This window comes from Musca autumnalis, unplaced genomic scaffold, assembly GCF_047663935.1.
Source record: "Musca autumnalis isolate F117 unplaced genomic scaffold, ASM4766393v1 scaffold_4, whole genome shotgun sequence".
Lineage (NCBI taxonomy): Eukaryota > Metazoa > Arthropoda > Insecta > Diptera > Muscidae > Musca > Musca autumnalis.
This window is the reverse complement of record NW_027411977.1, coordinates 251,834,812-251,906,900: the sequence shown is the minus strand read 5'-3', so window position 1 is coordinate 251,906,900 and position 72,089 is coordinate 251,834,812. Positions and strand designations below refer to the sequence as shown.

The 72,089-nt window shown below is 36.4% G+C and overlaps 1 protein-coding gene across 1 annotated transcript; it reads left to right on the top strand.

Moving 5' to 3' along the window:
• The first annotated feature begins 11,934 nt into the window (after positions 1–11,934).
• Sox21b (SRY-box transcription factor sox21b) lies at positions 11,935–64,067 on the top strand. Its single transcript, XM_073987171.1, has 7 exons — positions 11,935–12,605; positions 29,606–30,399; positions 30,490–30,653; positions 59,168–59,234; positions 59,296–59,423; positions 60,141–60,235; positions 62,712–64,067. Exons 2-7 carry the CDS (start codon positions 29,690–29,692, stop codon positions 63,345–63,347), a joined length of 1,800 nt encoding a protein of 599 aa, XP_073843272.1. The 5' UTR covers positions 11,935–12,605; positions 29,606–29,689; the 3' UTR covers positions 63,348–64,067.
• The last annotated feature ends 8,022 nt before the right edge of the window (positions 64,068–72,089 follow it).

The window sequence follows — 72,089 nt, the reverse complement described above, 5'->3', positions numbered from 1 at the left end:
AGGTACACCTGAAGGAAAAAGTCAGGAATAGGTGGCCCACTAACCTGGGGGACTAAATAAAATGCAATAAAGAAGAATGGCTAAAAACTACCATTGGATTATGACATGCCGAAACTTTTTTATTAAATTCAGATACGTTTACAAGCTGTTTTTGATGCCAAATGTGGGCATACGAAATATTAGAACCGACTTTTCGAAAAATACCGTGAAAGATTGAATAGTTGTGAATTTTGCAATTCTTTAGTTGACAGTGCAAATAATGAGTTTTACAAATTTTTGTTAATTTTAAGAAAATGTTTAGCGAAATTTGGCTACTTTTCATTTTATTATATTAATAAACATGTGTAAGAATTGTAGTGTTAACAAAAATATTAATAATGATATTTACTTATACCAATAAAATAATGTTTTATTTAAAATTTTGTAATAATTTTGGTTTTGCAATAATTAAGTTGACTAACTGTATGTGTACAATATATTCTAAAATTTGGAATGTAACCCTAAGATAATAATTTTCAACTAATTTATCAACTTTTAGTGGTCCTACTAATTTATAATTTTATAACTAAAAGGACCTACTCATTGATATGGTATAATTTTTCGGTTGTGGTTTTGATTTGATATTCCTCTGCAGTAGATGTGATGGTCGTTTCACTTCAATACTCTTCCAAGGCGTTTTTTAACTTTTTACCAGGAATCCTACTTTTTTGGCATATTACGTTCATGATGTTTAGAATTGGGTATAGTTGGGTCCAGGGCAGTTCGGAAACTTCTTAGCCTAGCACAAAAAGCGCGGTATAAACAGAAAAAAGTTTAGTGTTTTGGAAACTTTCATCTCTGTTATGAACACATGTTAAATTTTGTTTCGATCTGGCAAATCCTTCATATAGAAGCAGGTGTTCAAAAAAAGACGCATCCGCAATTTTTTTACAATGGAAAAATTAGAAATGCGTTCTGTCATTAAATATTTGCATAAAAAAGGTTTATCGGGACAAGAAATTCATAATGATATGGTGAATGTGTTAGGTGAAAGTGCTCCTTCATATGCAACAGTAAAAAATTGGTTTTATTAATTTTCTCGTTTAGAGTTAAGCTTAATGATCTGAAATTATTTGCAAGTGAAAAAGGAAAGCCATGGACTCGAACCCACATAGTCACCAAATTACGTTACCTGGTTTCATTGGTGGTAAAGCAAATCTTCGGACGTATCGACTATGTAATGGCTTCTCTGTCCTAGAACTTATCGTTTTTCAAATGCAAATGTGTTTTTATACATTAACGGATATTTGGCCGTTGAAATGTATTTTCTTCACGACAACCGCTTTTTGCGATGCCTTTGAAGTTATGAGTTTTGGCTTTGAACGCTAACACGCCGTGACAACATTTTTTTGATATGTTTTCAAGGACGTGGGTTCAAATCCCAGCCGGGCTCAGCCTATTTTTTGAAATTTTGCCTGTTAGGGCGAAGATCATTTTTTTTAATGATTTTATTAATTTTCTCGTTTAGAGTTAAGCTTAATGATCTGAAATTATTTGCAAGTGAAAAAGGAAAGCCATGGACTCGAAAAACATATCAAAAAAATGTTGTCACGGCGTGTTAGCGTTCAAAGCCAAAACTCATAACTTCAAAGGCATCGCAAAAAGCGGTTGTCGTGAAGAAAATACATTTCAACGGCCAAATATCCGTTAATGTATAAAAACACATTTGCATTTGAAAAACGATAAGTTCTAGGACAGAGAAGCCATTACATAGTCGATACGTCCGAAGATTTGCTTTACCACCAATGAAACCAGGTAACGTAATTTGGTGACTATGTGGGTTCGAGTCCATGGCTTTCCTTTTTCACTTGCAAATAATTTCAGATCATTAAGCTTAACTCTAAACGAGAAAATTAATAAAACCAATTTTTTACTGTTGCATATGAAGGAGCACTTTCACCTAACACATTCACCATATCATTATGAATTTCTTGTCCCGATAAACCTTTTTTATGCAAATATTTAATGATTTAGCTCCCAGTGACTTTTACTTGTTCCCAAATCTAAAAAAGTTCCTTGCTGGCAAGCGTTTTTACCTCAAATGAAGATGCAATTACAGTTGTAAACCACTATTTTGAAGACCTTGAGGAAAAATATTTTAATCAAGGGATAGAATTGCTAGAAAAGCGTTGGACTAAGTGTATTAAAGTTTCAGGAGATTATATTAAAAAATAAAAATATTTTTGAAAAACTAACTATTCTCTTTCATTGATAGGCTAAGAAGTTTCCGAACCGCCCTCGTATTTACCCAAATGTATTTAATTTGGCGATATTTTATGTAAGCTCTGTACATATTTAAGGAAACCTGTGATCTAAATAAGTGATTAAGTCCTTTGCAATCCTGCGGCTTGAGGATCTCATTATTATCTCAATTTTATGCTTTCAATGCATTTCCTGCCTATGAAAATACCTCCAGGTTCATATGTTTTTTTTATATAAGACGTTGCACGATTTGCTTTTTCACATGTTCCCCCTCACATTGAAGAAGAGTACTCGGTTCCAAAGCTCCACAAACAATTTTAAACATACATACAGAATGCACAGCTCATATTCGTACAAGCCTTGTATTAATGATTGTTTAAGTCTGGAGTTTCCCCCATTGGCTTAACTTCATCACTTTCCTCTTTGCAGTGGGGGAAACTCCAGACTTAAACAATCATATGATTGAATCTTCAACTAAAACAAAACAAACAATCGTTATTAATGTTAATTTTATATGTAAATTAAAAACACCTGACGTAAATTACCATAAGGAAGAAAGATTTAGAAATAAAAAACAAATTTTAAATGTATTCTGTCGTATAGGTATAGGTGGCGCCTGTGTGGGTGGCAAAGTTCGTATTTGTACACTTAGAAGCACTATATATTTGTCGTATATAAGGATTTTTTTAAGCGAAATACCACTAATTTTTGTACTTTTCGCCTTTTAGAATACCTGCGTTGCAGAAAAATGTAAAAATATTAATATTTTTATAGAACAAGTAAAAAAGTATCAGTCGGCTTTGCCGACAGAGAAATACCCTCAGCCTGTGTAAATTGAAACAAAAAACTTATGTATTGGACGTATGAACCTAGAAAAAAAGTTGTTTAGTTTTGCGGAGGAGGTACTTAAAGGAATGGACCTATATAGACCATGGGGGTGCCATAGGGGGTTTTTATAACCTTCGGGCTGTTTTCTCAAGAAGTATGGACTTGCCCCTGAAAAACGTTTACCACCGTAATTGAGGCAGCGAACGTAAGTGGCTTCAACAAAAAACAAAGTGATTCGATAGCAGGTCTTAAAGTGAACTTATCCGAAATTTTGTGTGGGGGTTTTTTGAACATTCAGGCTATTTTCTCAGGAAGTATGGACTTGCCCCTGATGAAACTTGTACCTTCGTATGAGGGACAGTGAATACAAGTTGCTACAACAAAAACCAAGGCGATTCGAGAGCAGGTCCTAAACTGAACATTTCCGAAATTTTGTGTGGGAGGTACCCGCAGGAGTACCTTATCTAAGTCTGGTAGAAGTTTTACGATGTGCAAAGTATGGACCAAATCGGTTACTCTCTTCAAGAGTTATCGTGGGCACAAATCTTCCGAACATTATCGAACTTTTGTGTCCATCTTCGAACTTAAACTAAGTTTGGACAAAGTATTACGAAAGCCAAATTTTGAACCGAATCGGTTGATCCGTTCGAGAGTTATTGTGCGCTCCAGCCAGACAGACAGACGGACGGAATGGCTAAATCAACTCCAAATTGTCTGAAACACATTTCGTCCAAACATACTTGGGGTCTAAAACCATTATTTCGATGAGGCACATTTTGACCGTATGAAAGTGTATATACCCTCCTTAGCATAAATGCTGAGGGTATAAAAATTTGCATGAATAAAAAGTCGGACCCACATTCGCAATACTTAATGAAAAATGTGATAGATATGATTAACTATGACAATTTATTCACGAATTCTGGACGAAAATGGTTACGAGCAATCCTTCTGCAACAATATTTGAGTAATTTTTCTATGTGTTTTCCTATTTTCCTATTAAAAATTAGTGGTATAACACTTTCATTATATTTAGTATTGAATAAAAGCTGGATCCACACTCTTCGAAAATAAACTTTTTTAACATCATTTGTATACATACTGTTTTAATGGCAAAGGATTGACACCTGCTTTGGTAATTCTAAGCGGGCTAATATAGAAATAACGGTTACAAGCAATATTCAGACATGTTACAAATTCCGATCGGAGGGGTTTCAATTCCGTAATTTCATTTCGATTGTTTTTGTTTTAGTTTCTTCGATCGATTTGGTGAATTCCGAAAATCTCATTATTTAGTTTAAATATAGCAACATTAGAGGAATCAAAACAAAAACCACATGATTAGAAAACACTGTAGAAGTGTGAATTGTTACAAATATTCTGTTTAAAGAAAGTTAAGTTAAAAAAGTTAATTTTTAATTTTTACATGTCGGGAGCAGTTGAGGAGCAAAGTTATCAGCATAACATTAAAAAATACGCCGGAGAAATTAAGAAATGCTTCGGACTCGTTGCAGTTTGATTTTCTGTGTTTGCCCCTAAATGAACAAAACGTTGATTAACATTTCGAAGTACACATTTGGAAATACTTACATTTTATAGAAAAAGCCTGGTTTTAATACTTTTTTGTTTTCTATCTTTGTTTTAATTTATCATTCGTAATGCCAGATTGTTTAGTTTTTACAAATTATGAATTTTTGTTTGAAGAAAAAAGTGGTTTCCAGGAAGAAATTATGTGGCAACACTTTGTTAATAATTGGTTTAGTTAATTGGATAATAATTCAAATTTGCGATTTAAAAAAAAAAAACATAAATGTAAATATAAAAGTGTATATGTTATTAGAACAATTGCTCTGTTCCAGAACCTGCAATAATCTACACATTTTTACTACAATAATTTTTCCTTTATGTTATCGAAAAAAAAAATAGTAAAAATGTGTAGATTCTTGCCGTTCTGCAACAGACCAAATTTTTTATATAATTTAAAATGGTTTTTAGAGTGTTTTAAAGTGACAAATTTCCATAAAAATACAATTCTTCTTGCAAAACCAAAAGTGGTTTCATTTTTTCGTTTTCTGAAGAAATACTGAATAAATTCCACTTTCGATTGGAATTCGTTCCTGTGACATGTCTGTAGTGCGATTCTCTAACACATTTTTTGAGTTACCGACAAAAGTCGGTAAAATTAAAATGCAAAATTATGAACGAAAGGTTCAAATAAACGTTGACAACACTCTTGCTATCGGTATAACCTTACGACTGATTTTTATTCGTCGCTAAATTACCGAAAAATATTGTTAATTTCCTAAATTATATATATGTATATAATAATATATAAATAATAACATATAAAAACCAAGAACATCCCCGAATAGATAAGAAATACTTGTCTTGATGCCAAAGAGTGAAGCCCTAATTTATATAACCTCAATGATACGGGGCCTCCATCTTAACGCAGAGTAGAGTAGTTTTACATGTTCCAAATACTACTACTATACAATACGTTTATCGTCGATTTGTTGTTTGGGCTTGTATCCCAGATTATGGTACTCCATTGTACACAGATTGTCATTTTGATTAGGTTCGAGCCATATTCACTTACGCGGCTAGTCGACTATAAGTGTCCCATGTCGACCTAAGCCTTCTTGTCTTAGAATGTAATCGCCTTTAACAAATCTGCAATACAATGCCTGGCATGTCCTTTGAATTGTTTGTCCTTTCTAAGGATGGAGCTCTGCATATGTCCACAATAGCTCAATAGTTGAATGGGTGTGTGCGTGCGTAGGTTATTATTATTGTCTGTAACATACCATTGTCCTCAAATGCTTGAGGACGACCGATATGATAATTTCTCGGGATTGAAGTGACATTCCATCGTATTGCCAATTCAATGTCGACGCCGGCACTGCACACGTATGCAAAAGTATCAATTTTCTCTGCGATGCAACACCCATGTGTGTGTGGAGTGAATTGAAAAGGAGAGTGTGTAGGCTTTGTTTTGGTTTTCGTTGAAATCGTCGATCTTCCAGATACCATCCAAATGTGCATACAAATCGATATGTGCATGTATATGAGTGGAAACGATTCGATGTTAATAACGTTATTTGCACACACACTCTCACATGTGCAAGCAGGACTGCATGAGTTTGCACAACTGAAGGGTGCTATGGAAACCGAACCCATGCATGGACTTTTCCTTTTCCACAAGAGATATTGAAACCTAATCTCCGAAGAAAGGAAAGAGCAACATTTTGAAATTTAATTGCTGCGGATTCTTTTTGAATTTAAGAAATCTGCAATTGTCAGTTCATCGTCTTTAGTTGTTCTTCTGCGTGGAGCAGTTGTGGAAATCCCAGACGTAGCGATAAAATCAAAAAGGACAATTTCTTCATTTTGTCATGGGGATAACATCTTCTATTTCATCCATCTCTGTTGCCTTAGATTTCAGAGCAAGCCAGTGAATAGACGATAATGCCTTGGGTTTGAGAATATACATAAAATGCAAATGTTTGTATGCGTGTTTATTGAATTGGTGTTTGTTTATTGTCTGTTGTTCGATGACAAGAAACACGAAAGCAGCGCTTTGAAGAGAATATGCAGATTATTCAAATGAGCTCCTCCGCCCACTAGCAGGCAGAGGCGAATGAATGTGTTTTGCCGTTGCTTTCGCCATCAATCGATTTGATTGATTTGTCATACAACGTTTTGTTTCTTTGTATTGTGGTCTAATTGTGAAGGTGCTCTGAGAATATCCAAGGAAGCTTGATAAAAGTATCAATGAAGAATAATAAAATAAATCCTATGGTAAGCGCATACGGGGACAATACTCACACTGTGTCGTACATTATAATTGAGTATAATTCCCAACATTTGTTGGCGGTCTTTTTAATGCGATAGACATTTTTCCTGGATTGCTTCTCTTAACGAGAATATATACAGCCTTATTCGGAACATAAATTCCCCAACAACTCCGAAGAGAAAATGGAAGACTTTTCTTGTATCAGAGAATGCAGCCCGAACAGCAGGGTTTTGCCACCGCCGAAAAATGTGATTTTCTACAGCTCCAAAAAATGTGTGGGTTTTACGATGCGGTAAATGTTTCATTTCCCTGCACTTCCTTCTTTAACGAGTATAGTGATTTGTTTGCCAGGAGCAACAAATCAGAATTTAACATCCCTTGTCCTGATGAAATTTGATAAAGAACCTATTTGTTTAATGCTGAGGAAAGCAGTCAGCTTAAAGTCTTTAAAGTTAATCTATATTTTAAGTTCGTTAACCATGACTCATCTAACGAATAATATTATATAATAATTGATGACGACCCTATAGAGTGAAAAAGGTGACAGCTTAATAAAGGCGACATTTCAGTCATGGAATACTTCTCTACAAGAGGTGACCTAGGCGATAAAAAGTAGTTCCCATATCATTGAGCTAATATGAACCGAGATGTACAGATATAGTGGAAAATCGATGATATAGAATTCAATTCATTTACTCCACAGCTATTGTTTTGAATGCAACTGTAGCTTATAAAATCAAATGGATGAAAAAACGTCTTTAAAAAAAATAGATTTTCAAGAGTGCATCCAAAATGAAAATTATGTTTATGACAGAATCGAGTAAATGATATTCAACTGTAAATCTGCTACCAGACTGAAAGTAATAAAAACCCAAACATATATAATTCTCATGCTCTACACATACTCGTATATCGTATTCTCTTAATAGGAAGCACAGCATAATTTTCGTTTTTGTTTTGATGAATATGGCGGCTATGAGCGATACTGTCAAGACATAGCACGAGTATCTGCTGCTGATATTTTGACTGTAACAATGTATTGTGATGCGAAATTTTATGAGCTACAGCATAGTCAAAAGTTGAAAAATATGAAAAACGGGTAAACATACCAGCCAGATCTTTTGCCTGTGACAATTTTTTTCAGTAAAAAGCTAATCATTAAGTGAAAGAGTGAGAAAACTCACGGGGTATTTCGGTTATAAAAAACTTCACTATAAGTGGCGTTGTACTTCGTTCGACATGCCGTTCGGATTCGGCGATAAAAAGGAGCATCCATACCAATGAGCTAAACATTGAAATGAGAGAAGTCCCTCTATTGTCCTTATTATAGTTCAAAGCAGAGATGAACAAAGAGAACACGCGTCATTGATTTAACCCACTGTTGTTTTGCATTTTAAACTGGGCTACGATTATGCTATGGATCTGAGATTTCTGGTAGCATAATGAAATGTTCTTGCCTTTTCAATGGAAAATTCAAAAAGGATTAACATAAAAAGAGTAATAATGATTTTTCCACATATATATCACATTCGGAACACATGAGTCTGGCCTGACCCAACCAGTTTTTTATGAAAATTTTAGGAATTTTTGCATTAGGTTAGATTTATTCCTACATTATTTGACAAAATGACTACTCCTTCATGAAATTTGTCACATACTACTGCCACCATGTATTCAAAATTACACATAAAGAGATTGCAAAAGTAGAAGATGGGCGTAAGATCGGTGAACGTATATTGGAATATTTTTGCATGCCATCTTAAAGACAACTTTTCAGCCTACAAAATTGTTTTTTGAATTGTTAAAAAACCTCAACTCGTTTCAAAGCTATCAAAGTTTGCATTTTTTAGTTCAGGTTGCATCATTTTCAGTGACAACCACTGTATGTATGTGTCCAACGAAGGGTTAAATTATGATTTTGCATACAAATGCTCTCACCGTGTTCATCTCTGGTCTAAAGTAACCACAAAGGTCGCCAAGAATAAAAATTAATTTTTTTATTTTTGCCTTATTAAGGCGAAGGTCATTTATAGTGATATTTAATTAATTCTCTTTCGAGTTGAGCTGTTAGACCTTAGATATATGTACATTGAAAAATTAGGAGTCTACCGAAGTCCCACGCATCCAACCATTACGCTACGTTTCACGGATGGTTAAGCCGATCTTCAGGCGTATTAGGATGTTTTTGTGGCAGGCGAAGGCAAAGCTTAGTAACTAGTATATATATCGCACTTCAAGTGTCAAGGTTGCCGGCGTCTTAGCGTTCTGAGCCACCATCAACTTGTCAAAACGTTAGTAGACAATAATTGATGATAAAAAAACAAATCTTCTGATATAGAGAAGCAATTACTAATGACGTAGGAATAAAACTTACCATAGTATTTGTGAACATTGAAAAATGTGATTACCAAGCAGGACTATAGGAAAAGTTTGGAGTTTCAATTAACTGACATAATTTCGCATATGCATTTATCTAATGAAGTGCGATATACTATATACTAGTTACCAAGCTTTGCCTTCGCCTGCCACAAAAACATCCTAATACGCCTGAAGATCGGCTTAACCACCCGTGAAACGTAGCGTAATGGTTGGATGCGTGGGACTTCGGTAGACTCCTAATTTTTAAATGTACATATATCTAAGGTCTAACAGCTCAACTCGAAAGAGAATTAATTAAATAAAAATTATAGTTTTGTTATATAACTTCCTTATGTGTAATAAAGATTAACTTCGGACCTGATACATTTTAAGACAGTATTACTTAAAATGATCTTGAGTACTGCAACATAGTGTCTGTGGACTCAAAGTGGGACGTTACAGAGCTTCATTTGCACTCGATTTCCAACCGTTTATGTTCCACTGCACTAGAATGGTATTCAATTTATGATTTGATGTCTACTTTAAGGTACGGTCGCAGGTTATTAAAGCATTCGGTAAAATTAATGTTTATATCTCATCGTCCTGAAAGCTGACCAGGATCATTTATACATGCATAATTAACTATTTGACTATTTGAAAAGGAGAAGTAGGGACATCCAGAAGAAAAAAGATTTTAAAACTCTTCGACCATGTTTTAAATTAGAGTTGTCTTAGAAACAATTCGATAACTTTGATTTGTTTTTTTTTTCGTCACAACAAAGTTGGACCGTATATTGATGTGAGCTATTGAGAGTACTCCAAGGGACCGCTCGCTTTTGTTTGTTTTTTTTACTTCTGACGAAAAGCTCAATTAAAACGTACTCAAGTCCTTGACTATGAAAACAAACATAGGTACACATCTTTTAACAATTTAAAGCATCTATAGGTGAGTACATCAGTGAGTATGTATGGATGTATGTATGTGCAGACATACGTTGTGAGTTCCGCTATTCATTATCCTGAACAGGAAAGGTGTAAATGGGGTTACTTTTGTTTCAAACGGATTTGTTGCTGGTTTGTATTGTTGCATGTTTGTTTGTTTGTTAAAATGTTTTATGTTATATGCAGGGTCGTGTGTTTGGTTGCCGTGAATGAGTTCATTACATGTGTACGTACAGGTGGTGCATGTTTGTACACGTCCACCCATGATTCTAACCGTTTGAATTTGTATGTAGTGGTGATTTAATTTTTGTAAATTTATGTTAAGGGAATGTCGTTTGTGTTGGCGTCAACCTAATGCGGGTCGATATATGTATGTACATACACAAACATATACTATATACCTCGCATCAATGGATGGGTCTAAACAATAGCGAGGAGTGCCTTTCAAGTTGAACGCCTTTCAAGTTCGATTGTACTCCCCATACCAGCAAACAATAGACAGGTTGAAGTTATGCATGATGTTGTACACACACACACTTGCAATATCGCGGTTTGTTATTCGGATGTATCCCGACAATCTCTTAATTCACCTGTCCCATTCACATCAAAGCATGTTCACTTTGTAAATAGGTACATGCGTATAGAAGTAGATGTGCGTGTGAATCCATTTGGATTAACATTACATAATCATATTTACTGCATGGAATTGTACCTTTGTGGATGTGTGTGTATGTGATTTCAAATGTTGTTGTACATGGAGCGTTGCTGGCGATATAGTGCTTCAAATAAAAAATCAATATCTGCGAAACTTATGTAAGTGACCTGTGGTAGAGTTATTAAGGCAACACGCTGCCTCTTTGGAAATTGTCCTGGCATTTTCTACGACCAACTATCATTGTTATGGAACATTAGCCGAAGTTCAAATTGACAAATAGGTAGCGCCACATGCGCTGTGTCGTTTCGAGGAGCCGTATTATGGGTGCCTCACAAACAGGCGTGCTTTCGCTCATTTTCGAGAAACCTGCTGTCGCCAAGCCCTCTGTTGTTATGTTGCGAATGGCTGCTGAATGGGTATCTCGTCGCACCCTCAAGAAATGCAACGACCATATCATTTGCCTGTAGTTCACAAACAACGCCCCAAAGTGTCCACAACAAAAGACAATCAACCAATCACAAGCACGACACTATATTTGTTTCGCTCCCACACGCATTCAGAACCGACATCACAGACAACGGGGAGCACACACAGGCAGCCAACCTGCTTTCTTGCCTGTTGGTTGATGTACGTAGAGCACAAATACGACCAAGGGTAAATTTTGTAAGCAATCCAAATCATTGTTCGTGTGCGCTCAACTTGCATGTGCGCTTCGATTGCAACGCTATGCATTCAATGAAAGTATACTCCACAGTCTGGACATGCCCATATGTTGGATATGCGTCGATTATCTCACAAATGCTCCAATTTGTATCCGCTTACATGTTGTCTCTCGGTAAGCCTCTGTCTTTGTCGATTTGTTATGATTTTGGACTCTCGCACTCACTGAACACATTTGGGGGGCTACCGTTTCTTCAGCAGAGATCACAATCTCGCCTCAGCTCCACTATCATTTGCTTATGTCTTGTATGGGGTTCTGCCGTGGCGATGTGCATCTGTTGCCCATTTGGTCTCACGCCATTTTCGGAAATATCTATACAAACACATTGGCCAGCTTTCAAATACACATACACACACATATGCCTGTACAGCACTCACACAAACCGACACATCCAGATCCATTAGTATGCAGAGTTGTTTACAGCAAAGTTTGCATATTTTCTTAGTATCGTCGGAAATCGCGCGCGCTTAGACGCACTATCAAATTTGATCGCTTAATTCAAGTTTAACTTGATAATTTGTTTTTTGTTAATCTCAATATTCCTAAACGGAGAAAAATTGTGTCATCCATTATCGCAAAAAAACGGAAAAGCGTGTAAAAGTCAAATGTTTCGATTGATTTCGAAGAAAATAAGAACGGCCCTTACTAATTTTGTGTGTGTATATGTGTGTGTGATCGGTATGGCAATGACCACGGTAATTAAAGTCCCGACGGTATGCCTTCGCGGTACACGGTACACCTGCGATCAAATATTATTCTAATCGATCGAAATAAACAAAAATTGAGGAAAGATAAACCCAAATGAAATAAAAAATACAAGTTTCAATATCATTAAGTCTTGAAATATTGACCACCACATTAAACAAATTGTTAAAAAGTCCACCTTCGAATGTTGCAATGATAAAAATTATTACAAATCCATTTATGTATGTGTTTACTCTTTAAACTATTTAAAATTTGTTTTCATCCGAAGAAAAAGGAACAAAACCCTGAATTGTTATTTGAACGTACTAACTTATCCATCTCAGGTTGCTGTTACCTCTGGCAATGTCACTCAATCTATCGTGAGTATTGATGATTGATAAGTGTCTGTTTGACATATTAGAAAAAATCACCAAGTAATTATTTACACGTGTTCATCATTGAAAGACAATTGCCATTTAAGGCGAATGTGTAAACGCGGTGCAATAGAACTGAAACGAAAGGAATATGCCATAGCAAATCCGAACTGAAGGAGTCATTATTGAAATCGTGACACAAATTGCAAAATGAGTGTCAAGATCTGACCAGATTAACAATTCCAAAGTGTATTTTTGGTGGAAGGAGACGCAAATTCAATTTTATAATGTTTACATATTCCATGGTGGGGACCATACACCAATCAGTAGATTAGCTTCTGGGAAATAAGGAATCTTAATTATTGAGGATATTCCACCATACAAGATGTACATAAGCCAAGTATATGATGTGTATATCACACACACATCGAAAAAAACACTATGGTAATGTTCTGTACCGTAACACTGATGGATAGGTACACGACGATAACGTACCGTTCCGGAACACAAACACTGAACAATGTTATAGTGATACTGTACCGGAACACAACGATAATCGTCGTGCTCCGACAGAGGAGCACTAAAAATCGTAAAGTTCCGACTGCGGTACCCAACGTTTTTAGTGTATCAAAATGTGGTACCGGAACAGTATCACTAATATATTTTTTAGTTTTTGTGTTCCAGAACACTAAGCTAAAAATATTTTAGTGGTACTGTACTGTTTATTTTCGAACTCTGTCCCACACACACAAACATTTGGATGCAAGTGAGTATCCATTGTCAAAATATGTAAATGTTGATGTCGACATCTCAGAGTCTGATATAAAATCTAAAGTACCGAATTGTGACGACATCCTTTATAGAGGAACTACAAATAGCTGAAATACTCGAAATACAGAAATATCAATATCATTCTCAGTCTCAGTCAATATTTCTGAGGACATAAGCACTGGTGAAAACATGATGATGTTCAAATTAGGTTCTGAACGAGAGCTCTTCTTCACCATTGAACATTTTTGATTCTCTTGTTCTACTTTGTTAAACAAGGGAAAGCAAAGCTTAAGATCTCAAACGACTTAACGCCAGACTGCTTAATTTTTTACCACATATCAACACATGGAATTGGGGTTCTTCTTCTGTTCCGCTTAACTACTTGGGGAGCAAAGAACCTTGTAGGGGTTTCTGAAACATGAATTACTCCCTCCCACGAACATTGAGCTTGCTGCATTTGCGGGTGGATTTGGTATATGCCTGTGACCTGCTGGGAGAATTAAATTTCTGTTGTTTTTTTTTGTCATGTTTTTGGTGACAACATTTGTCAGAATTTTTTCTTTGCTTGTGAGCACAAGGAAGAGCTTAAAGAGCCTGGCCCTCATTAACGTCTAAGCACGAGCGTAAACTTCTTGGACGCCTGTTGTTGGAAGCGCCACCGTTGACCTATATTAGCTCATCCGCTGCCATCCCTACTGCCTTGTCCGCTATAACAACGCAGATATCTGTAGACTTTATTCCCCAAGTACTTCTAGTTGGCTCTTATATAAATTTTGGTAGTGCTGCAGGTACTTTTTCCATGTAGCGAGTTAGGGAGAGCCTCGTTTGCGCGAACAGAGAACACCAAGTCACAAAATTGCACACATTTGTGTCGCATCTTGTTGCAAATAGTTTAGAGTTTGTTTATTCAACAGCTTTTCCAATGCAAAATTTGTAATCGATATTTGTAACTACCGCCAGAATACTTTCTCAGTTAGGATAGTTTTTTTCTTTTTTAACCAATCTGCCATATCCATTAAACGAAACCTCTTAGCGCTAGCCCTTGTGCATGTAAGATAGTTTAAACTATTCATACGATACGGAAAGAAAACTTATGAATTTCCTAATGATGAACTTTTCTAACACTGATACAGTTTACCTCTCATATTATCACAATTTTTCCAAAAGAAAACTTGAAGCTTCGAACCCACAGCAAAACAAAATCGATAATCGAACGACGTACAGTGAAAATTGGTACTACGACGACGACGCAAAGCGAGGTCTAGATGTATTGGCAAGTGCTACTTACCAGATATTGTCTTGAATGAATATGGTTACCGATCAAGGTAGCATTGGAGTCACTTGTACGTTTACACAGAGTGTAATGCAGACCTTATACGTCCTACCAGTGAACTGGTATGTTCATGATAGTAACTCTCTTCCACATACAAGGGGAAAAATCCATCACACAGCTGGCACACAAATAATCGATTTGTCTGAACAAAATGGAACCAGGATTCCAACGACAGAATTTATCTATAATGATACTCTGACTCAGAGTGGATTGCTTCACTAAAACCAGTGTATTTTCTTGCAACACGATCTAAATCCATGTCACGACGAATGGAACAATAAATTACTTACCACTTTGCTCAGAATCAATTTACAGATACGGGCTGTAGCGAAAATGGTTAAGACAACAAATCTTCATTGAATTGCAGGTCTCATGGAATATGGCAGGAGTATATGCAACTAATGGATACACTTTTTAAATTATCCTTGTGTAAATAGCCCATTTCCCACCCTCGAACAGTATTGTTTTTGTTGTTGTCATAAAAATATTTGAGCGTGAAAGAGAAGTGGTCTAACTGGTGGAAAAGTCGAAATCCTGCAGGTGTTTGAAGTCAAGCGAACGTCTGGTAAATTGTGAAACAATGTTTTTCAAGGGGAATATGGAAAATGACGGAAGGCAATAACCTTCTTTGGTACCACACTACCATTTCTCCATTTTATGCAATGTTTAATGGCTACACAACAAAACAGTTGCCAACAGAAAATAAAATAATGTCCCTACAACCGGTGAGAAAAGTTGGTATAAATTTCAAAATTTTAACCAACCTTTGGGTGGGACATGGGCACAAATCAATCGTTGCCATCAATATTCATTCCGTTAAAAGTGTAGCGAATGCCCCTGCTAACGAGTGTGGAAGTTCGCGAATTATACCCAACAACCATTAGGAGGCATTTGATACAAAGGAGCGCGAAAATGAAATCACATGGCGATTTAATTTAAGCAAGACACGGTTAGCGATTAAGCGAACAAAATGATACAACGGGTGATGGGAAATTGACACGCTGCACAGCACAACGCATTCGGCTGAAATGGTAACAACTGCCAACTCGTACATTCAATAACAGTAAGAACCCAGCAAACCAATCGTACCGACTTCGTAACGAAATCGGAACGAAATGTCGGACGTATCGTCCGAAATCGTAACGATATCTTAACGAAAGTTGTATGAAGTGGTTGACATAATTTCGGAACAAAATGTCGCAGCGACATCGGATCGATTTCGGTCCGATTTCGTAACGAAATCTGAAGAAAATCCTTAAGAAATTCGAAAAGGAAATTTCTATCCGACATTCGTTCCGAAATCTGAACGAAATCGGTACAAAATCTGAACTATTTCCTATCCGAAAAATCGTTTAGAAATCGGAACGAAATCTGAACGACTTTGCTTCCGAAATTGTTCAGACGTGTCGGACATCAGACATTTGGTTTGCTGGGAAGAGTCACATCAAAACGATACAAGAGCAGAGGCAGACAGCATCGTTGAATATGCTCTGCAGATCACTCCATATCATTGGCTAGCTGCCCGTTGCCCGTCGTCTGTGTTTCTGTGACTGAATGCCTTTGGGATGTTTGCTGAATGCAACACGAATAAGCGGCTCAGCATGTGGCTAAGCCGATCATAATTCTTGTTTGTCAGCCCCAAACTGAGCTAGAGACCAGCAGCTTTTGTTGCCTTTGTGTCCGGATCTTTTTATTTAAACCAAACACATTTATACAGAAAATATTTGTTCATGTGTCAAGTGACTTGAGGCAATTTGCTCCTACTGTGGCCTGAAATACGCGCGTCTCCTCTGCCTCATTGTCAGACCTGCTTAAAGATTAGCCTCTGAAGCTCTTAGCGAGCGCTGCATATGCAGATGAATGTAATTTAGCTGTGAAGTTATAAATATTCACGATGATATCTATTAACACAGAGATGCAACTGCATGCATCTTGGCCTTCCGATCGGTACTGAAGTTGTGGCCCCAGTGCGAAATATTTGGATGTCTATGCGATGTGTGATGGTCAGTGTCCATGTGAACAGCCAAGAACAGCGACGACGACGGCATACATTGGCAGACAGCATGGAACCAACAACTGATGTCTCTCGTAGCAACAACACCACTCTGACACACAACCAGCCAGCCATCCATTGCAATAAAGTGGTTGTGTGGACGATAGCTGCAGGTTAGCAAGCTCCAGTAAAACAACAAGAAGACATTTCTCTCAGTGTGGAAACGAGTTTGGGATGACCCAACATGGACATAATTCCCTACGACAAGCAATAAAAGTTTGAATTGCGAAGTGTGTGAATGCAACGGACAAGGGTGTAAGAACAATTTGTAAACCCATTTGATAACAGCAGGATGCACTACTGTAGGCTCATGGCTTGCCGTCCTTCGCGGTTACTGATGTGACAGTTCTACATGGGAAACAAAGCAATTGGCAGTCCTACAATGTAGCCCCATATTAGTGTCGGTGTAGTGCGGATGTGTGTGCTGCCTGTGTGTGAGTGCATAGTGAACATGTGGCACTTAATAAGGATTAAAGCCACCAGGTACCATCATGAATAAGTTTATCACTACAGTGGTCATTCATAATTATCCCCTTGCCTTCGTTTCTTGTCTTCAGTTTTTTTTTGAAACACATAAATTCATATCGCATTCATACCGATGTCGAGCATAATAATGGAGTAGAACTGATGGTTTGTTCTTTGGCGACGTACACTCATGAAAATCAATAAATTGATGCCCCTTATCAGGTCCACTCAGTGCTCAATCAAGGCATCTTTAGCAAAATTCATAACACTTTTCTTCCGTTTCAATGGTACTGCTACAATGGGCATCATTAGAATTCCATTGTTGGTCCACTCACTAAGGCATCTTTGGTATTGTCATTGAAATGCCAGAACCACTTCGAAATGCCCACTTGGTTTGTTTGTCCACCAGTCGGTCTATTACTGTTATCGGCAACTATTCAAATTGTAAACTGTGTCTTAAACACTTACTCCATTTAATCCATCTCAAGTGTATTTAACAACTTAACAATGCCAACGAAGGGATTGAAAAGGGCCAACAAAAGCAAATTCGTAATAGAACACAATGGACCAGTCAGCTAAACATTTGATCAAGGACTTGTGGAGTGACTGCAACAAAATGCCACCCCTTTCCACCACATTGGCAGTCATTGGCAGCATTAACATGGGTCATCCTTTAAGCAGACCCATGAATACCAAACACGCTGAGACAACAACAACAGTACAATAGTGGGGCCAAGCAGAATCGGACAAAATAAACATATGCCGGCGACATGTGCACACAATATGTAATCCTAACTGCCGTATACGAGTATGTCCAGTCATCCATCGCGTCATCCGTTATCCAACTAAATGGATTGTCGATATTTGCCAACGTTGTTTTCTTACTGTTGGCTACAATAGACTCCGTGTCAGTGTGTTAACTGAAGAAGACTCTTGTATTCATTTGAATATTTGCATCTTGGGTTGGGGAGGATGTGACAGCGCTGCTTTTCATTTGTAAATATGAGAAGTTTGCAATATAGCAGAAGAAATTCTGCCTTAGCAATTTGAAATATTTCAAAACCGCTTACATTTAATAAAAGTAAACACCGTTTTTGACGAATGGATTTTGTTTATATACCAATAGAATTTGTCGTTACAGGCTTTGGCTTTTCAGTGGATAGTCTACTTCAATGACGCGACAAGGATTACAAATTCGACATTACCTAAAAAACTATTTCCCACAAACACCGAAGGAGGAATAGTCGGCGACTCCACTTATACATCTTATGTTTAGTTCAGTTTGTCCTGCCTCGAGGAGCTGAGGCGATCTGGCTAAGTTTGTTCTAATCGCCACGAAAGTTTTTGGGGAAGAAGCTTGTTGGTTTTGGTGATGTTGGAATTATAGGCGAAGCAAACGTTTTTGGAAGAAATAGGAACAGTTTTATTCTTTAGCTAATAGTAGAAAGTAGAATATTTCACCTTTACATTGATAGTGTCGGTCGGTTAGTGTAGGTTGGAGATATCGCAAAAGGGGCTACAGCCCATTGCAATTTCCCAATTAATGAAATTTTGTAATTGATTGACAAATATAAAATATCTAAACATATATACCCTGTTCAAACACATTCGTATAGATATTTCTTAATAAAAGAGTAAAGTGATTGACTTACTGATTGATTCGTCAACGACCAGACGGAACGGCTGAAGCTAGAAGAGTACGAAAAGTACCAAATAGTACAAGAGGATACCATTTGTATTGGGCGACCGCGTAGATCTGGAATTCTGGAATGAGGAATGAGATCACTGATGGTGTGTAGGATAAATGTACCAAATGGTTTTTATACCTCCACCTCCCTCCTCCTTCAGTGAGCGTCAAAATAAAGTTTACAACCCGGTGAATTGTTTTGGCAAGTACTCAATGGATTTCAATTCTAAAGACTTCAATGAGTGATCCGGTATACATAGGAGTCAAATATAGCAACATGTTATTCATAAATATGGGCGAACGCTTCATATCCCTGCCCATATGTTACGTAAACCTTTGATATTAGCCCCATTCCTCTAGACTAGGCTATTTACATACTATCGTGTCGATTTGAGTGAAATATATTGTTTTCATATCCCTGAACCCATGAAAGCCATTTACCCATACACCGCTACTGTCATGCACCCCCGAACATACAGGAGACTTCTCACAATATTTGATTGTCTATACACCATTCTCATCGTTAAAATCTTCGTTCATATTTTTTTACAGTTTTCGAATTTTTTAGCTACCCAATGTGTGAAATTGGTCGGGACTATTGAAAAACACATTTTCCTACGCTAAATTCGCTAAAAAAGCTACAAAAAATGTCTAGAAATGCCTACGAAGCTTTCAATGATGGGAACGTGGTAAATATACTCAAACATTATGAAGTCTCCTATATGTTCAGGGGGTGTATAGCAGTAACGAGGTCTGGTCTAATACCAAAGGTTTACGTAACATATGGGCAGGGATCTGAAGCATTCGTCCTTTTTTATATCGGATCACTCATTGAAGTATCTAGACTTCAAATCCATTGAGTACTTGCCGAAAAATTTGGTTATTTTGATAATCGTCATTTATTCCCATGGTACCATAATACAGGTAGCATTATCAAGCCATCTGATGGTAACATGATGTGTCAATTGCATTGAATTGATGTCAAATTTTGACATCTTATGTTACCAACAATTGCCGATGCGGCTACCTGTGTATTTGTACCATGTTTATTCCCTAATGAAACGTTGGAAGGACCTAATATTTGATGGATTTTAATTCACCACTAAATACTTAAAAAAGTTACATTCATATGTTACACGTGTAATATCTTTATATCGGTGTAATAATGCAATAAAAAAATGTTGAGATGTGTAAACTTTATTTTGACGCTCACTGTATATTCCTGATCAGCGTAATATGCTAAGTCGATTTAGACATGTTCGTCCGCTCGTCTGTTGTAGTCACGCTATCATCCGAAGGAGTTGAGAAAGATGGCTGAATTGTTGTATACATGTGTCTTTGGTCTGAACTTAGATAAAGTTCGAAGATGGCCTATATCGGTCCACGTTTTGGCATAACCCCATTATAACGTTACCTCTCGATTTTAGCTATTTTGACGTATTTAGACACATTTTCAGGCCGAATTAGCTATAATTTGACATTTAAGGTTCCCAGTGACCAAGAAACTTATCCACCAAAAATTATGGACATACAGGGTTGTGCATATCAAAAGCAACAAATCAAGGATTACGCATTAATTCAATTTTTGGATCCGTTAAAATTTTTTTAAAATGTAATATTTTGTGTCCATTTATTCATTGTTATGTAGAGAGAGCTTTCAAGAAGTTGTTTCTGTACTTTTCAGTTGAATGGGGTAACAACAACAACAATATTGGCTGATCCTTGAGAATGGAGAATGCAAACCACACAGAAAAAAATAATTCATTCAATGTATGAATAGTGTTCAAAAAAATTTTCCAATGTTAAGATATTTGTATTTTATGAACCTAGTTCATAAAGCAATAAATACCGGTTTCTGTTTTGAATGAATCATAAACATGTAATATATGTATACTATTTTGCAAAATATGAACAAATTCATTCATTTCAAAATAATCTTCTTTAAAGCAAAAAAAGTTGCTTATATTCCAAAACTATTTTTATATTTTTTATAAATTTATTTTTTTATAAAAATGTTTGTTTTTCTATTTTGAAACTATTTTTTTATTTTATTTTCAAATTAGTTGTTTTTTATTTAATTTTGTAATTCCTGTTCTTTAAAGGGTTCTCTTCTAATTGATTTTTCCTAATTAATTATGTATCTTGTAAATCAGAACAATGTGAACCATACGTACAAACATATTGAGTCCATCAGCACTAGCTTGAATTTTTAGATGTTGCATTTATATTAAAATAATTAAAAAATTGTATTTGCGAATTAATGCTATTGATATGGTGAGTATTTTCCGACAACAAACGAAATCTATGGTGGTTAGTTAGTGTGGTAGTGGTGAGTAGTGTGGGTTGTTTAGGCTGTTGTGCTTTGTTGACACGGAGTCAATGTGCGTGTAGATACGATGGAGGGGAGGAAAGACAAAAACAATAGAAGCAAATCCACCATATCTTTGTGGGCAAAGCACAAAAACCGGTTTTGCCAGAAAATAGTGGTTAACGTAGGAGAAACTATGAAATTAATTTTTGTATTTTAGAAAAGCTTTCATACTTTTGCAAAAATAGTATTGTGTGCATGAGTAAAAAAATTTTTCCATTCACATTAAAAGAGGTACGTTCAAATTATGGACAACAAAAATTATGAACGGAATTAGTAAAAAAAATCATACTTTTGTTTTTTCTGTGCAAAAGCAACGACTGAATATTATTAAAAATGCTAGTGTTATCGTTTTAAATAGCTGCACTTTTGACTTAAATTTGTTTTTGGGGCAAGGTAGTGTCATTTTAGAAGCAATTTGCATTTGTTATCCTAACAGGGTTGCCATCTCCTTCCACTTTTCCCGTGGTCTAGGGAAATATCATACTACCCTCAAATCAAAAAATATCTCCTTCATATAAACATTTAAATTGTAAAATATTCACTCGGAAAGGGGTTTAGTATCAACCGTTCTTACGTTTGCAGTATAATAAAAATGTTAAACATCCGAAGATTGGTAAACACAATACATACTGGTGTAAACCCCTTGAGGCCATCGGTACATTGTGGCTAAAAACGCTGGGGAAACTTTAAAAATAATGCGAATGGGAACATCGAAGAAGTGGTTCGGGGTCTAATTTCTGATATACACCCTAGCTTAGTTCTCAAATATTCTCAAATTATACCTTATATCAATTTGCTTTGAATAGTACTAAATTAAATTTGTTAAAAAATTAAATTTTGGATCGAATTGGAATTCTGAAATTTGGCATTAGAGTCACTGTCGATGTGTATGGCAAATTTATATAAGGTATATGAACGAATTACAACAACTAAAAAATTTACAAAAACAACTTTGTTGTTATTGAACAAATTTTTTTACTAATTCCATTCATAATTTTTTTGTCCATAATTTGAACGTACCTCTTTGAAAGTGAATGAACAAATTTTTTTACTCATGTACATAATACTATTTTTGCAAAAGTATGAATGCTATTCTAAAATACAAAAATAAATTTCATAGTTTCCCCTACATTAACCACTATTTTTCTGACAAAACCGGTTTTTGTGCTTTGCTAATAAAGATGTGGAGGATTTGCTTCCATTGTTTTTGTCTTTCTTCCTCTCCATCGTATCTACACGCACATTGACTCCGTGTCAACAAAGCACAACAGCCTAAGCAACCACCACTACCACCCTAACTCACCACACGTATAGATTTTGTTTGTTGTCGGAAAATACTCACCATATCAATAGCATTAATTCGCAAATACAATTTTTGAATTTCTTTAATATAAAAGCAACATCTAAAAACTTAAGCTAGTGTTGATGGACTCAATATGTATGTACGTATGGTTCACATTGTTCTGATTTACAATATACATAATTAATTAACTAGGAAAAATCAATTAGAAGAAGAGAATCGTTTAAAGAACAAGAATTACAAAATAAAATAAAAAAACTAATTTCAAAATAAAATAACAAAATTTGTATAGAAAAAATAAATTTATGAAAACTATAAAAAGAGTTTTGAGAATATAAGCATTTTTTTTTTTTGCTTTAAAAAAGATTATTTTGGAATGAATGAATTTGTTCATATTTTACAAAAAATATATACATATATTCCATGTTTATGTTTCATTATAAAAAGGACCCAGTATTTATTGCTTTATGAATTAGGTTCATACAATGCAAAAATCTGAACATTGGGAAAAAATTTTGAACACTATTCATAAATTGAATGATTTTTTTTCTATGTAGGTAATTTTTATTTCACGACTAGGATGAAAAGCAGTATTTTATGGTAACAAATTTCGAAGTTTCAAATTTCATGAGTAGACCCTATTACATTTTGACAACTAAATTTACAGAAAAAAGTAAGAATACAGCTGATTGTTGCTTCAACCTTGTATGAATATGCCTTGGTTGATATAAGAAGGTCGCAGTGTTATGGTTGAAATGAGAAAATGTGAACTATATATGTTTGTGTATAAAAAAGTACTAAATTGTTGAGTGAAGGCCAGTTACCTCAAGGTGTGGACCTATGTAGACAATTTTGGTGGAAAAGTTTTGTGACTGCAGGGAACATAAAATGTCCATTTTCGGGTAGTTCCGTCAAAAAATATTGCCAAAATCCTGAAAATACCGAAAACCGGGAGGTACCGTTATATGGGGCCTATACCAAAACATGGGCTTATATTTAAAACTTCAGTTGGAGAAATGTTGTGCGCAATAGATCCTTCAAATGTCAAATTACAGCAAATTCGGTCATGAAATAAAGCTAAAATTCTCAAAATACCGAAAATCAGGAGGTATGTTAAATGTGGCCTAGACTATATTAAACATTTTCAGTAAGAACGTTTTGTGACTACTGTGAATCTCAAATGTCAAATTACGGTTAGTTCCGTCAAATATTGTAGCTAAAATCATCAAAATACCGAAAATCGGGTGGTACCGTTATATGGGGGCTATACCAAAACAGAACTACAGCTCGTTCGGATAATAATTGTAGCTAAAACCCTTAAAATACCAAAAATCGGGAGGTACCGTTATATGGGGGCTATACCTAAACATGGATCTATGTTGACATTTTTTTTTTGGAGGAGTGTTGTGACCCCTAAGAACCCCAAATGTCAAATTACAGCTTGTTCGGTTAAAAATTGTAGGTAAAACCATCAAAATACCGAAATCGGGAGGAACTGCTACATGGAGGCTACACCTAAACATTGACAATTTTGTTGGAGCAGTGTTGTGACCTCTTACTTACTTACTTAGCTGGCTCATTACAGAACATTAGTTCCATAAGCCGAGCTAAGAAAAGATCTTCAACTCTCTCTGTTTAGTGATTCGCTTTCTGGAATACCGCGCCTTGCCATCTTTTCATCCACTTTTTGCGCCATCTATTCTTTGGGATGCCAATTCTGCGTGCACCACGCGGCCCGAATTTATACGCCTTTTTAGCGGGTTCAATACCGCTCATTCTTATGATATGGCCTAGCCAACGCAATTGTTGCATCTCGATACGTTTATCTATCGAAGAATTTTTCTCTCAAACACACCAAGCACTGCCTTGTCTGCTAGTACCCAGGCTTCTGAATCATACATCAGCACGGGTAGTATCAGTGTTTTGTAAAGCGTTGTTTTTGTTTAACGAAATTTGGCTTTATTCCTAAACTGCTTACTCAGCCCGAAGTAGCATCTGTTGGCCAACACTATTCTTCTTCGTATTTCACAACTCATGTTGTTGGTTGTGTTTACGGCGGTTGCCGATGTAGACGAAGTCCCTTACTACCTCAAAATTATAGGAACCAACGTCAACAGTTGGCCCGATCTCTATGGACGCATTGCGCGACGACACCATTAACTTTGTCTTCTCGCCACACCCATTTTAGCAGATTCCCTTTCGACTTTTTCAAAGGTATCAGTTACTTCCTTTACCGATCGACCTATGATGTCAATGTCATCGGCATAAGCAAGTAACATATGGCTGTTTGTATATATTGTGCCACTTATTTTCACATTCGCATCTCGTATAACCTTTTCCAGCAGAATGTTGAAAAGATCAGACGAGAGGCCATCACCTTATCTAAAACCTATTTTGGTACCAAACTCATTGGAGAGGTTCTTTCCTATTTTAACTGACGAGCGAGTATCAGTTAATGCCATTCTACAAAGCCGGAGGAGCTTTTCAGGGAAACCAAATTCAGACATGGCTTGGAATACTTTTCCAAAACTGCATTGGTATAGTCCAATTATTTCATTGACGATAGGCTTTAGTCGTTCGCACATTATACCTGACACTATCTTGTAGGCAATAGGGAGAAGATTTATGCCCCTCAAGTTGGAGCATAAAGTCCTTCTCCTTTCTTGTGGACAGGGCACAAGATGCTCAGGTTCCAATCGTCGGGTACTCGTTCTTCCTGCCAGATGGTGCTAACTAGCTGATAAATACACATTATCAGTGTGTGGCCTCCGGTTTTCAACAACTCGGCTGGTAGGCCATCGGCTATTGCTGTTTTTACCTCGTCTTGGCTGGGCATTATACATTCAATACCATCTTCTGGGATTGGATCTGTGGTATCTTCGCCGTCTTCGCTACTATCGGATACCAACAGTTTGGAGAAATGTTCTTTCCATATCCTGAGCACACTATCTGTATCAGTTACCAAATTACCTTGCTGGTTTCTACAGGAGGATGTGCCTGTACCAAAGCCATCAGTTTGATGTTTCACTCTTTGGTAGAACTTTCGGACTTCATTCTGGCTCCTGTACATCTCGATTTTTTCACACTCCAGTCTTTCCATTTCCCTCTTTTTCCTGCGGAAAAGACGTTTCTCCTCTCTCCTTTTCTCCCGATACCACTCTCGTGCGCTACGCGTTGCTACTGATTGTAGAGTAGCCTTATATGCCGCATTTTTCTCTTCGGAAGAAGCATGACTCCTGGTCATACCATGGATTCCTTGGTGGAGGTCTCTGGTATCCAAATATGGGTTTTTGCGGCTGTTTGCATGGAGTGGGCAATATTTTGCCATTGTGCTGATATGTTATCGGGACGAGGTGTGCTTTCATTACGAAATTGTGCTAATTGAGTGGAATATGCTGTGGCTATCTGTTGTATTTGCAGCTTACCGATGTCCAACTTCCGCGGTGTAAATGTTCGTGCTTTATTTGCAACGTTTAGACGGGTACGTACCTTTGCTGCAACAAGGTAGTGGTCGGAATCTATGTTTGCTCCTCGGAACGATCGTACATCCAACACGCTCGATGAATGTCTTCCATTTATCACAACATGATCAATTTGATTTCTTGTTCTTTAATCTGGAGACAGCCAGGTGGCGTTATGAATATCGAGATGCTTAAATCTGATACTGCTAACTATCATGTTTTTTGCAGCTGCAAAGTCTATCAGCCTCATATCATTGTCAGATGTTTCACTGTGGAGACTAAATTTCCCGACTGTTGGTCCAAAGATATTCTCCTTTCTAATTTTGGCATTAAAATCGCCTAGAATAATTTTAATGTCATGGGCAGGGCAACGGCCATAAGTTTCTTCTAAGCGCTCGTAAAATATATCTTTGGTCTGTTCGTCCTTGTCTTCAGTGGGAGCATGAGCGCAAATAAAGCTGATGTTGAAGAATTTTGTTTTTAATCGAATTGCAGCGAGTCTGCTTTCATTCACTGGGGTGAAGATGGAGACCAGATGTTTTAACCTCCGACCAACTACAAATCCGCAACCACACTCATGCATTGTGTCATGGCAGCTATAATACAGTGCGTCACCTTAAGGTGTTGTTGGACGCCACTCCCAATCCATCCGATTTCCTGTATGGCAGTAATGTCGGCCTTGTACTTTTCAAGTACATATGCCAACGCGTAAACTGCACCTTCTCTATAAAGAGTGCGAACATTCGCAGATCATGGTCCTTAAAACATTTGCGGGGTTCGTTAACCTTAGAGGGGTTTGTTTTTCTTTTCTTTCGTTTTTTCATAGTAGCCTGCTTTTTCTAGGGGAGGGTTACTAACCCGACGCCCAAACCCAAGTTTTTAACGTTTTTATGGGTGAACGCGCGGTACATGTAACTCACTACCTTTAACGGGTGTTAAAGGCAGCTCCCCAGGTGACACCACGGGGAGGTCAGTGTCCACTTGAGATGCAATAGGGACCCAGATAAATCCTGGGCTTTGCCATGTTAAAACCGGTCAGGACCGTTCCTTGGTATCTTCCATCCCCTACGTTGTGACCTCTAAGAACCTAAAATGTCAGATTACAGCTAGTCCGGTTTAGAATTGTAGCTAAAACCCTCATAACACCGAATATCGGGAGGTACCGTTATATTTGAGCTATACCAAAACATGGACCGATATAGCCCATTCAAACTAGACCTGCCTATTGGAAAAAAGATACCCGGGGCAAAAATTCAGCGTTCTAGCTCAATTTTTGCGGACGCTAGAGTGATTACAACAGACGGACCGGCGGTCATGGCTAAATCGACTCAGAATTTTATCCTGATCAAGGGTCGCAAATGATTATTTCAATGGGTTACAAACGAAAAATCAAACTTAATATGCTCTCCATAATATAGTGGAGGGTATAAATTATATTTTTGGGACTTTCTAAGCATTTTTGAACACTAATTTTTTTCTACAACGAATAGATTTTCTGTAATCTGTCTGGCCTTCCTTAAAAGAAATACCAAAAACTTTTAAGGATAAAAAATTGTATAAAAAATTATATTTGTGAGGCTTTTTAGCATTATTGAACACTAACTTTTTTCTAAAACGAATAGTTTTTCTGTAATTTAGCCCAAAAAGTCCAAAGCGGTTATATCTCAGAAAGTAATTAGAATTTTACTTTGTGGTCTTCAACAATATTGTAGTCCTATCGCAGCGAAATGGCTGAAATTTGGTATTTAGTCTTCGTTGGGGGTATAAAACCCTCCATCGGAAATTTGTAGGTACTCGTATATGTCCACGCCTTCATATAGCCCCCATAGGGCCGTACCTCCCAATTTTCGGGATTTTGAAGGTTGTGGCCTCAATATTCCACCGAAATGGCTGAAATCTGGTGGTTAGTCTTCCATAGAACGGTACCTCCCGATTTTCGGTATTTTGAAGGATGTGGCCTTAATATTACGTCGAAATTGCTGATAAAATTTGGTACATAGTCTTCGTTGTGGGTATAAAACTTTCCACCTGAAATTTTCCAATTTAGGAATATTTATTAGAAATGTATAAAATATAATTGTTCCACAAACATTCCAGCAGGGACAAAAGAGCCTTCTCTGATATCAATGAGTGCACCCCGATGCATGAGACCTACTGTTTACCACTGAGTCCGAACGGCGTGTCCTAAGACATCACCTTTAGAGAAGTATTACATGGCTTAAATACTCAGGAAATGTCGCCAACATTACTGAGGGTATTTGCCACCGTTGAAAATTTGATGTGGCCAGACCTGGATTTTCTACACATCAAATTCAACGGTGGCAAAATACCCCTCAGTAATGTTGGCTACATTTAATGAGTATATTAGTGCCCTTCACCCGAATTGTGGACTATGAGGTAGAGCTCAGGGAATTGAAGGTCAAACTTCATCACATATTTAAATATTACATCGAAAACACTTACATGTTAGAGACAACTAATCGACAACTAAACTAATTCGATTGGAAAAATATGGCGATTAGTAAAAATATAACGCATTGAATGAATGTATGGATGCTAAAAATTTGATCGTTTTATAAACGTTTCGTCTTTTAAAGAGCCATAACGTTGCACATTTCAAGCATAAAATGAACGTTTATGTTTGTAAAATATTTTTCAAACCTCGATAAATACAAGAAAACCAATCATGACAGTCAAATCCTCCGGTATTTCTCATGGACCAATATTGTTGATGTTCAATGCCAATGAGCCTGTACGCAATATAAATATTTGTATCGAGTTCCATTCTATGCGATATGATATTGCATTCATATTTTGCGGTAAAAATGTTATACCAGCGTCCATATCCAAAACAACTACCTATGTATGTATCACACTACGAGTACATTCTGTCTCGTGTGTTTTGTCGAAAAATAAAGTTTACGACGGCTTAGGGAGATTGCGTGCTTCAGCATTTGTCAACTATTTACTGATACAGACTCCTCAGTTTGGATGTTTTGTTGTATGTTTGATTCTAATGAATGCTGTTCGCTTGTGAATTTATAATTAATAATAATTAATATAGATGTGGATACTCCATTGTCAGTGGCTCGATGACAAAATGCCGAATTAAAAGGATTTCAGATTAGATTTCAGCGTGTTATCAACATATTTTGAATGTTTTGACAGTCTTCACACTGAATTTGGAATGAGATTTTATAAATCACTGCTAGTTGGAGATAGTTTTGAGCTATCTTCGGTATAACCATTGCCTCGTTTAACAAAAGACATACAATGAATGTACGTGGAAGGGTCTTGCTGGTGGTGTGAAGCAAGGTGTCGCTTTGTTATGATAATAAGCTTGAATGATAAATCAAAGGTAGATTGCTGGTATTTGTTTGCTCTGTGGAGCACGCTTCTTTCTAGGCAACGTACATAAAATAAGGCCTAAATGAATGGGGGTAACTGCCGGAATGACAAATGGCATTCAATTAGGGGTAGTACGTCAAGTATGTCTACAGACTAGACGTTGGATGCCTATGCTGTAGAAAAACTTTAATCTTTTTCGTTTCTTTTTATGTTTTAGTGTTGGCGTGCAGAGAATCGGGATTTTGGTGAGCATTGCAAGGTGTTTATTGGTACAGTGCGATAAAGTGCTTCTGCGCACAGAATGATGGAACATATTCCATCAATTTCATTGTCTGGGATATCGATAGCGCATCCACTCTCTATATCGTCGGGTCAGACGCTAACAAATCATTTTGGTAACAGTTCGACTGTCGGTTCTGCAGGCGGAAGTCACATTGAACAGCTGGCGGCGGCAGTGCACCACCACCATCATCATCATCATAATAATCAAACGGCCATTCAACAGGGGAGCAACGGCCATCTTTCACTAAACTCATTGTGCAGCTTGCAGAGCCAGCATACGACATCGCCGTCCACCTCGTTGGCCACTGGTAGTAACACAGTGTCAAATATTTCTTCAGTATCGCAAAGCAATCAGCAAATCTCCCCTGCTCATAACTACATTCTGCATCACGCTCACCACACGACTCACCTACATAGCGGAGGATCTTTGCACAACAGCAGTTCGCCCTCGGTGCATACGCATTCCCTGGCCGGCTCAGGGAGAGCATTGCCCCTCAGACCTGGTGATCATTTAACAGCACACCTTCCGAACAATCTCACGCACAACCACATTGCAGGGGAAAGCTCTTCAGGTCCGTCATCTGGTACATCGTCAGCAATTTCATCGTCCAATACCTCCGCCATGGCTGCCGCAGCAGCAGCCCACCTACACCATACCACACAGTCATCGCAAATGACGAACCTGCACCAGAACATGGGTTCATTAATGAACACTGGAGGTAGTGCCAGGTAAGACTTGCCTTTGTTGATTGCTGAATAGTTATTTCCGAGTCATCTACCTTGTCCTTAACTTATATTCGTTTTTTTTTTTTCTCCTAGCGATGTTTTCTTCAGTCTCATGATACAGAACACAACGAAAAGACAAAACGAGGAGCATATCAAACGTCCAATGAACGCTTTCATGGTCTGGTCCCGCTTGCAGCGCCGTAAAATAGCACAAGACAACCCAAAAATGCACAATTCCGAGATATCCAAACGCCTGGGTGAGTATCCGCTCGATGTTTGTAAAATCAGAAAATCGGCTTTAAGTTCTGCCAAGCCGAACTTTTTCGACCCTCCACCAAAAGGAAAACGAAAATATTTAAAAATAGAAACAGTTCTATGTGGAATATATTAAAACGTGGACTAACATCGGTAACGAAAGTACCAAAAAAAAGGCTATATAAAAACATAGACAAATATATGGTCAATTTTCTGCAGGGAGGGTTTCTTCCCATAGGAAAGACCAAATGTCAAATTTTTCCCACTTTGATTGAATAGCTACATCGAATCGGGTTCAGTTATGTATAGACCATCTTCGAACATAGCCTGCCCCCAAATAGAAGACACTTTTGTGACCATCTCCTTCAATTCGTTTGGATCCACGATTATAGGGTCGCAAATGATTATGTTTCGATGTGTTACAAAGCGAAAAACAAACTTAATATCCCCTCCATACCATGGTGGAAGGTATACAAAGTAGCTGTAATTCTCATGATTGCTTCAAATAAGCCATAATCAGTGGGTTGTGTGCTTCGAAACCATAATGAGAAACATGCAACCACCCACCCATTTTTTTGGTGTCTGGTAACGTGTGATTAGTGGCAATACGAAGGCCATTCGCGCCCCTGCAGGAGGCCACAGAACAATTGATTTCATTTATACATCGGTTAGATTATTAGATGACAAGATCACATGCTGTCACTGTTTAACGCTTGAGTGTCAAAGATGACAAGAACTGTCAAACAACAAAATCTATTTCTGCATGAATTCAATAGACAGCGTCTCCGTCTAATCCGATAGCTAGCCTGCAATATACATGCATGAAGGGTTGATTGCTGGTTGCCAATGCCGTTCGTTGTTAGTCGAATGTGCTATTCACGCCTCGTCTTACGCAATCTGTGTCAACTCATCGGACATTGTAGCACACGAATCAACTGGAGAGAGCCAGCACTTCCAACCAGTTGCATAGCTAAGTAGTTTGCTAAACATAATCCAGATTTATCGTAATGAGAAAATAGACGCCGCGTGCCTCTCGGCGAATGTTTTTGTACCACAGCAATTTTGTCAATCACGACGTTTCTTAAAATTTTAATTCAATTTCGGTTGTATCCGCATAACAATAGTTCTCTGAAACAACTCTCTATCGCATTGTTGGTGCGTCATGAGACACGTGTCCTTCGTACTGTATTAACTATTTTATTATTTGCTTTCGGCGTCGATACTTCCTACACACCCACCCCTGGTTGAAGAGAACACACGCATCCCCTCCCCCCATATATGTGTCCCGTTTCAATGTAACTTTTTATTTTAACATAACAAAGGATAACGATTCCTTGCATCTTTTCAACTTTCTTGAACAAAGCATTCACATACGGAGAGCCACAGCAACTTGCTTACATTAGGCAAATGAATGCTTGCAAACATTAGAATGGTCCGAAATTGTCGTAATTCATTTCATGAATAAACATCGATTTCTTAACGCATATTCTTTGCATTGTATAACTTGCTTTCATCCTAGCAATAAATACCGCATTTTTGTAAAATGTGAGTAATTACGGATGATTTATAAAAAATACATTCGTCAATTCTTAACAGTTATACCGACACATCCTAATGTAGATACAACGCTCACATTCCCCATATAACTGAATTTAAAATATGGACTGTTATAACAAAGATAGATGTCGTATATGTGTGTCCTTTTTCTATACAAAACGCAAAGAGACCAGTTTATTTTAAGAAATCCATTCGTCTGTTAAATGAAAATAACAAAAAACACCAGCAAAATCTGAATATTTTATTTTATCCGTACGTCAACGTTCCACCATTGCTGCGAAACTTTCATATCTGACACCTCTTGCGATCTGCTTACAGAATTTAAGACTTCAATTATTGGCGAAGGAACAATAAAAAGAGGCTACAACGACTACCTGTGGTAAATATTTCCGAGAGCAGACCTTAAATAGAACTTAAACGCAAGCATTTTGAAATCGTGGGAGAAACCAGATAGAGTGAAGAAGAGTTTTAGCTTCAATACAAAGAACTAAGAAAACTCATGAGGTCAAGTGGGGTTGACCGAAACTATAGTCTTATCTGTCTTTTCCGAAAGTAAATCAATTTTAACTACCTCAACATGAAAAAAACTTGTTGTTACTTTAAAGCCTTTACAAAACAAGTAAAAAAGTGTCAGTCGCTTTGCCGACAGATATATACCCTCAGCCAAGGTAAAGTGAAACTTTCACCTACGGACAGATCGAATACATTTAAGGTCTCTTCAGAATTTGTTGGCCCTTTTTAGACATTTCGTCGGTGTCATGCTTATGTGTTCCATACGCCATTTTTGACATTTTGAGATAAAGGTACCTTACAAGGTTTTAAACAATGTTCTTTTTTGGTCGGTTTTTCTCTATCTCTTATAGTTTCTGAGATATTCAGATGGCAATATGTTCCATATCCGCTTTGTGACCCAAAAAATCTTGTCGTTTTGTTCCATATCCATAAAGCCTGGCGTATGGAATAAAACAACCTTGAACTTATTAGTTCCATATCCATGTCGTTTGGCGTATGGAACAAAAAAATACAAAAACGAATTGTTCCGCACCAAGTTACGGAAAAGTGTGGCGTATGGAACAAATTGTTTTAAAGGACTTGGTTTAAAAACTGATGAATAATAGTTTCTAAATCCAAATATATTTGAATATTGTATTGTTATATGAAAACGAAAATTTATCAATCGTTTAAACAAAAAAATCCATAGTTTAAAGACAAAATTTTGATGTAAGTCCACAAAAATATACGCAAAAACGTCCATTCGACTTGAATCTAACCAAGTACAAAAATGGTATTATAAGAAAATCGCGTTTAAATGTTTTATATTACCTTAGAAATGCAAAATATCAATCCGTTTTGTCCGATCGAAATTTTGACCACAAAAAAATTGTGATAAGTGGGGGAAATCCCTTAAATAAATGTTTTAAGAAACCTATAATAATGGTCCTTATTGTATTTATATGAGAAAAATAAATGTTTCATTAAAAGTCCTGATTTTTAAACTCCACAGTAGCACTTCATATAAGGGAGGTGGAACACGATCGATAAAAAGTGTTTTGGTTGAAATGTGACAAAACGTGTTCCATGTGACACAAATTGTCAAAAACATGAAAAAAAGATTCCATGGAACAATTCAGCAACTTTTTGCAATTATAAAAAATTGCCGTAACTTCTAGACTATCACAGATATCTGACTAAAATAAACTACTGATATATTCTATGAGTTTAGTTAAGTAGAACTGAGCTCTTAAAGTATTGGATTATTGCACCATTTTTATCCTGTATGGCCTTAAACATTAACTTGAATTTTTCTCGAATCAGGCAAATTGCGTATGGAACACTTAAACATGACACCGACGATTTGAACTTGCCGACAAAAATGTGGATTAGGAATTGACTGCACTAAGACACAAATGTTGAACTTTTGTAGGGCAGGTACCCTTAGGGAGGACCGATATGGGCCATTTTAGAAGTTAAACTTAATTTTGATAAAATATTAGGAGATCCAAAGTTTGGACCAAATTGGTTGCCCCTTTCAAGTGATATCGTCCTAGCATTTTAGTGACATTTTTTAAATATTGGGGAGAAGTACCGAAAGTTGTGGACCGGTATTGCCCATGAAGTTTGGATATAATATGTCGAAGACCAAATGTTGGACCAAATCGGTTGAGCATTTCGAGAGTTATCGTGTTCTCCGACCGCCACATATGGGACATAGGGTTTTCTTTACACCTTTCGGGCTGTTTTCCCACGAAATATGGACTTGCCCTTGAAAAAACTTTTACCGTCGTAATGGGTGTAGCGAATGCAAATCGCTTCAACAAAAATCAAAGTGATTCGAGAGCAGGTCTTAAAGTGAACTTAATTTTGTGCGAGAGGTACCAGAAGGAGTAGACAAATATAGTCCATATTCGAACCTGATCTATATTTGGTAGATATATTAGGATGTGCAAAGTATGGATTACATCAGTCACTCCCTTCAAGATTTATCGTGCGCAAAATTTTCCGAACATTTTTTGAAGTTTTGTGGGGAAGGTACCTGAGGAAGTGGACCGATATAGCCCATCTTCGAATTTAAACTATGTTTTGATAAAATATTACCGTCGTATGGGGTGAAGTGAGTACAAGTTGCTGCAACAAAAATCAAAGCGATTCGAGAGCAGGTCCTAAACTGAACTTATCCGAAATTTTGTGTGGGAGGTACCATAAGGAGTGGGCCGATTGAGTCCATATTGGTCAGGTGAGTCCGTAAGTCTGGTAGAAATTTCACGATGTGCAAAGTATGAACCAAATCGGTTACTCCCTTCAAGAGTTATCGTGCCCACAAATTTTCCCAACATTTTGGAACTTTTGTGGGGGAGGTACCGGAAGGAGTGGACCGATATAGCTCATCTTCGAACTTAAACTAAGTTTGGACAAAATATTATAAAAGCCTAAATTTGAACCGAATCGGTTCATCCATTCGAGTGTTATTGTGCGCACCAGCCAGCAAGACAGACAGACAGACAGACGGACGGACATTGCTAAATCAACTCCAAATTGTCTGAAACACATTTCGTCCTAACATACTTGGGGTCTAAAACCATTATTTCGATGAGGCACATTTTGCCCGTATGAAAGTGTATATACCCTTTCTAGCCTAAAGGCTGAGGGTATAAAAATACCTGAACATCAAGAGTTCATTTTAATAGTAGACTAATAGTTTTCTTAGAGAATATCCATTGGAATTTTAGTAGAAGACCAATATAGGAGCTCTTACACTTTATTCTCTCCGAATTTTGTGTGGGAGTTCCCGAAGGAGTGGACCGATATAGTCCATATTCCAATCTGATACATGGCTGGGTGAAATAATACAATGTGCAATGTTGGGACCAATCAAAAACTCCCTGCGAGAGTTTTTTTGAGGGAGGTTCCCGAAGGAGTGGACCCTGCGAGAGTTTTTTTTTACAGATTTTCCATTTTATTTCGTGCGGTCAAGTCTGCGGTCAGTCTGGACCAAATTGATCCCTTCAAGAGTTATCGTTTACACCATTTTACACAAAAATTTTGAACTTTTGTGTGGGAGGTACCCGAAGGAGTGGATCGATATGGTGCATTTTCGAACTTAAACTAAATTTGTGCAAAATATTACGAAGTGCAAAATTTTATTCGAATCGGTTTATCCGTTCGAGAGTTATCGTGAGCACCATCCAGTCAGACAGACGGACGGACATGACTAAATTGAGGTTGAGTGTCAAATATCAAAGATTTGATTAGATTAGTATACGAACACAAAGGCGTTGAAAGCAGTTTTACGTCTTATCTCCCCAATTTTCAACGAATATTTATCAATCATTAGTAATTCGCAGTTACATATTAGCATATTCGCAATTACAAAATTACAAAAAAGGTAAAAATGGAATGTTACGTTCTCTGAACTATGGCTTCATTTTGGTTTTTATCAAAAGAATAGCTGCTGTAAAGAAGATGCGGATAGTGTGTTTAGGTATTTTCCTGTACAAAAATTCCATGCCAAAGCATTGACAGTTTAACTGATTTCCGTTCGTTTAGTTTGCGGGAGTACATATTTAGAATATGTACATTTCGTTATGGAAATTAAATGGTCGGGAGTGTGCTCAGTTCCGTGATGGTTGCTTTTATGGATTCAGGACTATACTGCAGTAACAAATAGGTGTTTTGAACCGAATTATTTCGCACGCTATTGATATTGATGACTGGTATTTTCATCTAGACTGAAATCCATAGCTTAATGTTTCTCATGTTCGATGTGGGTGGGTTTCATATAATGGTTCCTATGGTTTGATAACACTTTCAAAAAATAGCCCCGATGGTAACAGATGGCAACTATTGCCGAGGATATATCCAGAGCAGGCATTTAACGATAACCAGTGCTACACACCACCTCAATATATATACACAAATATTTATCCAATAAAATTCGGATCCATCAGACATTATGTAACCCATTACAAAGTAATGTAAACAAAAATAACTACTTATATTACTCCTTACTAAGTACGGTGGCACAGAGCCTGTGTGTCCCACAACAAATCCGAGGGTTGTGTGTTCAACGCTCACCGTCGGCCGGATAGCAGCGAGCGAAATAAAAATATGAAGTGAGTTGAAATTGAAAACAAATGCCACCTCAAATGTTCTAAAAATAGAAAATACGTTTTTAGCTTATTTTTCCACTTCTAATGGTCGTAGAATAACTAGTTATTCAGTGCGACATGCCCTTGTTACAATAATGGGTTAGTAGGGAGTTTTGTAAGTAGTTACGACTACCAAAGAGCACTATAAAACCCATTAGTTAGTAAGGTCTGTTTTTGCTGGGTATGTACACCAATACCTTTGCGTTAAGAAAAAAAATAATAAATTTCTTTGATTTACACTATTGAAAAACTAATATTTGTGGCTTTGAATTTTGTGAAGCATGTGTTGTTTCGCATTGCGTCGGAACCAATCAGTAACGCATATCGAGGTAATAGTGTATGTATTTATATGGGCCATTTTTGTTTTTGCGCAAGTATACGCCGTTTTATGGGATCACAATGACGGAGACAGCATCGATAACAATAACAACAATTATAATTAATCACGAATGAATTGATGTGCAGTTGAGCACAAACATTAAACACATAAATATGTACGAGTATGTAGGTATGTATGTGCATTCATGCATACTTGCTCGGACTGTAGCAAGTCGAGAAGGCAGACTTCGTAATGCTTCTTCGTATTTTCCTGCTGGTTGCTTGCGTTGGCAACAGGACAGCAGCACCATGAATGGAGAAAAAAAAAAAGAATGAAAGAAAGAACTTAACAACAAACATGAAGCTATTGTGTGGGGGCTGTTGTTGTATGTCCTGTGTTTCGCATTCTGGCTTCTTTTAAGGACGATAATGGCAACGACAACAATGGATCGAAACAACACAAAACAAAAAGAGTTGTACTGGAAAAGAGTGACTTCGCAGAAAAAAGTCAACGACAAGCAAGCAAATTAATTAAAAATGGAAAACAAAGGCCAACTTAAAAGGTTTTACATTCGTCTCTGGCGAGCGAATTGCGAACTGTGAACAATGGCAACCTTAAAACGACAGACTACGAACACACAGTGCTTCCACCCATCCCATCAAAACGCTCCCGCGCCAGCCAAGGCGATGGCACCATTGCGTTTCGATGGTGGAAGACTTTCAAAACGGCAACCGAAAATGGTTGACACAAATTAAATGTGTCCTTAATGATGTGTGTATGTATGTATGTATGTACGTAGAGTGTCGTTTCGTATGCCCGGCCTGCGTGTGTGGCATTCAGGCTGGATACATTTTCTATTTTTGCGGTTGATAGACCACTTCAGATAAATATGATTTAATTTCCTAATCAAAAATTTCGAACAAAAGACGTTAACGGTTGCGTCAGCAGCCTCCTCGGTCGCCGTCAGTTGCCTTATGCCATACAATGCGAACGCTATTATTCTATTTGTAACTGGCAATCGCAACAACATAACGAGTACGATATGGAGCCAGGAAACACTTTGCCTGGCAAGCCCACCACTCACTCAGCCAGCCAAGCCAGCAATGGATGGCATCGTCGACAATGCCTTTCCTCGCAACAACATTTCCAATTCATAAAAAGCTTCCACATCCAACGTTCTAGAGTAACAATTGGATTTTAGAGTTTGTTATTTTTCTTGTTTCCGGCCGCTGCCAAGCAGTAAGGGTGTTTGTCAAGTACTCATCGTTCCTCGTACTTGTTATTAGGTTGTCCTCCGCAGCCGCCAACACAGGCAGAAGGATGGCATCCCCATCCCGTTCAAAAACAGTCTCAGCCCTGGCACGTCATTAAAAACTCTATGATGCTGCAACAAACGAATGAGTCTGCCAACAATGACGTGATTGGAAAATGCCCATTTCTCCCCCGAAACTTGTGTTGTTTGAAAAGCGAAATACAACAAAAACAACAATATGTTTTCATTATTTGTGCCAGACATTCCAACAAAAAACACTTTTTGTTTGTTTAGATATTTTTTTGTTTGTGCGTGTGTGTGCACTTACGTTATCCGACGACAAACCACAAAATATACATTAAATACTTATCAGAGTAACAATAACAATAACAAAAACAGTGAAAATAACAATGCCAATAACAGATACAACAATAAACTATTACTTACTATCATAATTGAAAATACGACATTGATTGGGCTTCAAGTGCAAATGCCGTGCAGATGGCGGTTCTGCGAATGTACGAAGGGATGGGGATACACTAGACAAAAATCTATGAAAAAACGGGCATCCAGCACTTAACGATGTTTTCGCTGATTTCTTGAAATGTACACGTTTTGTTCCTGCAATAATTCCCCAAGAGATGAATGAAAATTGAAGTCTGTCCAAACCAAGAACTTAGCCTCCAAATCTTGGATTCGGTGGCTTTAATACGCATAATTCTAGAATTCAAATTTGGCATCAAATGATTCCCAATGTCGCAGAATTCTTATTTCCTTATATGTACAGTGACTGCCACTAAAAATTATGCAACCTGAAATAAAAAATGTAAACGATGCACAGTGGATCCACTTTTATGGAGAAAGTGGCCAAAAATATTTAGAGTGTAAAAATCAAGCCAATGCGCCGATTACAGCTTTGTGCTGCTGCGAAGAGTGTTTTAAGAAACCACGAGCGTAACATTCTCCCCCCTTTCCCCTCTGAAGGGGGTATACGGTAAGAATTGTTTTATGCTGTTAATACAAAATGACATGAACAAAGGTCCCGATTATCTTATGATGCAAAAATAGACGTGGGGAAACAAAACAATCTCTAAAACAACATAAAATCCAACCAATTTAGCGGATTAAAAAAATCAAAATTTTTGTCTGAAAATTGGTAAAAAAATTTAATATAGATCTTATAGCGTTCTTCCCGGAAGGCACGTACCGCCAAAGTAAGACAAATTTGGAAGAAGATTTCTTCATCTTGCCACTGATGCCAATTATGTTAATGTACGTGGTCAGATAACAGAGTTATACGCTAATATATCCATAGAAACCCTATTCTAGGGCAGCTTTAGTCAGCTATTCTTAAGAAGATCACGTTCGAATGAAACAAAAACTAATATATTTTTAAAAAGGTCCATGTCATAGCTATCAGAGTTGCCAGAAGTTGTACCAAAATTTTGACATTATTTTTTTTATTTTTGGCCAATGGGTGGATCCACTGTGCTGTGGCTGGATTCTTGTTCTATGAAAATTTGAAATGAAAAATATATGTATCAAGCTTTTTTTGGAAAATTAACTTATGTTGAAACTGAGGTATGGGGTATTGTAACTCGCGATCAGTTTTACTATACCATAACTTTTGACCGCATTTCGGTAAAATAAACTGTTTTAGCCCGATTCACCGAGGGGTTTCTTAAAATACCAAATTGAGCGGAAGCTGTGGTCGTACTAATGTAAAAAAAATCGGAAAAAATCGTTGAAGAAAACGAGTTTCATTATGTTATTTTCCAATTAGTGGTTTTACAACACAATGTAGAGCTTAATGCTCAAAGGAGAAAATAAAGAGTACACTTCAGAGTTGAAGTTTCTAATGTACCATTTTTTAATATATCCACTGTATCTACCTTAAACGGATGCTGACATTTTGAAACCAGAAAAATCGGGTTTTTTGAATTTTTGTTCTAATCGGGACGCGCAGCTGGATTTCCCTAAAAGCTTATTATTTGATTATAGTACTCGCGATTTCGCTTTTTTAATGTATAACATGAGAATGTAGCCTTCACAGGATCACAGTAATCTGCGTCCAAACACGAAATTTTTGTGCGTAAATTTTTCCCAAAAACCTATTTTTTGGTTTAAAATTTACAAACGTCAATCGATTTCCGTGGAAACCCGCGTAAATTTAGTTTTTTTACGTTCTGAATCTAACAAGCCACGACGCGTAAAAATCCACCCACTAGATCGGCGGATATGATACTCCTCAAATTTCGAAAATTTGCAAAAAATTATTTTGAAAATATCGCATAATAAATCGCGTTTTGGATGTGTCAGTTCTACTCAAATAAATAGATCGATACGCGTGTTTAAACTGCGCGAAAACAGATATTTAAAAAATCTCGTAAATCCAGAGATATAATAGATTTTTTCTAAAAATTGAGTGCGATGCTACATCCACGGTTCTTGATGGATCGCGTTGAAACGGCATAGAATGATGTATTTTTTAATGGTGATTATTGAAATCGGATGCGCATAATAATATAATAATAATATAATATAACATTATTTTAACGTTATGCCACCATTGGAATTCCTTGTGATTTGATATAAGGTTCTAATAATATTATCCAATAGGAAAACTCTAAGCGAAAAATTTGTTACAACGAAATATCATCATTATTGCGTGAAATTTTGACGAAAATGCCGAAGAACTCAAACATTTTTTCTCCAACATTTTCTATAAAACCATAAAAAAATAAAATTAGAATAATATGATTTTAATTTTTTCGTAATATTTTTTTCGTATTTTTTGCAAATAACATAAATACTATAGCTCCAACCTTCACAACTTAGGTTTCATTTTACTCCTCAAAATGTCTGGATGCTGTTATAATTTTTTTATATATTTTTCGTAAGTATGAGCGCTATTGTTTCAAAAATATGTTTGTAAATACGTGAAATTATTTAACAAATTTGATTTTTCGCCAATCCATTGAGACATTGCGATTATTTTTTTGCATCATCGCAAAGGTTACGAATTCAGTTCACGATAATAGGATATAACAGCTAACTATATTAAGCCGCGATTTTTTTAGAATTTTTTCTAATTATCATAATTAAAACAGTCATATCTTTTGCGCGCAACGATCAAAGTTAGTAACGAAAACAGATTTGGAATGCTGATTTTTTTCTTAATCTACGTACCAAAAATCATTGATGTAGTATCAAAATTTTTTTTTGATTTTTTTGAAATGAAAAAGACAATTTTAGACATTTTTCCTGGTATATTCTTTATAAAATTTTCATTTCAGATTTTTATAGAAACAGATTGAGCCCCCAGAACATTAAATTGTACGACCTGTTGTGGGCACCTTCACACAATTTCGTTCCAATTTCGGAACGAATCTTTTTCTATCTTGCGATTGATTGTTTTTTTATAATTCACGAGAATGGACTGCCATCAGCTATAATAAAGTGGGTATAAATTATGTACTGAGTACCTCGGTAAGGAGGGTTTCCAGATAGACTAAAAAAGTGCCAGATCATATTAACGGTAAACAATGCCAATTAGGTATTAAACCAGATCAACGAAGCTGGTTTTAAAACTCAAAATAAATTAAGAGATAGGAAGTTAAGATGTTCTAGAATGTTGCTCAAAGAGTAATTTTTTGGAACGGGTTATTATCTATGGAACGGAACCAGAGAGAAACAGGATAAAAAGTCGTATTTGTTTGATGTTAGTTTGCTATACAGACCTTTAAGAACTGTTTTTACAGGGTGAGATCATAACTAAAATTTTGTAGTTGGGGGTTTCCTCGAATCTTTAAGGGTCTGATATCCAGAGAACAAACCCGAGAAAAAATGTAAAAGACATTTGACCCTGACGATTTTGATCTTGAAGATGAAGTTTCATCAACTTGCAAAATCAGGGGGAAATACGCCGTCTTCTTTTTTGTCTTCTAAAATATGGTTAATTTTTTCTTGTTGCTTAGTGATACACTTAAATTGATTTAAACAAAAAAAACCTTTCAATGGCCTTTGCCGCTTTATTCTGTTTTGGCTGAATTTTTCAATTCGATTTTGATTGAAATTAAAACCTAATACTTCCTTCGGTGAAGTATGTACCACTACGGCAGTCTAAGATGACGGTTTGTTTGTACAACCTAATACTGAGGCATACACATATATAAGTGCACAGTGCTCTTGAAGCAACTTTAATTGGAAGGTGGTTCAACTGGGAAGTTTTTGCGGATTCTGAAACTACAATGTTCATAGATTAGAAAAATCAAAAAAAAAAAAAAAATCGCCGGAGCGCTTTTTAAATAAATCTCGATTCAAGTTGACATTTTTAGGGGTTTTTAGGTTTTCACGATTTTACTTGGAAACCGCAAGTCCAATCGAAATGGGACTGAAGAAAATTTTGTAGCTATGAAAATTCTCTACATGATTGATCTTCTTGATATTTTCGTAGGTTTTACCGTTATTGAGATATAGAAGTTCAAATTGGGACAATGCATTGACTGTATCGCCTCCTTATAAAACAATTGTCATGACTGCAATTTCCCAACTTAAACTTATATATCTCGAAAATGGTACAACACAGGAAAAAATTACGAAAGCCACTCTTGTAGAGGATTTTCACAGCCAAAAGATTCTCTCTAGTCCAATATCGATAAGACTTATCGTTTTCAAGCAAATCGTGAAAACCTAAAACACCCCTAGAAATATCAACTAGAATCGCGATTTATTTAAAAAGCGCTCCTGCAAGTTTTTTGTTTTTTGATTTTTCTCATCTACTCGTATAAACATTGTGGTTTCAGAATCCGCAAAAACTTCCCAGGTGTAAGCACCTTCCATTTAAAGTTGCTTCAAGAGCACCGTGAGTGTTGTCAATGTGGTAACATTCAATATTAGATCCATTATACTCAACTGCGTTAGAAACACAATTTGCTGTCATTTGCAGCATGGATAAAGTTTTGCTTATAAGTAGACAGCGGAATTTTATGCAACCCCTATTTTTGGTCCGATTTATGTCAAATTTTGGGACTGGGCATATTTTTGGCTTCTGATTACATTGCAATCGAAACATATGACATATGCAAAATTATGCAAAATGCATAAATTTTTGCATATGCAAAATTTATGCATTTTACATATTTTCTTATGCAACAAATATTTCAATAATAGGTACAAAAATTTTTGTGTGTACAACTTTTCTGTTTAAAATTCTCTTCAGACAAGTCGATAAAATATGGAAATGTATAACCACAGCCACAACCTTAAAAAAAGCGAAAATCGGGAGGTATCGCCTATGGGGGCTATATGAAGGCCTGAACCCAAACCGACAAATTTTAGGTGGAAAGTTTTTTACTCCCAAGGAAGACTTAATAACAAATTTCAGCCATTTCGGAGGGATATTGAGGCCACAACCCTTAAAATACCGAAAATCGGGAGGTACCGTTCTATGGGGGCTATATGAAGACGTGGACCTATACCGAAAAATTTCAGGTTGAAATTTTTATACCCACATCGAAGACAAAATGACAAATTTCAGTCATTTCTGTGGGATATTGAGGCCAACCTTCAAAATACCGAAAATCGGGAGGTACCATTCTATGGGGGCTATATGAAAACGTGGACCTATACCGATAAATTTCAGGTGAAAACTTTTATACCCCCAACGAAGACTAAATACCAAATTTCAACCATTTTGGAAGGATATTGAGGGCAGAACCTTCAAAATACCAGAAATCCGGAGGTACCGTTCCATATAGCCCCATATGAAGACGTGGACCTATACCGACAAATTTCAGGTGGAAAATTTTATGCCCACAGCAAAGACAAAATGCCAAATTTCAGTCATTTGGTGGGATATTGAGGCCACGACCTTCAAAATACCGAAAATCGGGAGGTCCCATTCTATGGGGGCTATATGAAGATGTGTACCTATGCCGACAAATTTCAAGTGGAGTGTTCTATACCCACAAGGAAGACTAAATACCAATTTTCAGTCATTTCGGTGGGATATTGAGACTACAACTTTCAAAATACCGAATATCGCTAGGTACAGTTCTATGGAGGCTATTTGAAGACGTGGACCTATGCGGACAGATTTCAGTTGTAAAGTTAGGGGTAAGCAACTTACTTATAAGCGAAGATAGTATTCGATTATTTGTTCCAAAAACAAAAACTTAGAGATGATTTGATACAAAAAATAAACCTCTTTACAAATCTCTACCTTGACTGTGATCAATAGACAGCGGAATCCTATGCAAATGCATATATGGTTAGGATGATCGTAGAGAAAATCTGATTAGACAGAAACTCGTTTCATTACAAAATAAAACAAATTAGGCCCAGGAATTTTTGCATATTTTGCATATTCTGCATATCGTGCATATTTTGACATATTTGTACATATCTGCATAAAATTAGCATATGCAAAACCATATGCAAAAATATATTCAAGGATTTGTGGTCTAAATATCCCACCGAAATTGGTAGTAAGTCTTCGTTAGGGGTAAGCAACTTTACAACTGAAATCTGTCCGCATAGGTCCACGTCTTCAAATAGCCTCCATAGAACTGTACCTAGCGATATTCGGTATTTTGAAAGTTGTAGCCTCAATATCCCACCGAAATGACTGAAAATTGGTATTTAGTCTTCCTTGTGGGTATAGAACACTCCACTTGAAATTTGTCGGCATAGGTACACATCTTCATATAGCCCCCATAGAATGGGACCTCCCGATTTTCGGTATTTTGAAGGTCGTGGCCTCAATATCCCACCAAATGACTGAAATTTGGCATTTTGTCTTTGCTGTGGGCATAAAATTTTCCACCTGAAATTTGTCGGTATAGGTCCACGTCTTCATATAGCCCCCCTGGAACGGTACCTCCGGATTTCTGGTATTTTGAAGGTTCTGCCCTCAATATCCTTCCAAAATGGTTGAAATTTGGTATTTAGTCTTCGTTGGGGGTATAAAAGTTTTCACCTGAAATTTATCGGTATAGGTCCACGTTTTCATATAGCCCCCATAGAATGGTACCTCCCGATTTTCGGTATTTTGAAGGTTGGCCTCAATATCCCACAGAAATGACTGAAATTTGTCATTTTGTCTTCGATGTGGGTATAAAAATTTCCACCTGAAATTTTTCGGTATAGGTCCACGTCTTCATATAGCCCCCATAGAACGGTACCTCCCGATTTTCGGTATTTTAAGGGTTGTGGCCTCAATATCCCTCCGAAATGGCTGAAATTTGTTATTAAGTCTTCCTTGGGAGTAAAAAACTTTCCACCTAAAATTTGTCGGTTTGGGTTCAGGCCTTCATATAGCCCCCATAGGCGATACCTCCCGATTTTCGCTTTTTTTAAGGTTGTGGCTGTGGTTATACATTTCCATATTTTATCGACTTGTCTGAAGAGAATTTTAAACAGAAAAGTTGTACACACAAACATTTTTGTACCTATTATTGAAATATTTGTTGCATAAGAAAATATGTAAAATGCATAAATTTTGCATATGCAAAAATTTATGCATTTTGCATAATTTTGCATATGTCATATGTTTCGATTGCAATGTAATCATAAGCCAAAAATATGCCCAGTCCCAAAATTTGACATAAATCGGACCAAAAATAGGGGTTGCATAAAATTCCGCTGTCTAGTGATCAATTAGCCAACCATACAAGAGTCCATCGATTCATTGTTAGATGGAAGTGTGGTACAAATCGAACTGTTCACTCTCACTCACTGGTAAAAGTATTTTCCCTCGACACATTCGTTCTGAAGCTATGCCATTTTCCTTAAATGCCCATCTAAGAGCCACTGCCAGCCAGCCCATTATTATGCAATGTCAAAGTTTTACACTTGAAATGTTCTGTTTGCTACATTAACAAACGAACAAATAAAAGCCAAGCCTAACAAAAGACTCGCAAAGGGCTCATTATTTTATTCAGTCAAATATTACAAAAAATAACCGCCCCAACACATCCAAACACAAACAGCTGCACAATGAAAGTCACAACGAACAAAGCTTTAAATGAAAGGCTAAAAGGCACTGTTCGGTGTTGCACAAAAAATGGCGGTGCGAATTTCCTTTTTGGAGTCAAATAATAACGGACAAAAAAACAACATTCAACATAAACAACTCTGATGAAACTGAAAGAATCTGAAGGGTGCTTCAGAAAATTTAATTCGAGTTTCGTACTCTGCTTTCGCTACTCGACACTCGATCTTAATGTTGCGACTTCAACTGTCATTAATTATAGTCAATTTTTGTTCAACTTTGTTTCGAGTATTTTAATTTTTATTTATTTGTTAAGTACACATACACCAAACTCGTGATTAATTAAATCCGCACGAGCGTTAATTGCAATTCGAAAAGTTTTTCAAATTATTTATAAAAGTGAGGCGTAATGTTATTTTTTTATTTTCCAATCCAATGCTTGCAATGGACATGTCTATCGGAGAGTTTCTAATAAAAACACATTATCGAGAAAACGTTTACAGACTAAAGAAAAAAAAATAGAGTCGAAAAACCTAATACATACTTTCTAGATTTCAGAGAAAACAGTGCTGGGTCCGTAAGAAAAAACCTGTTTAGTGCCTTTGTAAGAAAACGTACACATCACTTTAGGATTTAGGCAGGGGGCCCGGCTCCCACCGGTATGTTTTGGTCGAACAAAAATTATTACATTTTTTACAGTGTTTTATTTAACTTGCTTTGGTGTCCGTTTAGTTCAAATCTGGTAACTAATTTTTAACACAGTTGCAGTTGACCAATCGAACTAAAACTTTGCGCACTTTTCAGATTTGGATGACAATACATCATTACGAAACCAAAACCCATATGGGTCCATTTTTTCCTATAGACCCCATATAGCGGTACCACACGATTTAAGGTGTTTTGAGGATTTTGTCTTCATTTTTAGTACTGAATTGGCTGCAACTTGGTATTTGGAGTTCCCAATTGTACAGAAACTTCCCCACAAAAAATTGTGGACATTGGTCAGATTTTGGTGTAGCCGCCTTATAACAATACAATCCGATTTCAGACACTTTAAAGTTTTTATCTACATTGTCGACCTAATTGACTGTAATTTGGTTATGGACTTCTCAGTAGTCAAAACATTTATTTACTAAAAAGTTATAAATAAAAGATAATTCAAAAAATTAAATTTCAGTGTTTTATTTATAAATACACTTAAAAGTAGAAAATAATTTGTCGCTTTGCCTAATAAGTATATTCTTTCACATGATGGAATCCCTCAAATAAAACGCTTGCATTTAAATTAAAAATGTTGGCAACGGCAAGCGTTTTATTTGAGGGATTCCATCATGTGGAAGAATATACTTATTGAGGCTAATGTTTGGTTTACATTCGGCGTCGTTTCGTGATTTCGAAGGCGTTTCGTGATTTCGCGCGGAATCAAGCAAAATTTATCATGATTTCGCATACAAAAATGAAATCATCTCATTTCGTGATTTCAGCGAAATCAACATCGAAATCACAGTACACATGATATACAACCCTGTTTTTGCCTAAAAAAGTACCAAAAGTTCCAACACTTTTCACGTATCACAATAAACAAGGTAGATGGTCAATTGCTGCCACAAAAAATTTTAGTATCAAAATTTGTAAACTACATGAAAAAATATTATATAATTTTGTTACAATGATATTTTTAATGGTAATGTTAGAAAAAAGAGCAAAGTGTCAAAAATTGCTTCCCCATACAAATTTCTTAAAAAAATACGGGAACGGAAAATGTCGGAAATGGCAAAAGCTTCATCAAAAATGTCAAATTCAACGTATCAGATTAGATGCCAATGAACATGATTGCTGCTAGTTTCTACTAGGCCAAAATTGTATGGCAGAAAACAGGAGAAGAAGGTGTTATTCGGCGCTATTTTTGCAGGTTTTGTGCACAACTTTTATCTATCATAATTTATTATTATGTTATCCTAACGTTAAAATAATTTTTTTTCATTTGTTAGTACTATACACAATTAATACTGTATATAGATAATTTTACGATAATTTTCAAAATAAAGTTGTAAAGTTCTATATTGTCGTATATTTTTGATGATTAATTCAATGTACAACAACTTGTTTTAAAAATCCATGTTCGATCAGCTTCGCATATGCATCTACCTTGATCATTGTGATATGTTTTAAATCGACAAAAAATAAGTGTAAACTCCGGGGTGTATTTCAGGATGTCGTGAAATCCAGTGGATTTTGGAGCGCATGTGTAAACTTGGCATAAGGGACAAATTATTTTCCAAATTTAAGTGTATTTATAAATAAAACACTGAAACTTAATTTTTTAAGTATTTTTTATCTTTCTCACAAAAATTTTTTTTATTTAAATTTTTTTTATTTTTGCCTATACTCTTTTTGAAAAAAACTTCTAATGAAATCTGAGTTACTTCTTCATGCCATATCATTACACTATTAAATACGAATTATGTAATGAATATACTCCATGTTTGTTATGTCATATTCGAGCTATATTGAGGTCTCGAGACATAAAACTCAATGGAAATGCATGAAAAAATGTCTATTCCACAAAGGATTATAAAGGATTTTTCGTGGACTATATCTTGAAAGCCAATTAGAAATTTGTCTCACTGGCTTCACCAAAATTTTGTTATTCTATTTCAGACAAATTTGTTGCTAAACGGTAGGAGAAAATAATGACGAAAAATTAATTTGTGTGCGTCAAAAACTGATAAAATCTGCTATATTTAGCAAACCCACTTGAATTTTTCCCTATCATCAACGAAGTATAACACTGTCCAACATTTTTAAGGTAGACGTGTGAAAACAACTTCTAACCAGAATTTAATGTCTCTATCACGGTGTATGTACACTCTATAAATTATTTTTGTTGAAAATCGCAATGATAATCATAGGCAACGGGATGCCGCACAAATGTGCGTAATTTTTAACATATTTGTTGTAAGATTTTTAGTCAGAATGTGCTTAAAATTGCACACATTTGAGTTGCGATTTTAAAGAACAATTCGTTGTGATTTGCGAATCTGAATCCAAGAAAAAATTAGTTATTAGTTTAGAAATTAGAAAAAATATTGGTAGAATAAGAATAAAATTTATTAGAATATTAAGTTAATTTATTTCATTAAGTTTTTTATCAGAGTTATTATTCGTTTCATATTATTTATATTTTTCTTTTTGCACAGGATAAAATTAAAAAAATTCCGCTTATATAATAATAACAGAGTATTTGCAAGATTAAAGTAATTGTGTCACAATTTGGTTCTATGCATGTCATTTCCCCTTCTAACCAAATGTATGCAATAGATTCTCTGTTACTCTCCTCCTCTGCAGGTGATGTATCTGCAATTGTTAAAATTAAATATCAATAAAAAACCAGAGTTGTTTGAGCTTGAAACAACTCTGGTTTTTTATTGATATCAAAAGGGTCGAACACACACACAATAATATAAAATTAAATATCTTTACTGTCTTTTACACATATATAGCAATAACTTACAAATTATGGAAGCCCATGGAGTGGCCGTTACGTTTTCCCGCTTAACCTCATCTATTGTGGTGCCGAACTAAAATAGTCACATATTGCCTTTACAATATCTTCTGCATTCTCAATATTGAAAATCCGAATAAGCTTTCTTTGAGATGCTTCAAATATTCTATAGAATATTTTTCAACGACCATTTAATAAATATATCAATAATGTGGTGAATTGCCAAACATGAGAAAAATCTGTTCGTTTCAACAGTGTTTGATATACATGATGTAAAAAGAGTGACATAAGATACTGCTGAAACAAAATAAAGGAAGGATTTTACATCTTCACATTGTTCCATGGAATTGTTAAGCACACTTTTTCTAAGATTTCCTGTAAAGGTAACATGGTTCAACTCCTAATGGTTTAGCAGCTATTGACTAGAATTTCAGAAATGATGTAAAATTTTCTATATTTATCGATTTTGCAGTTTTTCTCGATTGATTTGTATGAAATATTAGTGCTACTGCCTGAGGGCGGGCTACAAGATTGCTAAATACGGGAAAACAATTAATGCGAAAAAGGTATTTTTAGTGTGATTTAGATGAAGCCTGAAATCAGAACCGGGTCTGAAAAGTCGAAACCTATCTAGGATTTTTGTGGTCTCGATGTGTACTTTCCAAAAATGCCTATTAGAAGTTGTTTGTATTTTTAGTTACGAGATTAAAACAAATACACTTTGATACGATGCTAATGTACATACCTCATCGAAATTCGTTTCAGACAACTTGGAATTACTTTGCAAAATCCGTCCGTCGGTATCTCTTTTTGTCCTGCAAGCTGGAGCACATGAAAACTGTCGAACAGATCAACCGATTTGGTCCAAGTTTTGGATCTCGTAATATTTTGACCAAATTAAATTTAAGTCATATGTACCACTACCTCCGCCATAAAAGTTAAAAATTTGTCGCTTAAATTGTGCATACTAGATCTAAACTTTGCACATCGCAATATTTCTTCCTGATATAGATCGAACCTGATATCGACCACTCCCTCACATATCGTAAAATTACTTCTAAACGTACATCAAGTTCCAAGAGAATATGGATGGACAACATCTTCAGTTAATTCCATCCTAAAAGTTCAACATAAATGCAGTATGAAGACTGTTCGAGGAGCCTTTGGACATTTTTTTGTTGACATTTGTAGTCTTGTTTACAGCGATATCCTATTTTTCGTGGGCAAGTCCATGCTTCCTTACAATGCTCAAAATACTACGAAGACCAAGTGAAATGGCTTGTGGTAACTATTGAAAGGAGTGTCTCTCAGAATAAGATCCATTTCCAAAATGGACTATGCCGCTCCATTTCTACAGGTACCGTCTCCGCAAATGTTTAACACTTCTGCGCTTTTATCTAAATTAAATTTATTACCAAAACCATGCATTTTGCATGTACTCGTATTTAGTCGGAACATCCACAATCGTTAAGATAAATATCGCAAAAGTTTCGATATTTTGGAAATTTTGTTCGCCCAAAAATCCCACAACATTTTAAAAACTCCCTGAATACATAATTTTTGCTGAAAAATATTTTGGGTTGTGTAGCCCATATTCGATCTGTTCATTGTCGCAAATTCACACAGGCTAAGGGCACATAACTTTTGGCAAACGCGACTGATACTTTGTTACTAATTTTTCAGAAATCAAAGTTCACGATTTTTTAGTTCGTTTCCAACCGATTACAAGTTATGACAAATATAAAACTCTTTTGGATACAGGTGGTCAATCGACAAGGGTACAGTCCTTCTTGATTAATTTGCTTATTATTAGCGAATAATTATGTAGGGTTTTTTTAAGGATCGATTGTTATTTGTCAAAACTATGTAACAGGTGAAGCAATAATTTTAATTTAAGAAATATTTAAATTCTAACTCCGATAAGTTGCAAGAACTGAGTCCAGCAAATTGTTTAATATCATCGAGTTCAAAAACTTCCACTCGCACAATTAAAAAATGAATGCTTTTTCTGTAACATTATACCGAATGTAGAGAATACGGCGGGAACAACAATGGAATTTTTCGACTTAAAGTGTTTTGTCACTATTTAGCTAAGAGTTTGCCGATTGATTTCTAATATTGGTTTCTGAGGTATTTGTTCGACCATGCTTTGGCATAGCCCAAATATGAGTTTTGTAGTCTCAAACAGTACTGCGAGAAGGATTTGGAGTCTATGAGTCATAGTCTGAATCGTCCGATTATAAATTTCTGAAGTTTTTAATTGCCATGCACAGACTCTATCACTTGTAGTAAAGAATCAAATTTGACGTTTTTGTGACATAAAATAATATTTTAATCTTAGGTTATCAACACAATATCTATTTTAGAAGTCCAATCTGCACTTTTTGGAGGTATTTAATTCATAGAAGTCGAAAAAGGGGGTATATTCGGGTCGAACTATACCCTCCAACACATTACACCCGTGTACTCGTATAACTCAATTCGTGCTATTTGCGAATAGAGTTAAATAGGGATTGGATTAAAAGGAATCCCAACATCTAATGTAAGATTTTCGAAATACTGAAAATCTTGCGATAGCAAAAACATTAGCAAGTCTCTGTGGCTGTAAAATTCCGGAATATACCATACCTACATGATTAAAAACTTCGATATGATTTATTTTCAAATCTAAATATCCGAGGACTTTTATTTTATACTCTGTAAAAATTTAAAATTTATACATATTGTGAGTTCTCTCTACTGAATTTACATACTTTGTGTCAATATTTCATACAATAGCATCTAACGAAACCTTTAAAATAGGACTTGGTCTTATAACCTACAAGATTGAACGATTTGCATTAAAGGAAGTAAGATATTATTCACAGCTGGTTATCCATGGGTGCTTTTGAATTAGCATCAGGTTTTCTTGTTTACAATTATCGTGATTACATTAATCAGCGAACAGTGCTTCATTTCTACAAGATAAGGAAAGCTCCATAGACTCAATTCTTTCTTCCAGATTTCTCATTTCTTTAATTTTACGCGAAACACACAACTTTTAGTAGTACAAATCCGTTTATTTCTGCTATTTAGTATTTTTGTTTATTGTAAAAGTCGTAATTGGGATTTTAGTTTTATTTTTAATTTATCTCTAAATTTAAGTTTATCTTTTTAATATTCAGTTTAAACTTCATTTAATAAATGATTTATGTATTTTTATGTTCATTTTTTATACCCTCAACATTTATGCTAAGGAGGGTATATACACTTTCATACGGGCAAAATGTGGCTCATCGAAATAATGGTTTTAGACCCCAAGTATGTTTGGACGAAATGTGTTTCAGACAATTTGGAGTCGATTGAGCAATGTCTGTCCGTCCGTCTGTCTGTCTGGCTGGCTGGAGCGCACGATAACTCTCGAACGGATAAACCGATTCGCTTCAAATTTTAGTTTAAGTTGGGCTATATTGGTCCACTCCTTTCGGTACCTCCCCCACAAAAGTTCGAAAATTTTCGGAAAATTTGTGCGCACGATAACTCTTGAAGGGAGTAACCGATTTGGTCCATACTTTGCCCATTGTAAAATGTGTACCAGACTTAGATAATGTTTCAATATAGACTCAATCGGTATACTCCTTCGGGTACCTCCCGCACAAAATTTCGGAAAAGTTCACTTTAGAGCCATCTCTCGAATCGCTCTGATTTTTGTTTTAACAACTTGTATTCACTGCGTTCCATACGACGGTACAAGTTTCATTAGGGGCAAGTCCATACTTCCTGAGAAAATAACCTTAAAGTTGCAAAAAAACCCCTATGACACCGTGTGATTGGAGCGTGTGTGGTTGTAGCGCAACATAACTCTCGATCGGATCTGCCGATTCGGTCCAAAATTTGGCCTAAGTAATATTTTGTCCAAACATAGTTTAAGTTCGAAGATAAGCCATATCGGTCCACTCCTTCAGGTACCTCCCCCACAAATTTCAAAAATGTTCGGAAATTTTTTCCATACGGTAACTCTTGAAGGGAGTGGCGGAATTGGTCCATACTGTACACATCCTAATATATCTGCTAGATATAGATCAGGTTCAAATATGGACTATATTTGTCCACTCTATCCGGTACCTCCTACACAAAATTTCGGATAAGTTCACTTTAAGACCTGCTATCGAATCACTTTGAATTTTTGTTGAAGCAACTTGCATTCGCTGCCTCAATTACGATGGTAAATGTTTTTTCAGGGGCAAGTTCATACTTCTTGAGCAAACATTGCGAAGAGTGTAAAACCCCCCCTATGGCACCATATGTAGTGGCTGGAGATCTACTTCCATAATGTTCAATGTAGATCCATTCCTTTTAGTATCTCCTCCACAAAACTTTTGATCTATAACACTATGCAACACTGAAAATGCAAACAACTTCTAGTATGCATTTTTCGAAAGTACATATTTAAACTACAAAAACCCTAGTAGGGTTTTGTCCAGTCAGATCCAGTTCGGATTTTATGACCTCATCTAAACCGGGCTAAATCTACACTTTTTTGCATTTATCAGGCCTTTATCTCAGAAACGAATAGGAATTTGGCGTTGCTGTCTTTAGCAATATTGTAGCCCTAAATAAGTAGAATTTATCTTTTGAAAAACTTCATCTAGGTCATCAAAACCTATAAAATATAGAAAATTTTACATAATTGGTCAGTATCGGCTTCACTATTGGGAGTTGAAACTCTAAAATGCTTTCTTCATGTTGTTTCAGCGGTATTTTGCATCATATCTTTTACAACACGTATTTCAAACACAGTTCACACCAACAGTTTATTCTCGCATTTCGGATTTCACTACTTTATTGACAGTTTTATTAAATCGTCGTTGAAAAATGTACTGAAAACAACGGCATAGAGGCATTTTACAACAATGACATGTTCTGAAGAGTTGTGTACTACATTCCAGGGAATATTTTTCCAAAGGAAAATATTCAGAAAAAACTAACGGTTTTCGAGATACGGTGCGAAATGTATAAAAATTGTGGAATTTTTGCATATATTTTGAAATTTGAGGGAATAAACGTAGTTTTTCGAGTTCATTATTTCTCAAAATATTTTATTCTTGTCCTTATCTACAAATGTGCTTCAGAGGTCAAAAGAAGATTTGCATTGGTTTCAGAGATATAGTCCCGAATTTCTTTAAAAACTCAATATTTAACCATGTTTAGATGGGGCCATAAAATCCGAGCTGGATCTGCGCAACAAAACCCAACTAGGGTTTCTTGTTGCTTGGGTATGTACTTTCAAAAAATCCTCAATTCGAATTGTTTGCACAAGATCACCTTAAAAATGTTTCACAGTGTAATCCTAATGAACATTTTTGTCGGCTCAAATGCCCAACATTTTTAAAAACCCCTAAATACATATGTTTTTTTGGGAAAAAATTGTTTCAATATATATACAGGCTGAGGGTATATCTCTGTCGGCAAAGCCGACTGATACTTTTTTACTTGTTGTATATAAGATAAATAGTAAGCATTTAATCGAGACGGACCCAATTTAAAGCTATGGAATAATTATGAATACATCCTGATAAAAATTCCCAATTCAAACCTGTGTTTGACAATATTCATAATAATTATAAACCTGCTACTTCATTTAGTCATTTGGAAGAATACGACGCGTATGGATGGTATTTTAGGAATGAAAATTCAGTATTAGTCCGCATTGTTCTATTGTAAACTACATTCCCTACGGTTTAAACTTGTGCAAACGACGCTGGGAGTAACAACATCTAGGGACGAGCATTCACATTGACTTGATGATTGGGTGGGTGGGTGCATGGCGTGCCTTAGGGCATTTGAGTGGATTTCGTTCGGTTCACTGACGGAACACATCAACGAGATACGAGTTTATGAAAAAAGTTTTACAATGAAAACTGCCGTACAATGGGTCGAATACAAACAGACTTGAATGGCAATGGAACACCGAACAATTGATTAGAATTCAATTGAAAGTTGAGTTTAGTTCATAGCCATCGATGGGGTTTTGTGTTGGCAGTGATTGTTTGGGTTTCTTCGTTCCATTATTTTGATTTTTCGATTATTGTTTTTTTAACAGTGGCGGTGAGGGGCAAGGCGTTTGACGGGTGGGGTATGACGCTATTGTGTGCTGCCTTCACATTGTTCGTTATTCTTGGGGTTGTATAGAAACTTATTATCCCAACGTGCAATTGACAGGTGTATCTGTCAAAATGAAAGCGGGTTGCTTAGTCCTTTGTTATTGCAATGAATTTGCGTAATAATACTCAGCTCTGTGTGTCTCTTGCACTGAATGTAGTTCGGCCATAACAATGCTTTCATTATTGAACTATGAAATTTCCATTTAAACGATCAATCACAGTCTGCGAATATTAAAGGATTTTTTTATAACAAATATTAAATAAGTACATCATACCAAACTTTGCTATTAGCAGAAAATAACTTTAACTGGTAAATATATCAAAATTTGGCAATTTTTTAAATTTTTAACAGCTCGGGTTAAACACTAATCTTTGGATCAAGTCCTCCGTTCTATGCAATCATTTGTAATGCTAGTTGATTTGCATATGTATATATTGGAGGTAAGTCATACAAATTTCCTATTTAAGTGTATTGGTGAAAAACTATAGTTCGTAAACACGAGGTTACCATGGCGAAATTAATACACATACAGTCGAACTTCTCTATTACGTAGTAGTTTTTTCAAAGCACAAGTGGAAATTTTCTCATATAATAACCTCTCTATAAAGAAATTTCTCCATAACGTAGTAATTCCTCGGTCTCCAAGTGCTACGGTATGGAGTAGTTCGACTGTAGTATTCTAGTGAGGACGACTTAAAAGCTTTTGTTCGTCTTTGTGGTACCATTAACTTCAAATCTCTGTAGATTTAGACCATAATTTGGATCAAAACTCGTATTCAGTAGTTTCGGAATCCCTAGAAATCCATACGCCTGTATGGAAGCTTGTACAGTCAGATTGCACTTCATGAATGTTTGTACATATGTATGTACAAACACATGGATATTGGATTCTTGAGATATTACAAGTCGTTCATCGCCAGCAGTATGCAGGTTAGCAGCACGCATTTATGAATGCTGTTATACATACATACATATGTGAGGTTAATGGAGCCACCATCCCTCTAGAATTTTTACAATGTAATTTATATTTGATCAACAGTAGAACATCCTTTCCAATCATTGTATATGCACAAACAGAGCAGTCATGAATCCCACCCTCTCTCTATGTAATGGAAAGACAATTGTAATTGTCTTAACTGTTCATAAGTGTGATTGTTATGTGATTGCCTTTTTGTGGTTGTGTTAATTTTTCAGCAAGTGTAGCATAATCGTACATGGCTATGCATAGGAGCGATTTCCTAAGAAGGATTTGTGTGTCACTCGAATAGAATATTGTGGGTTTAAGAAGTGCCGCACTCATATGCACATTTGTATGAATGTTCGTTGCCCAATCAAGTATTCAAGTGATTTCGACCTGCAGTCTTTTGATTTCAATGGGCAGTGCCATTCTGTTTGTATATGCGAAATTTCCAATAACACTATACAACACTGAAAATGCAAACAACTTCCCGTATGCATTTTTTAAAGTACATATTGAGACTACAAAAACCCAAGTAGGGTTTTGTCCTGTCAGATCTAGTTCGGATTTTATGGCCTCATCTAAACCGGGCTAAAACTACAGTTCTTTTTGCATTTTCAATACCTCATAGGAATTCAATACCTCATAGGAATTCATGATTTCACCACATTATTGTCATATTTATTAAATCGTAGTTGAAAAATATACTGAAAACAACGTGATAGAGGTATTTCACAACAATTGCATGTTTTAGAGAGTTGTGTATTATATTCCGGCGAATATTTTTTCAAAAGAAAACATTTAGGACAAATTAACGGTTTTGTAGATATAGTGCGAAATATATACAAATTATGGAAATTTTCGATATTTTATAAAATTTGAGGCAATAGAGTTCATTATTTCTCCAAATATTTTATTCTTTCCCTTATATACAAATTTGCTTCAGATTTCATATGACGATTCACATAGGTTTCAGAGATACCGCACAGAATTACTTTAAAAATTCAATATTTAACCCAATATTTAATAAAAATTCAATATTTAACCCAACAGTCGGTTGCATCGAACGGGGGAAATGGTCAGTTTACTGTTTACCAATAGTCCTTTAATGAAAACGCGATTTTCATATATTGAGTCGTGTGGCCAATGTTTCATCTGCAAGCTGTGTGCCCAACTACACTACTTGTCAATGCCACGGCAGCTGGTTCTTTCCTACCGGATTGACCCGAAACCATAGTGTTTCGGTAGCGGCCGCCAACCCAGCATCAAACCTATGCTTTTACGTAGGTTTCTATGCTGCTACAACAACTACACTACTTGAAGATAAGTTCAAATAAAACGGCTAAAGAAGTCCTAATGTAGAAATGTAGCCAATATTACGTTGAGGGGAGTTCTTGACACTTTGAAACAGCCTGAGGCTAACGGCCAAGAAACAATATAAATATCAGCCAAATGACTGATATTCTTTTCATTAAATTTTGCATTGCCATATAGCAGAGAGGCTTACTTATGACCTCGATAACCTCATGAATTCCTATGAGGTATTGAATCGACGGCCGGCGTAGACTTTATCTTTCATGTGGCCCCAAATGAAGAAATCGCAATGTGTGAAATTACATGATCTCGCTGGCCAATTGTGATCACCTCTTCGAGCAACTTTCCCGCAAAAGAGCTATGGTTTCGTTGCTAGTATTGCTTGTCAACTCTGACCATAAAAAAATCATTAATTATCTCTCAATGGCGCAATCCATTCACCCTAACTGACCTAGTTTCGAAATAGTAATGTAAAATGTCTCCACCGGACCATTAACCTCACCAAACAGTCACAAGTGGAGGATGCAGAGGCTTCCTAACAATAACAGCTCCAATTTTTTCACAAATTTCTGTTTTGCGGTCCTATGAGGTGCTTCACGACGACCCAAAAATGCTTTTGTTTTGCGAATATTTCATCATTTCAATACGTTGTTGAGGCGTGTATCGTTCCATTTTTAGTGATGGCGTGGTTTCTACTTGTCAAATGTCAAAGAATTCTAACGAAGCCGATTTCGGGGTGGCACACTTTATTATTACCTGTTTACTGGGTTTTATTTTCCTCGAACGCTCCAATGTGTATGTTAATGATTGTATTACCTTTATTCGCAGGTGCTGAATGGAAATTGCTAACGGAAGATGAAAAGCGCCCATTTATTGATGAGGCTAAGAGACTTCGGTAAGTCTGTGTGGAGATGATAATGACATATTCTGATTTCTCTATATTTTCCTTGTTGTAGGGCAATGCACATGAAGGAACACCCAGACTATAAATATCGACCCCGAAGGAAACCCAAGGCTCTCCGAAGAGATGGTTATCCGTATCCCATGCCATATCCTTCTGTGCCCGTTGAGGCCCTCCGAGCCGGTAAGTTTTATTATTATTTCACCGCCGTTAACCGTGCTTGAAAGAATATGTGACACGTCACAGGAAAATGACACAAAGAGAAAACTCAAGCGGAAGCAAAGACAACAAATAAAACAAACAAAAGAAACAGTAGACAAATAGCTATCTGACACGAAATTGCAAGTAAGACATGAAGATAATGTCTACATTTAGTTGGGAATAGGACATAGACAAGAACAAAAAACGGGCTATTGTTGTTTTCGCATTTGAAATAGTATTGAAACTTCGTTGGAGATAATATTTGCTCCACTAAATGACTTCATGCGGAGTACAAAAGATGACGATGTGTAATTAGCATTTCGCAGGCGTCAGCATTAAATTGGGAGTTTCATTGCAAACTTTTAGAAGTTAGTGTCCTGTTTAGTGTGTGCAGGAAATTTTCGTAGATATTGTGATTTGCATGAGTCCAACAAAGAATCGAACCATGACGACCAGACAATAATTCATAGACAGTTTTAGTTTGTGGAGAAAAGGGAAACAAACTTTCTGAAAAAATGCGGGAATTAGTCGCCGATGAAAAAAAAAGCTGAATCACATGCACAATTAGATGAAGTCAGCGATTTATGTTCGAAGCACTTGCGGACGACGTCCTATTGTAAATTTAATTGTTATCTTAAGAACCAATTTTATGGGCTGAGAAATAAAGAGATAAACTATTGAACGCCTTCTTTCTTTCAGGCATTACTCCAAGCTATTTTGCGCCGGGACCAGCAGCGGCCGCAGCTTATCATTTGGGCAGTCATCTGACGCAAACCAACCCGCCAACATCACAGGTGAGTACAAGATGAAGGGTTACATACCAATTAACTCAAGTGCTCTGTGCACCGTTGAAAAGTGTTTTGAAAAAATAATAGTAACAAACGAAGTATTGCTGTAAGAGGAAACGCATAATTATGTCTGCGGTACTCGGATCTTGGATTTCTCTGCCCTGTCATATTTTGTCCGGACAGCAAGGGATAGTTGTTGAACGGTAGCAACACACTACAAACAACCACCCATGTCTCACACATTGATCAGCAGAAGACACGTTTGAATGTTGCCTCATTGTCTTCTTCGTGAGTGGAACGATGTCCGCTATTGTCCGCTAACGCACCTGCAAATTATTCCGATGATTGTTTAATAACATAATTTTCTACCCACTTTTTGAACGCCCACTTAAAATAGCAGACAGGCAACAGCGGCAGCAGTCTACGAACGTCACGGCTCTTTATCCTCCCAACGTGGATCAGCACTAAATTCAGCGAGTCATCCAAGCTCACGATTGCTAACAAGAGTGTTTAGCCACTCATTGAGCTGGTAACACCTTGTTATTTTTCAATTATAACCATTTAAACAACTCACATGCCCATGCTCCTCGAAAGGGAGGGAGCATGCATGTACTACATCATGCATGAACAAACTCACATACAGACACGCGCACCACTGAATGTAATCTGCATGCATGCTGTATGGGGACAATCATCCTTCCGTAATAACCCGAAAGCGACATGTACATAAAATTGGCGACTCTTCCATAGTACCAATGCAAGGAGGGCGCTGGAGTCGGTGCTGCTTCTTGCCTCATTGTTCTGGCAACCAAAAAGGATGGCAGCTGCATTTCAATGAAAAGCATAGTGCTTAATGGCTGAAGCGTGAAAAATTAACTGAGTAGTACCTCCAATGTGCCCGAATGTCACTTTGAACACGTCGCATTCATTGCTGCCACACACCTCGAGCAATTGTAAAAGGACTTTCCAGGTAGTGGCACTTTCCTTTTGAGTGAGCACCTACAGTAGACTTCGGTTCGTACATATACATATATACATATGTTCTCTAGAGCTATGTGAATATGGAGTGCGGGTGAATCTCCCTTGGTGTGTTCTTGGGAAGCAGCAGCACATCATCATCATAAGATGCTCTCCGTTCCTATTACCCTAACAATCATGGTGCTGGCAATATCCTTCGAGCGGGAAACCTTTGGCATTCACTCAATGTGACAGTCTTGTTAGTCCTGTGCAAGGAGCTGTATTCATTATCAAGTTTTTAAAATTCATGATTGTTGTTTGTGGGCCAGGTAAAGCTCGGGCTTTGAATGTGCGACTGTGTTGATGGACGCTTGCAACATTTATGTAAAATGCGAGGCTGGCGATGAAAACTTTTAGATATGTATTTGTGTTTCAACACGAATGTGCTGTTTTCAAATGTCAAAGCTCGAACCAGCCAGTACTTCACACACCATTAGAGGTCACATTCGCATGTCGTCAGTCTCACCAGCGTTCTGTTTACATCGAGACAATTAATTGATTACTGCAATCACAATATTTGTTGTTACAATTCCCAATTCCCAAGCTGTTTCGAATTGTAATTGCGTGGATAAAAACAACATTGAACCGCATTAAGTGTAAGCACAGCGTCTATCCTTGGCCGGTGTGAATGTGTTCGACAGGCTGGGCGGATGTTTTGTCGTTGCGAGTGCAAACACACAGATGAAACCGGAGAAGATGATGATGTGTTAACAATGTAATTATAGCCTCGACACCCTTTGCTCGAAGGAGGGTAGCGTATTTCTGCATGTTCACTCACCAAAATGTGAGAACGTTTCGAAGAAGCCACCCTTTGTTGGCCGCTATGCTGCAGACAGCAATGATTTGGGAAGGATATTTGCCAGTGTGTGTGTGTTTTTGTTTGTTATTGTAGCTTGTAGCAGACGCAAATAATAGGGGGAACAAACGTTTTAAATAAATGCGATTACATTGCAATAAAATTGTATTTGTATTTATTTCCATTGTACTCTGGTCTGTGTTAGAGAACCTGCTACGATTCGAATTGTTTGCCTTCCCACTTGAGTTTTTAATTGCGGCCAAAGGATTCAATCCCAGCAATGTTTAATGTTTGCGGATGGTGTTTAACGGGGAGGGGCGGGGCGGTCTACGGCCAAGGGTGGTTGTCGGCTGACGCAACTGTTTCCAAATCCCATTAAGTAGAGTGTCATCATGCACAATTAGAAATCGTGTCTGTCCGACCGCCAATATGGTCGGCCGCATTGTTAATTTCGAAATCCCCAAAATGTAAAACGATACCTATTGTCCGTGTCCGTTTGAATTGGTACTTATGGCTTAAAGTTATTCGTAAATAATGTACAGACCTATGTATGTACGTCTCTGTATGTATTTATGTAAGCAATTCTGTGTGTACAAAGGGATATTTTATTATTCATAAGTTGAAACATATTGTGACTGAATTAAATTTTCTATCCTTATTTCGTTGCAGAGCTCAATTTCGGCACAAATGGAGGTACCAAAATTTGCATTGGATCGCAATACGTACCTTGGTTCTGCCGCTTCAGCTGGATCTTTGTATGAATCGTCTAAAGCCGCCCAGGCTAGCGCGGCTTACAGTGCCTACTTGGATCCCAGCGTACTGACAAAGGCCTACTTTGACTCTAAAATGTATCAGGACAGAGCGGCCAATTATGCCTTTGACATATCGAAAATATATGGAGCCCAGCAGCATAATACATCGGCAGCAGCCGCTGCAGCTGTGCACCAGCATCACCAACAGCAGCAACACCTGCTAAACGGTCTGGGAATTCCTAGTCCTCACAACAACAACAATGCTTCATCAAACAGTACTACCAATTTGGAGGAACGCGACACCTCACCGTCACACCTTGAGTCCGGTGGAAACAACAACGGCAGTGTCATCGGTGGAATAGCCGACTCCAAATCTCACCTCCATTCCCCCAACGACAGTCAACTGGAATATTCCCAGTATGGGCAGTACAATCAGAGTGCCACAAATTTCCAAAACAATGGTCTTTCGGCCCCAGCTCCAACAGCGAACAGTTCGTCAGTGTCGTCCGCCAGTAGTGGTGATTTTCGAAGGCCGCTTACGGTCATATTCTGACCGCCCTCCGAGGAATGTGAAGAACTTAATCTGTCCATTACACATTGAAGCAACCAAGTTTGTATCTAAGCCAAGTCCAAGTACAAAGCCGTTTTCTTATAAGGGTTTATTGACGAACAGCGAGCTGACGATCAAAAAAAAAAGGTAGAACTGACGCCTGATGATCCCTTAGTTTGTAATTTGATTTTCATTCTCCACTTCATCCTCCCTTTTTCCTCTCTGTACATCGAGAAACAACTTAGTTGATAATTTTACAACGATCAGAGCAAAATCAAAAACACAATACATGCATTACACACAAACACACCCAACATATGTATTTACTCTGGAAACTGAGATTAAGAACTGGCTGAAATGCCAACCACTTATACCCGACTATAACCGACAAAGTAGTATGTATCTGTATTATTTTTTAATTGTAATTTACGTAAGTACATACATACATACATAATTAGCATTCAGTCGTAAGCAAAAGTTCACCCCACATGCACCCCATATTCCAATGAGCTTCACTGGAAAACGCACATACACACACGAAAAACAACATACTCGATTACTTTTAATAAAAACGTAGACTTCTAGACAAATTGTAGAATATTAATTATTAATTAAATTATTTGTATGTAGGTGTCTGCATATGTACATACACACATACATAAGTAAGTAAATAAGTAACCTATGTTTTCACTGTTGATGAATTCCATCGGTCCCAACATAAAATGTGTAAATAAAGAATGAATTCATTTAATATTTTGCAAAAAAAACTGTTGTTTTAATTCATCTATGAAAATATCTTCGTTGGCCTTGAATTCCTCTGCAACTACCAGACCGAATTTGGTCCTTTTTCATGCATTGGAAAGCTTAAAATGTTATCTGGCGAACAAAAAAAAACGATTCTTAACCACTATGCGACGCACTAAACAACCATTGAATTCTATTGAACTCTCTACAACCATTGAGCAAAAATCTAAAAATGGTTGAATTTAGACCAAACCTTGGGTACTTCGGTTTTTTTGGGACGCTGATTTCTGAGTCGCTGGTTTAAAAAGGAGTTTTTATATATTATATATTAAAATATTCTACAAATTTGTTCGCCATAAAATTTTACTATAGGTCTTAGAATACATAAAAACTCTAAATGTTTGGCCTGTTTCAATAAGACGATTAGAATACCAATTCGTTCGAACTACTACTAAAAAAAATATTTGAATTGTTTTTATTTTCAATCATACAAACATTTCCTACAACAACCGAAGTTTGTTAGTTAGTGTTGAATTCGAATCGTCTTAGAGAAACAGGCCATTTACCTAAAGGCGTGACTCCATACTATATCATCAGGCATGGTACAATGAAGTAGAGGTAGGCCAGGTATGAAAATCACTGAGAAATGTTACCCTGAAGCCATGGCTTAAAACGTCAAATGGCATGGCAAAATAATAATGGTAGATGTACCTGCATAGCTATCCGTATTACAAAAACATATGGAACTTAGAGCTTTATATGTTAAAAGTGCCATATAGTGTAAAAACATTTCTTTAGCTAGGCTCCAGAATATTCTTGTTGGAAAAGTGTTCAAAAATAGCAAAAGTTCTTCCCAAACTTATGACAATGAAAAAATGTCATTCACTTATTTTCTACTTGACAAGTTTGGCTAATATGACATCGTGATTGCTGGCATCCGATTTGCTGATAAATGTCAGCAGAATTTTTACAAAAATTTTAATTTTTACATTCCCGTACTTTTGGAACAAATCTAAATTAATATCAATATTTGATAAATTGTTCATTCGTAAGTTTTGCTAAAAAATCAACAATTTTATTTTGCCACGCGAATACACATTATTTGTCCTTGTTGTCAATTTTAAGATATAGTGTTACAGCAGATTTTTTTTTTTTTTGTTGGAACAATTCAGCGATACATCTACCTTTATGATTGCATAATGTCAAAAACAGTACAAAATGACAACCCTGCTTTTGACAGATTAGGCCATAAAAAGAAAAAAATTGTAATCAGCTGTTAGCTGTGGCCTACCTTTACTTTATTCTACCATGTCATCAGGTATGTGATGAAATCCGAATCGACTCGATTTGCAGAATCGAAATGGTATATAATCGGAGTGCCTTTGATGATATATATAGTTTTGCTTCGCAAACGCTCCTTATTTGAATAATATTTTTAAAATCCATTTTCAATTTCATTAAAATATTCGCCAAAATTCAATTTATGGCAAAACTAGTCGAATCGTTTTCCATTCTGAATCAACAAAAATCTGTTTATATCTGCTAGGCAAAATTAGGGATAGGTAAGCCGACTATCGATTAATCGACTTTTTGCAGTCAAAAGTCTAAAAATCGCAGTCGATTTTTGTCTGAAGAGGAAATCGCATAATCGATTATCTCGTAATCGGTTTTAGATTTTCAAAAGAAAACTCGAAAATCGATGAAAAAGCCGAAAGTCGAGTTTTAAGACAACTGAAATAATAGTCAGACCGAAAAATCGCATTTTTAGTTTTAACCCAAAATCGAAGAGTAGAAAAATCGATTATTCCATTACCTGTCCCTAGACAAAATATCACATAAAAATTAATGTAAATTGAAATTAGTGAAAACACCTATAAACCCTTACCAAATCACCAATTTTTGATGTTTTATTTAATGGTGTTGTGAAACCAAGTATTTTTATCTACCAAAGACACAAACCGCCAATTTTCCTCGAGACTTTAATCTATACTAAAGCAATGTGCTCTGAAACCTCGTGTTTTTCAACAACATATTAAAGCATGTTTACTAAAGACACAAACCCCGTTAGAAAAAATTCGCCGCGTTAACAACTTTGGTCTGTTTCTTTACTTTTTTAAAATAGTAAGACCATAGACTAATACAAGCATAGACAGAGAAATTGTAATTTGATTATTTTTTCTAGGTGTCGCCCTTATGGGTACTTTACACGATATGTTTTTTTACATATAAGTTGTCATTTTTTATATACAAATGGCCTGTTCCCGTACTTTATAAAGTGGTAAAAGTCGTAAAAGTTGTAAAAGTCGTAAACGATTTTCATATAAATTTTGTGTACGGGAACGCAAAATGTGTAAAAGTTGTAAAAATTGTAAAAAACTTTTTAGTTCTGGAACAGACCTAAAATGTATATGCAAAGTGACAACACATATGTATGTAAAGTAACATATCGTATAAAGTACCCATTAGGGAAATACACTGTCATTTCACTCCGTTGCACAATTTGTGGGGGATTTGCAAGATTTTGTTGCAGGTTTTTTTATGAGGATGTAGATCGGGCCAAAAAATACGACTTGTTCTGACGAAAGACTATATGGGTTAGTTTTTGATGGGAACTCAAATAAATATATTCAAGAAAATATTTCCATTTTTCCAAAAATTGTTTTCGAACTATTTTGAGTTTTCGTGTTTGAGTGATTTGACCGTGCAAAAATGTCATAATATTTCGTCTAATTTTTGTTTTGTGGACTATCGTAAAAGTTGTAAACTTTTGGCCTATTCTCTAACTTTTATCGATTAAAAAGTTGTTAAAATTTATTTTGTTTTTGTAAAAAAAATTTAACAACTTTACTCATTGTTGTAAAATAAACAATGAGTAAAGTTGTTAAAAAGTCACTGAAAAGAGGGGGGGGGGGGTCTATTCTCTAACTTTTTAACAACTTTTACTATTTACTTTACAACATGTTCATTTGTTTGTTTTGCAGTTGTTACAAAAACAAAAGAAAATTAAACAACTTTTCAATCGATAAAAGTTGTTAAAATTTCTTTTGTTTTTGTAACAACTACAAAACAAACAAATGAAATTGTTGTAAAATAAACAATTAGTAAAGTTGTTAAAATGTTAGAGAATAGGTACCCAGGGTACCTATTCTGTAACTTTTTAACAACTTTACTCATTGTTTATTTTACAACAATTTCATTTGTTTGTTTTGTAGTTGTTACAAAAACAAAAGAAATTTTAACAATATCGATAGTTGTTAAAAGTTACAGAATAGGCCTACTGTTCTCATTAAATTGTATGTTTTTGAAGTAAGAGGTCTATATGACATTACTTTATTGAGAAATATTAGTCATAGGTCGGACCTTCGTTATGGAGAAGTTCGACTGTATTCTTATTTCTAGTCTGAGAACAAATAATCGGGAAAATAGCGACGATTATCATAGAACCGAGACTAAATATGCAACTCAGAATATGGAATTTTGGATTACGTGTATATTGTAAAAAAAGGAAGCGATAAGAACACCAACAAACAAACATGCGAAAACACAAAATTACTCTGTACGAAAACGCTTAAGATTGTTAAGAAACTAGTACGGAGCTCCAGATAGATTCAATTGTTTTTAATGCCCATGGCCCTTCAATAACAGATAAACTTTGCAATGTAGTGGCAGAATTTATCGGGCATGTTCTGGCATTCACCTCTGCACCTCACGTGTATCGAACACACCTAAAGCTGGGGCCTAATTATGTGATTCGATATCGAGTTGTTTCGACCTGAGTACTCAAAGTTGGGATGACAACATTCGTTATCGAGTAAAATTATCGAGTAATTGAGCATAAATTTGCGTGTAATTTATCGAGGCCAAATTGCCTATCGTAAACAAATAAAATTAAAGATTTGTTATTGTCTTTTTGTTTAAAATGTAAAAATTGTTGTTTGTTGTCGTTTTATAGAAGAAAAACGATGTTAGTAAATAATTGGCAGCATTTTTTAGACAATATAACAAGAGAAATTGGGAAAAGTCCTTTGCAGTCGTTTTTAGAAATTGCGATAAATTTAGAATCAAAATGCAAGCAATCATTAAACAAAAACTAGTTTTACAGTCGTTAAATAAATAACAATAAGAAAAATAAGCATTTCTGCAAAACAGAAAAAAATATTTAATATTAATAGCCTTTATTTTATAAGTGAAGTACATTTTAAACATTTCATCCCCCGTTGTTTACCAAAGGAAATATTCTCTCAGAGAGGCTAATGCAAAACACCCACCAAACTCTCTCTCATTTATTTTGAGAGAGGATTATTAAGGTAGATGTATTAGCAATCCGTTACAACAATGTCAAAAAGATTTTGCAAGAATTAATAATTTTCTTATTTTCTTAGCACAACTTCATACCGAAATTATTATTCAATGTATTGTTCAAAAAATTCCACAAAAATTTACATTTTTCATTCATAATTTTGTTTTTTTGGTTCTTGCTTTCAAAAAAAACACCTTTTTTACATCTACCTTCATAATATTCCCTATAGTATACATAGGTTTTCATAGTTCGACTACCGGTTACTCTCGAAACATTCGATCAATGATTTCGATCGAATCTCGTCATGCCGCTTTTTATCGTGTCGAATTCTTTTTCACGAGCAAATACTCGATCGAATCGAATCACGTAATTAGGCCCCTGTTCTGCAACACACTTTACACCTAGTTGGGGTGTATTCCTCACACTGTAATTTTGATGGCGAGAGCTGAGTGAATCCTTATTTTTAAAAGAAACTAATGAAAATTTTCTACAAAAAACTGCATAGGACCAAAATTTAATGTGTTTTCTATTAGCATTTAAAAAATATTTAATTTTCTTAACAAAATATGATTTTAACCATGGCAGAATAAGAAAGTAATCTCATTTGAAAAATCAGTCCTTGAGCTGTCAAATACAACCATGCATGAAACGATATGAAAGTTGTTTTTGTTATTGTATGTTAATGACAACAATAACAAAAAAGTCTTTGTTTACGTTTTCAAGAAATTGATTTCTGATTTCAATTTTATTGAAGCAGAATAAAATATTCGTTATTTTGAGAAAAGGACAAGAAAAACGGTAAGCAAAAATTAAGCAGACAACGCGGTCTATGTGGATATATGGAAATGCAGTGAAAACCGCAAAATAACTGTGAAAAGGCAGAGATATATGTTGATTGATATAACTTCAATGTTTTTTATTGTTATTTTGGAGGTTATACGTACCGAAGAGACCACGGGAGATGTGACCAGTTTGGCATTGTCAGCCATAAAAAATTTTTTATCTTATGGTTTGATAGGTAATCATAGAAAAATACCTCTTCTTCAAACAACTTAAATACCAATGAACATTCTTGCAGATCCACCTGTCCAAATTTGGCTGTGCCATCGAAAATATTGCCGATGCTGTTACTCACGCCCGTTTCATTGGCACTGACCAATCTTCAGATGTTGTTACCTTGTTTCGTGTTGAAGAAGTCTTACATACCCAATGAGTCGGTGTGTGAAGTAATGTTGAGTTGTTTTAAAGTATGCAAAGAAAAATGCAAAGTTATAAAGGATCCGATTTATCCAATGTCGGTGTGGAAGAACAAAGGAAAATTTCCACACAATCAGCTCCAGGTCAAGAGGTGCAGCAACAAAATTCAGCAACACCGGGCCACTTGCAACAATTGAAAGCACCACCACTGGCTACAACTCCGGCCACACCAGCTGGTAATATTGTTGATTTGCAGGGTAAAATAACCCAAACCCCAACACGGCTAGTGTTGTGGATAGCGAGGTCCAGGAAACCACTCCAACAACGAACGCAGAGACAAATGCTCTTTCGATATCGGTGGAACCAGCTTCACCACCCACAAACACCACTCAAGATGAAAATCCAGACAACAGACCCCAATCTCCGCTTTCTCAGGGTGGTAGCAGTGAATACATTAATTCTGTGGGTGTACGTTTTACCTAACAAAATTCCGTTGACATGTCCGAAGGTATGGCACCATTGGTACCATACGGTTTGCCCTGCATTCAAGAACTGTTTCGTTTCTTGATATTGCTTTGCAATCCCTTGGACAAACAAAACACCGATACCATGATGCATATGGGTTTGAGTCTGCTGACCGTTGCCTTTCAAGTGGTAGCCGACAAATGCCCAAATATGACTCATTATTGCAATTAGTCAAGTATGATTTATGTCGCAACCAATCTGCGGTAGGTTTATAGCTTGTCAGTTACAATTTTCTTTATTAATGTGACATTATTCTTTACAGTTCATGAACTCGGAACGTTTGACCATATTTGCAGCTGATTTACAAGTCTGTTTCTTCATGTTTGAATCAATGAGAGGCCATTTAAAATTCCAATTAGAAAGCTACCTCAAAAAATTGTCGGAATTGGCTTTGGACAAATTGCTACAGCTATGGCGGCGCATTCCAAACTTTGTAACAGAGCTTTATATCAACTATGACTGTGATTTGTATTGTATTTGAGAGTCTAACAAATCTGTTGTCCAAGTATACCTTGTCGGCCACAAATGCCATTTATAAGACTCACATATTGGCAATGGATACATTGATATCGGTGGTGGAATAAAAATGGAAATTAATTGTGTGGTTGCCAAAAATGGTGGTGGCCAACAGGCAGATAATACAGCAGGTGGCTGCGGTGGCTCGCAAACATCCTCTTTGTCACTACGCCATTCACGTCAAAACTCCGGTTTAGAGGGTATGGTCATAGATGATCCCAAGACATCCGAGGAGAATTACAATGTGGAAAATATATCCAGGTTAACCGTTTAACAGAAAAAGCAATTGCAAATTCGATGCAAAAAGCTATGAGTGTTGACAACATTAGTGTGTGGAAATTGACCCCTGGTGCCTATGATGGCATTTCCTCATCTGGACCGAATCTGCATTCGCTTTTTTTTAAATCTAAAGAAAACAGCGAGTTGCTGCGTGACCCACGCAAGAAGCTCTTCTGTCGAATCCATTGTCCAATGTTTGTCAACTCATCACGTTGAATTCTGATATTTTTGTAGCAGTATAGGTTTGTTGGTGCGTTAGCAGCTGCTGGGCGAAACTCTTTTCTCGCTGCCGTGGGATTTGTTGATTCCTAATGCTGAGGTTCTCTGACGACGTGCTGCTGACAAGCGTACCATTGCCAAGCTATCGTCAAGGAAAACAACGTTGAATTGGGTTACCCACCAAAGCTACTGCCTATAGTGCTACAAAAGGCCTTTGAAGCCAGAATGAAGAATACCACAGCTGCCCCCAGAAGATGTCAACTATTGAAATCCTTTTAACTTTGTGAGAACATTGTGTCCTTTTACATTTACAAAATGTATGATTTATTATAATATAAAAGAATATATAAACTTAAGTTTTGCAGCCGTATCGCTTACAGTATATATATCATGGGGAAAAATACATATAAAATGTTGTAGTCATGATTGTGTAGTCCTCGTAATCATGACTATATAATTTGGGGGAGACATTTCGACAGTTGTCCTGCCAAACAAACATTTTAATTTGTCTTTGTTGCATTTTTTTTAGATTTGGGTCATTTTGTCGGGAATCGAGCACTTGTTCATGTTTGAAAGGAATATTCCGATGTGCAAAAGTTGGACCAATGTCTCTGACACTTTCAATTATTGTGACCATCAGCCATTTATACTGGGCACTGTAATATCTTTAAAGCTTTTTGACAAATATGTCTGGAAGCTTGCACTTGATCACGAAACACATAATTTCACGGTATAGTCCTTAAACGAAATTTGTGTGGAGGCACTCGAAGGACTAGATCTACATATGTCTGGAAAAAATGCCGAATATTTTTTAGACAAAGTCAGTAATTCCTCTCGTGAGTTATCATACGCACCATTTTAGCGAAAATCTGTGAACTTTTATGGGGCAGGTATCGGAAGAAGTGGACCCCCTCTTTCTCCAAATTGATTAAATTTTTGAAAAATATAACGGGGACCAATTTTTG

Excerpts from the sequence above, each read along its gene's own strand:
- Sox21b (XM_073987171.1), top strand. The coding sequence starts at position 29,690 with ATGATGGAACATATTCCATCAATTTCATTGTCTGGGATATCGATAGCG. Across the intron at positions 59,235-59,295 it reads GATGAGGCTAAGAGACTTCG|GGCAATGCACATGAAGGAAC; the intron begins GTAAGTCTGTGT and ends TCCTTGTTGTAG. Across the intron at positions 60,236-62,711 it reads CCAACCCGCCAACATCACAG|AGCTCAATTTCGGCACAAAT; the intron begins GTGAGTACAAGA and ends ATTTCGTTGCAG.